General features: G+C 31.5%; 5 protein-coding genes across 6 annotated transcripts; 3 read left to right on the forward strand and 2 right to left on the reverse strand.

Annotated features, from left to right (window-relative positions):
* Positions 1–8,848: 8,848 nt before the first annotated feature.
* Positions 8,849–11,864, forward strand: LOC107909382 (zinc finger protein GAI-ASSOCIATED FACTOR 1). The gene is made up of 4 exons (XM_041089550.1): positions 8,849–9,509; positions 9,599–9,995; positions 10,085–10,287; positions 10,525–11,864. Exons 1-4 carry the CDS (start codon positions 9,386–9,388, stop codon positions 11,442–11,444), a joined length of 1,644 nt encoding a protein of 547 aa, XP_040945484.1. The 5' UTR covers positions 8,849–9,385; the 3' UTR covers positions 11,445–11,864.
* A 5,217-nt stretch (positions 11,865–17,081) lies between these two features.
* LOC107909380 (zinc finger protein GAI-ASSOCIATED FACTOR 1) lies at positions 17,082–20,155 on the reverse strand. Its single transcript, XM_016836868.2, has 4 exons — positions 19,485–20,155; positions 18,999–19,395; positions 18,716–18,906; positions 17,082–18,482 (listed from the first exon to the last, which is right to left on the reverse strand). Exons 1-4 carry the CDS (start codon positions 19,606–19,608, stop codon positions 17,542–17,544), a joined length of 1,653 nt encoding a protein of 550 aa, XP_016692357.2. The 5' UTR covers positions 19,609–20,155; the 3' UTR covers positions 17,082–17,541.
* Positions 20,156–25,254: 5,099 nt separating this feature from the next.
* On the forward strand, positions 25,255–28,859 carry LOC107909381 (probable protein phosphatase 2C 80). 2 transcript variants are annotated; one of them, XM_041089551.1, is made up of 6 exons: positions 25,255–25,520; positions 25,940–26,387; positions 26,463–26,828; positions 26,939–27,263; positions 27,387–27,536; positions 28,379–28,859. In XM_041089551.1, the coding sequence occupies exons 3-6, from the start codon at positions 26,473–26,475 to the stop codon at positions 28,673–28,675; spliced, it is 1,128 nt and encodes a 375-aa protein (XP_040945485.1). In that variant the 5' UTR covers positions 25,255–25,520; positions 25,940–26,387; positions 26,463–26,472; the 3' UTR covers positions 28,676–28,859. The 2 variants fall into 2 exon arrangements, with proteins under 2 accessions (XP_040945485.1, XP_016692358.1); XM_016836869.2 differs by lacking the exon at positions 25,940–26,387.
* Positions 28,860–40,082: 11,223 nt separating this feature from the next.
* On the forward strand, positions 40,083–42,166 carry LOC107909379 (scarecrow-like protein 15). The gene has a single exon (XM_016836867.2). The coding sequence runs from the start codon at positions 40,272–40,274 to the stop codon at positions 41,871–41,873; it is 1,602 nt and encodes a 533-aa protein (XP_016692356.1). The 5' UTR covers positions 40,083–40,271; the 3' UTR covers positions 41,874–42,166.
* Positions 42,167–46,766: 4,600 nt separating this feature from the next.
* LOC121215277 (homeobox-leucine zipper protein ATHB-40) lies at positions 46,767–48,473 on the reverse strand. Its single transcript, XM_041089552.1, has 3 exons — positions 48,319–48,473; positions 47,905–48,230; positions 46,767–47,099 (listed from the first exon to the last, which is right to left on the reverse strand). Exons 1-3 carry the CDS (start codon positions 48,407–48,409, stop codon positions 46,860–46,862), a joined length of 657 nt encoding a protein of 218 aa, XP_040945486.1. The 5' UTR covers positions 48,410–48,473; the 3' UTR covers positions 46,767–46,859.
* Positions 48,474–53,845: the final 5,372 nt, after the last annotated feature.

The raw sequence follows: 53,845 nt of genomic DNA on the forward strand, positions 1-53,845 counted from the left end.
TTTGTGCTGTGTTTGTGACACTAGTGCTTCCCCACCAAACACTTTCATGACTTAGGTCTCTACTTTTATAACACTCTTTCCACTAATTAGTATGATGAAGTGAAAATTCACAAGTAAGGTAAACGTAAATTTGGACTTACAATTAATATCAAAGTAAAACATCAGATTACACTAAATTGAAATTAGAGAGATTAAATTTCAAATTCCAATGCAGTAGAAGGACCAAAACCAGACCACTCACTTTTGTCCTACTCTCTCAACCAGCTATCATATCATATCTGTCAGCCAGTGTGGTAAACAGAAAAAGGAAAAAGGGACATGGCTGCCGGTTACTGACACGTAACACGCGTGTGGTGCTTAGCCTGAGCCCCAGAACCGGTCTGCACTCCCGACCGGATACTTGTTGGGCATGTACGATCCGTCAGTGATAAGCTTTATCGGAGACTCCTCCGGAACCGAGCAGATAAATATTTGCTGTCCAATGCCCTGGCGAACGGCAGCCCGCTCGGTCTGGTAGGCCCGACTTGATTTAAGTCTGATTTTGACCCAAAAAAATATTTTGGGTCGGATTGGGTTGGTTCGGATACGGCTTAAATAATACAAATATTTTTTTTAAAATACGAGATATGTAATGTTATATATTAATTTTAATTTTTATAATTGTATATATGAGATTTTTATTTGATTTAATTTTTAAAAATCACTGATAATTATCATTATAGAACTATTTTACGTTTACATATTGCATACCCAAATAATTATATTTATCTAATATATAAATAAATTTATGTATTTACTTAAATGTATACAATTGAATTAAAAGTAAAGTTTCATGTATAAATCTGAATCACAATAAAAGTTTCATGTGTATAATTACACAAAATCAAAGTTAATGTATCAAATTGCACATTGAATCAAAGTTCATGTGCAGTTTTAAGATTTATCCCTTTAAATATTTAAACTAGCTTTTAAGGGCAAACTAGGTTGGTAGAGATATGACTTACAATAGCTCATGGGAGAGTTATTAGTATTGTGCATAATATTAATTATGCATAATGGGTCTGTGGGTATTCGAACCACAAGGCATGTATGACATTACCTTTGCACCATGAGCTAATGCATGAGCTTCCACTTTGTGAGCCCTTTAGGGCTCTCCATAAAGTCAAGAAACAAAACTGTGACATAAGAACAATACATTCCGTTAAGGGATTCGTCAGCTTCTAGGCAGACAACACTTCAAAAACTTTTAAGAAAATCTGATCTCCCCTTAACAAGACAAATAGTAAAATTTAACCTAACGGGTTTAACTAAAATTAAATTAAAAGCTAATCAAATTAGATTACACAAACTAAAATCCCAACTTGCACAAAGTAAAATGACTAATGGTGAAATTTAACGAACTTTTTTTAACAGCCAGTAAAGAGTAATTTCAAAAATAGGGAAGAATCGAAGAGAATACACGGTATCAGAGAGATTCTTTTACCAACTTGAAGAATCTGACTAAGATAAGCACTTCTTCCCATGAAAATGAATCAAAAAATTGTATATATATATACAGTGCAAGTATCTGGTTTACAGCATGCTGTTACAGGCTCAATTTTTTTTTAGTGCTTAATTTAATATCATGATCATTTTGGCTTGTTGCTTTTAATGATGTGAAAGTGTGTTATAGCCATTGGTATGGAAGCTCCATTCTATCAATGGATTAAAAAGAAATTTTATCATGCTGGGAGTGTAGAAGTATAATTTTACTGCTAAATAACTTATAATTTTAGAAAGGTTAAATTGTTAGTCCCTGTACTTGTGTAAAATTTGAGATTTGGTCCTTGTATTTAGAAGTTTAAAATTTAGTCCTTTTACTATTTTCAATTTAAAAATTTCAGTCTAATCATTATCGTCGTTGGTCGTTTGTATCAAGATTTGTCAAATTATCATGTTTATTTTCTATTAATTATATGTTACGGCATATGAGAATTGCTTAATCAAAATTCAAAGTTGACAAACTTTGACGGTAAATACTTGCGGTTTTTATGACTGGATTAAAATTTTTATATAAATAAAAGCAAAGGGACTTAATTCTTAATTTTTTAAGTATAGATATTAAATCTCAAAATTTTTCAAAATACAAAGACTAACAACATAAAAATGTAAGACTAATGGAACATCGATTCAACTTATCAATTCAATCCGATTTTGATAATATTGAAAAGGTGAGGGACTCCAAAAGACCCACCATAACAAATGTGGTTTGGACCATCAAGCTCACTTGCTGAGCCCAAAAGAAAGACCCAGGCCAGCAAGATAAAGACCTTTGTTGCTTATAGGCATTGGGTCATCTCCCACATCTTCATAATTGCCCCATAGATGAAGGCTGATGAATGAATTTAGGTTGAATATTGATATTAGTCTTTTTGTGGATTTATTCTCTATATATTAATTTGTTTATTTTTTAATTTTACAATTTTAGTATTAACAATGTCTATTAAATTCATTAAGTTATGTCATTTTCAAAATTTGATGCTTCTAACATACTGCGACATGCAAAGGCGAATCAAATGGGACAAGTAAGGGTTTTAGTTCTCAAAAAAAAAAAAATTCAGCCCTCTTATATATAAATTATAAATTAATAATTGCGTCTTGACAAAATGAAAAAAAAAATCTGTTTTGTCCCTTCAAAAATGGTGAAATCATAAATTAATACATGATAAATTTATATTTTGATCTCTCCAAAATTTATAATTAAGTTTTGACCTACTAAAAAAATTTATAGATTTTCCTCTTATCACATATAAATGCTATGTGATCTTGCTATTTGCCCATATTATTAAAAAAAAAAGACAGTTAATGGAATTAATAGTTGTCGTTTGTTTAAAGTTTGAAACTTCGAAATTTAAAAAATATAAAGACTAAAATTGACCAATTCGAAAAAATAAAGATTAAAATAAACTGAACTAAAGTAAAGAGATTAAATCCATAACTTATACAGATAGAATAATATAGAAATTAACCTAGGGGCGAAACTAGGGGCCCCACCCCTTCCTAAATTTCTATTTAGACTCTTTATAATTTTTAAAATTTTAAATTAATAATGGTAAAGTTATACTTGGGCCCCAAAAAATGATAAAATTTTAATTTAATCTTCTAAAAATTATCAAAATATAGGTTATTAAAATGACGAAGTTGCATTTTTACTATCATAAAAATATAATTTAATTTTGGCCCTCCCAGAAAAATTTCTAACTTCGTTTCTACTCCTAAATCGTATTTCTAGATCTACCATTGATTTAACATTGAAATTTCACAATTTTTTACAATTAATATTTATTTTATTTTACTAAAGTCATTATCTACTTAAGGTTGTATCTTGCAATTTCATTGTAATTTGACTTTAAAATCATCAAAAAGAAATCAATGAAATTCAAGATCAACATTATATCATTGTTGACACTTTTGCTCCATTTTCTATATTTATCTTAAAGCACTTAGCATTAAGATGCTAAAATAGGTGGTTCTAAATTTCCAATCAAAAGAGCTTTTGATTAGAGATTTGAATGTAACTTTCAATTGGTGATAATTTCAATTTAGGTAAATTTGGGTTCGGGTTTGTTCTTTAAGTCTTAGTTTGATTAGTATAAATATTATTGTCAATGCAGGAGGTCGTGGGTTTGAGTGTGCTAAAGCATATTATCCTCCTAATTATGAGTTGGAGAAGGCTATGGGTAGTTCTAGGCATCATGTTAAAAAGAGCAGATATGTTCAAAACCTATAATGAAATTGTTCAAAAGAAGATTTGGGTTTGGGTTCGGGTTTGTATAGATGCTAAAATTTTTTTTGTTTGTGTTTGGATTTTTCAAGTTAGATCATTACAAGTACATTGTAAGGAGGCAAACCGAGGTTCAATATAATGGTGAAATTGATTTTTTGCTCCCTCCAAAGAGTTATAGTTCAATTTAGTCCCTCCAAAAATGATAAATTTATACTCTAACCCCTTTAAAGTTATAACAATTTAAGTTGAGACAACAATAAAGTTACATTTTAATCCCTCCATGAAATTAAAATTTAATTCTTTCCCCTTCAAAAAATTTTTTTTGGCTACACCCCTTGGTCATTATATATTTAGATTATTTTTAGATATTTTAAATTCAGATTTTTTTTTCAAATTATTAATTTTTTATTACCAAATCGGACTGTTCCATAATTAAAATTGAACTAATTATTGAACTATTAGGAAATTTTCATTTAAGTTATTGTGCTACTAAAACCGTTGTTGTATGGCCTATCTTGTTCGAACTGCCTGCACTCATCAAAAGCTTTTCCTCTCATTTTCTACAATTTAGTTTTATTTTCATTTAATAACTTTGAACTTCACAAATTTACGAATCAAAGTTCAAACAACATTCTTCTTCAATATTCTACATTGATCGTAAGATCGACTTGGATCTAAAGTCTGTTCTTCTACACGTCGATGGGCATTGGTCTACCGTACCAATAACCAAATCATGTTTGAATCATGCTAGCTAGACTTTAAATAATAATAATAATAATAAAACTTAACAACCCATTGATTTAAATGAAAACTTTCAGAAAATCTAGTGACTATTTTATACTTTTTTTTTAAATTGAGTGATCAAAATATAAATTTACTAATAATTTAGTTACATCATTTACACTTAAAAAATGGTATAAATGAGAAGTCAATTTGGCTGTAGTTTTCAACAAGGTAGCGTGACTTGGTATACCACATATCATGAAAACAACAGGCCAAGGAAGCATTTAAAGAAAAACCAAAAACTAAAACAAAACCTTCTTTGACTCTTTACTTTATAATAAGAATTAAGAAAATTTTGGAATTTTCCATTAAACCTTTCAAATTTTCAAAATTTTTAGTTAGACTTTTAAAATTTTTGTCAATTTTCGTTAAGCTTTTAAGATTTTTGAATGTTTTAATTATACTTACCAGAATTTTTAAACGTTAAGATCCGTCACTGCTTTCACAACTTTTAGTTTTTATCTTTTGTTTTGGGTGGTCAATGCATATTTTTCCTCAACGCTATTCCTAAAATATATATTTGAATATGGTTATGAAATATAATTCATACTAAACACAAATCTGTATATGATACTCATTTTTTTTGGTATACTTTATGTATGTTTTACAGTTCATGCCCGGTGTTCGTGACTGTCCCTCCAAACAATATCGTCTCTAAAATTCGAATTTAAATCCTCCCCTTAAAAGTGCAATTTGTATCTGAAACTCATTATTGAATCCAGATAAGATTTAGGGGTTGGAATCTATTAGTTATTGGGACATTGAAAATTAACCTCTAAATTTTTATGCTTCTAATGTGAAGTCTTAATCCCAGGTTGGAAATTGGTGGGAAGTCAAAAGACAATAATTTAGATATGGACATATACAATGTATTAGAATTTTAGTTAACCTAAATAAACAAAGGAGGAAAAAAAAGGGGCAGAAAACACTTTTTTTTTAGTATAAAAGATGGAGAAAATGGAAATTTTTTAAAAAGGTCCTTTTAAAAAAAAATAAAGCACATGGAATAAGATAACATCAACCTTTTTTAATGGATCAATAGGCAAAGTTGGTCTTGTGCCTTGCCTTCTCTAAACTGAAAAAAAAAAATTAGGAGAGGGCTCAAGATAAAATTATAAAATTTTGGCGGCTAAAGCTAAAAATTTTGGAAGGACCAAAATTGAAAAGAACTAAAATGCATTTTTTTTGCAGGGACTGAAAATGAATTTTTTCTATTCAATAAAGGTGCCCAAGGGTGCAAGGCCCTTGCCTACCGTATCTGATATTTGGCATGCCCATGCCATCATACTCTTTAAAGTTTTGAAATTTATTTATTTTATCAATTCTAATTTTAAGAATTTATTATTTTTACATGTCTGATTCAAAAATTGAAATAAAAAAATCAATTAAATTGTTTTTTAATTTTTAAATTAGATAAGTAAATAGATTAAAATTTTTATTAAAAATATAGATATTAAATTTTACAAGTCTCGAGAGAATAGGGACTATAGCATAATTAGACCAGAAAGATGCCGGCCATTTGGTTGTATATATCCTCTTCTTAGCTTTCCCACTTGAAACTCAAAAACAATAATCAAATACAAATAATTGACACTAGCACTAAAAAAACTCATTTCTCATTGTTCATGTGATTGTGCTTTTATAATATAGTTCATGAAAAACACCGAGGATGCTTAAAGTTAATTGCGTGCACGACATGTGCTTCAATTTTGCATCAAATAGAACTTTTGTGGAATCCCTCCACTATTGACTCGACATGCAGATTCATTCATTAACCAACACATTAAGTTTCAATCACCGTGTTTCATTCGAGACAATTCAGGACACATTACAGTGTCACTCTATCTAAGCCTATCGTACCAAGTCGCTTGCTCTTGACGCGTGACCCTTCGAGATAGGAGATGATAAGTTTATAAACCCAGGGGCCTTGGGATGAGACCAAGCTACTTACGTCTCTCCTCCTCTTAGCTGACCTCAGGCCATAATTTTGTTACATAAAAATGATTTAGATGAGGAACAAAATTGAACTGAATCAAAGTTTATACATAAACATTTAATTAAATTAAAAATAATAAATTAAATTGCAAATTAATTACTTCATTCCTAATTTGGAGTTTGAAGGGTTTCAATTTAAGGTTATGTAGGGTAGTAAATTAATTTTGTTAATAACGAAAATTTACTATATCAAGTAAAGAAGTGATGACTCAACTTGAAAGGGTAGTTGGATTTGTCATTAATGGTCCTTTTTTAAATAAATAGTCAATGAGTTCACTCATATTTACTAAAGGTCACCTAACTTAAAAGAAAAATTCTTGAGAATAGAATGGGATTATTTATTTTTAGGTTAAAAAAATAAATTTTTTATCACTTTAAGTCCTCTTGTTTTTATTATGTTGAAATAAATCCTTTACCTTTGTAAAGCTTGAATGAGCATTAACTTTACTTTAATTTAAGGCTATATCATCTTAAGGTGTTGCTAAATGAAATGGAAGGATCTTATCAACGTCTATGAATAATAAATCATAGATTGAACTAACTGTCGAATCGAAAAAATTGGGTACTATCATATAGCTTTGTTTTGGCTAAGTTCACGAGTTGGAGATAAGTGGGCTCGAACCGTTGACATCCGCCACAGGGTAAACCACCGACTCTCAGGCCCTCGATTGATTCTACCATAGAGGTTAATGATAGACAATAACTTTCCCTCGAACACAGCTTACAACTTTCATCGTACTGCGCTCTCCAAAGAGCAACTATTAACCTTTAATTTGCATTTAAATTAATTTTAGGAATTAATTTGTGTTGTAAACACTTAGCTTGAATGCCGGTAAAAAAATGAAGTTTGTAAAAAGAAAAGTAAAATAGTTAAAAATTTTAATATTATATATATTAATTTCAATTCTTTAAAAAACTTAAAAAGGCGAAAAATGTATATAATTATATAAATATTCAATATTATATTCTCGAAATGTTTATGTTTAAATTTTAGTTTTAAGATTTTGTCATTCATTGCTAAAGAAGACACAAAGACGTCTCAATTGGTCAATTATGATACAAGTGGTATTATACTTACCCATAAATAACTCATGTGTTATAGGTTGCTGGTTAAACTTTACCATATGCAAGTTTTTCAATTTTCGTGATGGGTGAAATGCTCTTATTTTGCAATCGACTATGGACAAACTCTTCAATTTTCATGGTGGGTGAGACGCTCTCCTTTTGCAGTCGATTTAGGTGCAATCGTAGATGACATTTTATAGATTTATTTGTGACAAAGTCGACAGCGCATATGGCTTTCATATTGTTATTTAACAGTGTAAATCACCCTCCACTATCTAATAGATCTTTTTGGGGACGAAGATGGAATCTTTAGATTAAAATCGAACACAAAATCCTTTATAACGCAATACGGGATGTGTTGAGGGTTCGATCCTTCAACGAGAAGACTTACCCATCAATGGCTACATGTTATAGAACATAGATTCAAATCCCACAATACATGAACTCTTTAGTTTTTACGATAGGCGAGACATTTTAACGGTGTTTTTTTCAAGTGTAGATGGCACTTCACAAATTTTATTGTGGTGGACTTAGAAAGACAAAATCCCACGGAAGACAATTTTGGGCATATTGAAATTCTATTGACTCTCCGTTTCCTAAACTTCTATTGGCAACATTAGAAGTCCTTGTAGTACTCCCTTATAACGTGTCAAAGTTAAATAAAATTAAGACAATTCTCCTCAATATGTAGAAAGGATAAAGACCAAATTGAAAAGAAAATAGTAAATGTTGAGAGCTAAAAAAATTATTTTATGGTATTGTTAACTTTAACGGTAAAATTAAACTGAGGGACCAATATTTTTAAATAAAAAAATACAGGGATTAAATTTTGAATTTCAAAAAGAGCACAGGGACTTTGGCACGTTTAAACCAAAAATAAAACAAAAGAGCAGCAATCAAACAAGCTCAGCTGTAGCAGTTCATACCACGTGCCGACAAACAATTGGCTACAAACAGTAAAAAAAATTAAATCATAGACAAAAGCAGTTTGACTTTACATGAAATAAAAGCAAACACCAACGACAGTTTCTTTGATATTGTCAGAATCCAGTTCCGATCCGACCAGCTCACTACACGACAAAGCACCACCTTCCGACAACTTGCTCAATGTAAAAAACCCCGTAAAATAAAAAAAAAATTGCCGAAACCCCACTTAAAAATAATATTTTTTTTGATAAAAAATTAATATATATTTATTTATTCATATATACATATACACACATATATATAATCTTCTAAAAAGTAGACCATCTATGGCAATTGAGGGACTTTAGAACTCTCTCTTTTTTCTTTATTACTTTTTGCTCGAAAAACTTTCACACGAAGTTCTCTATTTCATTTGTTTCTGTGTTGTTATATATATGTAACTATCCATGTATAATTCTGTTTGTTTTTCCTCTGTTTTAATTGTTTATTATTTGTTCATCTTTGTCCGTTGGATCATTCAGTTTACTGGGGAGAGTTCTTTGATTTGATTTGATTTAGTTACTGGGGTATTGATTTGATCTTTTTGGGGTTTTGGATTCAACTTTAAAGTTTAAAGCTTTTTTTTTTCTGGGAAACGTAAGAAGCTGATCTTTCAGTGTTTGGGTTTAATCATTGAGCTTCTGTTTGGGTACTGTGAAAAATTTTGGTCAAAGCACAGAGCTGGTAGATGACCTAAAAGATTTTATATATATATATAAAGCTGATTGACTGGTAGATAAACAAAGCTTTACAAAGGGGAAGAAAAGAATTTTTTTTTTTTGGTCTTGTAATTTGATTTTTTTAAAAGCTATGCCGGTTGAGGTTGACAATTCCTCCACCGTCTCCGGCGACGCTAGCGTCTCTTCCACCGGTAATCAAAACCCACCTCCCAAATCCGCCGTTAAGAAGAAACGTAACCTCCCTGGAATGCCAGGTACTGTAAAAAAATTAATCATCCAATAATTAAATCAGTCTTCTTTTTGGTACTTTATTTTGTTATGAATTTAAATTTTTTTTATACAGATCCAGATGCGGAGGTGATTGCTTTATCACCTACGACTCTGTTAGCTACGAACCGATTCGTATGTGAAATTTGCAACAAAGGGTTTCAAAGAGACCAAAATCTTCAGCTCCATAGACGAGGTCATAATCTGCCATGGAAGTTGAGGCAAAGATCGAGCAAGGAAGTGAAGAAGAGGGTTTACGTTTGTCCTGAGCCGACATGTGTTCATCATGACCCTTCGAGAGCTTTAGGTGATCTCACGGGGATTAAGAAACATTTCTGTAGAAAACATGGTGAAAAGAAATGGAAATGTGATAAATGTTCTAAGAAATACGCTGTTCAATCGGATTGGAAAGCTCACTCTAAGATCTGTGGCACTCGAGAGTATAAATGTGATTGTGGAACTGTGTTTTCCAGGTGTTCGACTTAATTCCTATGTGAAAAAAAATGACTTCTTTTTTCTGGGATTTGATTGTTGATTTTGGGGTTTTTCTATCTTTTTGTAGGAGGGATAGTTTTATTACCCACAGAGCTTTTTGTGATGCGTTAGCAGTGGAGAGTGCTAAAACTCAAACGAATCCTAGTTCAGAATCCGACCCGAAAGTTCAGGCGGCGGATTCATCACCACGGCGCTCACCTCCGGCTGCACCTCCGCCGGTATCAGCTCCAAGTGCTATAACTTCTTCAGATATTCGGATTCAAAGTTCTGGTAAAATACATAATTAGGGAATTTTTGTATCTTGTTAGTTTCAGTTTTGTCCTTTTTTTGATGTTGTTTGAATTGAAACAAAGACAAATTTATTTATTTATTTTTCTTGTTATTATGTCTTTGGATGAACCTTTGGAGTGTAGCAGTTTTTGTCTGTTTTTGGTCTTTTGTCGATTTTATGTTTTAGACTTTTAAATGACTCTATATATATGCCTTATATATCGGTTCTTGTTGTAGTGTTGGCTGAAGATCCAAGTACTGTTGTGGAAGAAGCTCCCACTCCAGCACCGGCACCGGCTCCACCACCGGCTGGCTTAAATGGAAGTTCTAGCAGTAGTGTTAGCTTGGTTAGCAGTGGTTGTAGCAGCAGCAGCAGCAGTGTATTTTCGAGCTTATTTACATCCACTACTGTATCTGCGAGCATACACCCTCCTCAACCTCTGGCACCGGCTCCACCACTGGTTGGCTTAAATGGAAGTTGTAGCGGTAGTGTCAGCCTGGTTAGCAGTGGTGCTAGCAGCAGTAGCAGTAGTGGTGTATTTGCAAGCTTATTTGCCTCCTCGACTGTATCTGCAAGCATACAACCTCCTCAACCTCCGGCTTTAACCAACTTAATTCGAGCTGACCTAGCTCCATCTACATCAATTGAACCAATTTCTTTATGCCTCTCGACCAGCCATGGCTCGTCGATATTCGGAACTACAGGGCAAGAGCGTCGGCAGCATGCACCGCCACTGCAACCTGCTATGTCTGCCACTGCACTACTGCAGAAAGCTGCACAGATGGGAGCAGCAGCAAGTAATGCATCCTTGCTTCGCGGTCTCGGTATTGTTTCATCTTCAGCACCACAAGAAAATTTACAATGGGGTCAAGCACAAGTCGACCCCGACAATGCCTCCATTGCAGCAGGGCTTGGACTCGGGCTTCCCTGTGACGGAAGTTCAGGATTAAAGGAACTGATGATGGGAACCCCAGTGTTCGGTCCTAAGCAAACTACTCTCGATTTCCTTGGGTTGGGGGTGGCTGCCGGTGGCAACCCCAATGCCAGCCTGTCTGCTCTAATTACGTCTATCGGAGGTGGATTTGATGCCACCACAGCAGCAGCATCGTTTCGAGGTGGAGATTACACCAGCAAGGACATTGGAAGAAGCTCGTGATACATTAATATGCGGCATTGCAGAAGAAAACAATGGCAATATATAATTTCCGATAAAGAATAGCCATTATGGAGGTTAGCACCGAGCCATCAAGGAGGCAATCCAGGTCTGCCTTCTACGTAACAATGGCAGCGAAAAGGACTTCCTTGTGGGGGTATATATAGCCTTTGTTGTACAAGGTAAAAGTTGATGAACCAGATGTGTATAAAGTATGTTGTAGCTAGAAAAGTTGGAACACAACATCCCTGGGAAGAGATTTTGGTTACTTTCAGACATGTATGTGTCTGGTTTTCTTTTTAAAGCTTGGAGATATCAGCAAAAGAGCAGGTTTTTTTCCAAGCTTTTCACAGTGGAGTGGTAAATTGGTTTAAATGGTGGGATTTTGATTGATTCTGATATGATTATTGGGCATAATTTCAATTTGTTTGTTTTATTTATTTGACTTTAATTACTTTATGAATTTCCATCTCACAATGAAACAAGGAAGAAACTTTGGACATGGGATTGCGAGAATCAATAGAAACTTTGTTTTTAGTTCAACTGGTTTGACCATTCAATTTAATCTGATTTTGACAATATTAGTTTTTTTTATAAAGATCAACGGTGTACCGATCTATTTTTAACTTGACCGGTTCAATCAAACTGATTTGATTTTAAAAATATTTTTTTTTATCAAGGATTCGTTTTGAAAAAGATTAATTTAGATCCGATTAAATTCTAAATTTGAATTATTTATTATTCGGATTACGAATTTTTTTAATCAAATAATTATAAAAGGAGTAATTTATTATTATCTCCACCCTCTCAAGTCTTCAAAAGTCATTGAAGTCCCTGAAAATGTAATCTCAAATGGTCCTTTATAGCGAGGATTTTAAATGCCAAGTTATTGAACATGGCCCCCCTTGATTCTATTGTCCAAAACCCCCCAATCTGATTTTTTGCATTTGGGAAAATTAACTTTAGAGCCCTTTTAAGGTGATGCTTATATATATATATATAAAGGAGTTTTTCAAAATATTATTATTTAAATTACAAGTCTTTTAAAGTGATTTTACAGGGTAAACTGATTATCCAATTTTTAAGGTGCTTTTATTTTGGGTATCTTTACAATTTAGTCACTCAATTTTTAGGATACATTTATTTTACTCACTTAAGCGTTAAATCTCTAACGAACACGCTACTTTTATTTTGGTCACTCAATTTTTAGGTCAAATTGTATAAAAAGTGGTAGAAACTAAAAAAATACAAAAAGGATTGTCAAATTGTACTTATTCATCCCATTGCTGAACATTCTAAAATTGGATTTTGAAATATAAATTTTAAATATTAAGATTCAAAATTTATTGTAGCAAAGCAGTTAACATTATCAAAGGATAATTTTTTTTTCAACAATTTATTTAATTTATTTTGATGTTTTGAAATTATTTGTCAAAAACTATCAATGAAAATGATTATCTTTAATAGTTGTTTACGAAACTCAAATTTCTTTTGATTTTATGATCTTGAATCTTCGATGGTAAGCTAAAAGCAAAGAAAAAATCATTACAATTAATTTAATTAATTAATTTTCTTTCATTTCAAACAAAACTGAGAATTTTTTCATCACTTCTTTACCCAAACGAAGAACAAACAATTAATTTAATTAATTACAAGTATTTTTTCCTAAGTTAAATGGAGTCTCTACCATCCTGATTAAAAAATCAAACATGAAACTCCATACACCTTAAGATTCATAGGACGAAAAAAGCATTTTTGAGGTCCTTATACTCATTATGCCTAGCATTGAATAGACCGGGTATTCACCCTATCAATATCTCAAATCAATGATGGGTTCGATTCGGATCTTGCCTAAACGGCACCCAACTCGGACCGAACCATTTGTTAGGCTATTGTTCTCTTGTTTTGTTCCTTCAAAGTAATGGAGTAAGACATCGATTTCTCAAAAAGATCAATTCTTTTGATTGCATGATAGACTTCCCTGAAAAACATTGGCGCATGTGTAAACGAGGTGCTCTACCAACTAAGCTATAGCCCTTGTGTTTGTGATACATATTTTATAATATTATGTAGATAATTTCTTGTCAAGATGAATACTACATGATCCAACATCATAGTCATACCCTTTTGGTCGGTTTGATTGGTATTGCTTAGAAGTAATATTGGATTTATAATCCATCGATGTAATAGGTCCCTTTTCTTTCTCTTTATGATTCCTTATGGTAATTAATGACATACTTAACTCAGCGGTTAGAGTATTGCTTTCATACGGCGGGAGTCATTGATTCAAATCCAATAGTAGGTAGAACTTATTAGGATTTCGTTAAGGATAATCTAGAAGCATAAAATAAAATTTTAAAAGGAGATTAAATTAATTAATTTTAATATTATAGTAACAAATCAGTTGATATTATCAATGGATAAAAAATTTTCAACAATTTATTTTAATGTTTTTAAATTTTAAAATTTTAATATTAAAAAAATAAAAATTAGAATTTCGGCAATGGGACAAACAAGTACAATTTAACAATTTTATGTATTATTTTAGTTTCCATCGCTCTTTCACTTTAATCCTTGATTTTTTTTTACCCCAATCAATACTTCAAAAAAATATTTTTTGGGTGACCAAAATGAAAGTGTAAACATGATGTGGTGCGTACAGTTAATCGCTGTTAGAGATTTAACGCTTGAGTGACTAAAATGAAAGCACCCTAAAAGTTGGATGACCAACTAAGTAGTTTACCCTTTTTTTATAAGGGTTTAGTCGTTTTTTTGGGGCTTGTACTTTTTTGGTCCAAAATAGTTTCTAAACTTGGCAATTTTTCCACATTGGGGCTTGAGCTTTCTTTTTGTCCAAGTTAGTCCTTAACTTGGCAATTGTTCATGTATTGGGGCTTGAATTATTTTTGGTCCAAGTTGGTCCAAGTTAGTTCGGACTCTCGATGTGAGAATAACTGTCAAGTTCAGGGGCTAACTTGAATCAAAAAAAATTGTAGTCCTAATGTGAGAGAAAAATTGTCTGATTCACTCCCTGATATGAGAACAATTACCAAGTTCGAGAACCAACTTGGATACCAAAAAATTTAGACCTCAATGTAATTTTTTTTGCCAAATTTGGACCCCAAATAATAATTTAACCTTTTTTTTTCATGATGCTTTGATATTGTTTTAGTATTTATTTTTGGTCGAGATATTGTGTTTGTACATTTGTACTTAGTTGCATGATAATAAATTTAAAACATTAGAAGGATAAAAAGGTCAAGTCTTCGTAAATAATGAGACATTGATGCTTGCCTTTTGTTGGTTAGAAATATTATTTTGTAATTATTCCAAATAATAAAATTGTTGCTCAAACTTTTTTTTTCTTTTTTTTTTTTGAATTTTAAATGGTCATTAAGGATTATAATAAATTTTTTTTAAAAATTATTGTAACGATCTAATTTTTGCCAGTATCGAAAATGTCAATTTCGAAACCAAATTAGATAAAGCCGAGATGTTCAGAAAGTTAAAATGAAAATATTATGAGTTGTACATAGTTTGAAAATGAAATTAGCTAATAATAAAATAGATTAAATTGTCTTATAAATAATACAGGGACTAAATCGTAAAGGTGAGATAATGAGAGGAATTAATTGAAGCTTTGATGTAGGTTCTTATTAAATAAATTAACATGTCCTTAATAATAATTAAGTCCCTGTATTTCTTTTTACACTCAATTCGATACTTGAACTTTTAAAATGCATCAAAAAAACCTTCAAACTTTTTCAAAAAAAGTAATTAAGCCCCGCCCTTTTTTTGTACTTAATTGGGTACTTGAACTTTTAAAATGTATAAAAAAGACCTTCAATTTTTTTTTCAAAAAAAGCAATTAAACCCTTTTTTTTTGCACTCAATTGAATACTTGAACCGTTAAAATGCATCAAAAAAATTCTAAATTTTTCAAAATTTAATCCTCCTATTTTAATTTATTAAAATTTTGATCTTCATTCTTTATGAAAACTGAGAAGATACTTCTATAGGCAATGACCTTGATCCCTTCCCCAAATGGTATAATATTAAAATAATACTTTAGCCCCTAAAAAGATTTTTTGGCTTCGTCCTTGTCTATAACAATTATGGTTGAGGACTAGGATGACAATTCAAATATATCTCTTTCAGAACAATTAATCGAATAAATTAAATTTTTTTTAAAAAAAAATAGATAAATTCGATTCAAGTCAATTCAATATTTGAAAATTTCATATTTGTAAATACAAAAGATTTTTTTTTTGTTTAAAGCATTGATATAAATGATGGGATGTGGTAGTTGAGGACCATTATTCTACCAAATTGGTTTCTTCTTCCTTCTTCTAGCTACCACTGTTTACTAGTCTCCGCATGGTTATTGTGAGAATCATCCTCAATGAGCACATTCGATCCTTTGTATCAACACTATTATTTCGTGTTTAGGTCAATTTTGAGTTCAAACTATTAATGATTTGCCCATTTTAGGTTTAGGTTTTTTTTGGGATCGAATCATCATAGGTTAATGTCATTTTAGATTTTTCGTCTAAGTCATGTCAAGTTTGATTCATTTATAACATGTGTCATTTTGGGTTAGACGAGTTCGATTTTTTCACCTTTTATGATCAAATTAATTTGTTATATCCTGCCTTGATTGGAACACGTGGCAACATGAGAATCGACTGGAGAGACACTCGCGAGTGGCACTTCGTCTTATACCATTTGGATGCCTCGTATAACCCATGGAAGAGACCATCCATCATTAACCATCCGATTGGACCCTCAGTTAGGCCACTCGGTATTAACGGGTACACTCTTCTCAAGAGTGGGCCACTCGGGAACCATCACTCTTCTATAAATACCTCAAGGTATCAACATAGTAGGGGACTCTTCTCTCTCAAAACCTTGACACACTAAGCTCTCATCCTACTCCACTTGAGCCCTCCACTCTTTTAGCTCTCGGCCCTGGTGAAGGCGAATTGACCTTCGTCATCACTATCCCACTCCTCACCTTCTCCACCCTAGTTGATATTGTATATTAACAAAATTAAATCAAATTTAAATTTAAATTAATTGAATTACAAAATAATATTTCTAATATGAAAAAAAACAGAATTAAAATGGATTCCAAGCAAGATCAAATTAATTAAGGACCGGGGCCCCGCTTAATAGATAAGTCGACAACAAGACATTCATCAATGTTTCATTATTCATCATGATTTGACCTTTTTACCCTTTTTATCAAAGGATAACTTTTTTGGGGCCAAATTATCAAAGGATCACTTTAAAAGGGCTCTAAAGTCAATTTTCCCTAAGGCAAAAAAGTCAGATTAGGGGTATTAGACATGGAATCAAGCCTTGCTATAAAGGATCATTTGAGATTATATTTTCATGGGGTTCAATGACTTTCTTTTTGAAGAAGAGACAGGATCATGAATTAAGTTTAAAATGACTTGAATTTATTAATTGAATCGAAAATTAATTAATTGATTGGATTAATTGAACAAAAAATCATTCATTTGGTCTAAAACAAACAAAAATCAATTGATCCACGTATCGATATAGACCAATTAAACCGGATTAATGTACTAATTAGTGAAGAATGGAAATTAATGAAGTAATTAAAAAGCAAATACATAAAAATAAACAATTTAAATTATTAATTGTAAATATAATGAACACAAATACAGAGGTTTAAAAGTTGACTTTGAACCACTCCATTGTTGGCTTTTCAAGCTTGAAAAAACCTGCTCTTTTGCTGATGTTTCCAAGCTTTAAAAAAAAAAAAAAAACAGACACAAACATGTCTGAAAGCAACCAAAATCTCTTTACAGAGATGTTGTGTTCCAAATTTTCTAACTACAACATACTTATATACATCTGGTTCATCAACTTTTACCTTGTACTACAAAGGCTATATACCCCTACAAGGAAGTTGTTTTTGCCACCATTGTTACATAGAAGGCAGACCCCGATTGCCACTTTGATGGCTCGGTGCTAACTTCGGCAACCGCTATTCTTTATCGGAATTATATATTGCCATCGTTTTCTTCTGCAATGCCGTATATTTTGATAATAGATAACCCTTCACAACGTATCACGAGCTTCTTCCAATGTCCTTGTCGGTGTAATCTCCACCTCGAAATGATGCTGCCGCCGTGGCAGCATCAAATCCTCCTCCGATAGAGGTAATTAGAGCTGACAGGCCGGCATTGGGGTTGCCACCGGCAGCTACCCCCAATCCAAGGAAATCGAGAGTAGTTTGCTTAGGACCGAACACTGAGGTTCCCATCATCAGTTCCTTTAATCCAGAACTTCCATCACAGGGAAGCCCTAGTCCAACCCCTGCTGCAATGGAGGCATTGTCAGGGTCCACTTGTGCCTGACCCCATTGTAAATTTTCTTGTGGTGCTGATGACGAAACGATACCGAGACCACGAAGCAAGGATGCATTACTTGCTGCTGCTCCCATCTGAGCAGCTTTCTGAAGTAGTGCAGTGGCTGACATAGCAGGTTGCAGCGACGGTACATGCTGCCGATGCTCTTGCCCTGCAGTCCCGAATATTGACGAGCCATGGCTGGTCGAGAGGCATAGAGAAATTGGTTCGATTGATGTAGATGGAGCAAGGTCAGCTCGAATTAAATTGGTTAAAGCAGGAGGTTGAGGAGGTCGTATGCTTGCAGATACAGTTGAGGAGGCAAATAAGCTTGCAAATACACCACTGCTGCTGCTATTGCTAGCACCACTGCTAACCAGGCTGATGCTACCGCTACAACTTCCATTTAAGCCAGCCGATGGTGGAGCTGGTGCCGGAGGTTGAGGAGGTCGAATGCTTGCAGATACAGTCGAGGACGTAAATAAGCTCGAAAATACACCGCCGCTGCTGCTACAACCACTGCTAATCAAGCTGACACTAGTGCTACAACTTCCATTTAAGCTAGCCGGAGGTGGAGCCGGTGCCAGTGCCATAGCTGGTGCTGGTGCTGGTGCTGGAGCTGGAGCTTTTTCCACGACAATACTTGGAACTTCAGCCAACACTACAACAAGAACCCACATATAAGACATATATACAGTCATTTTAAAGTCTTAAACATGAAACCGACAAAAGACCAATAACAGACAAAAGCTACTAGACGCCAAAGATTCATCCAAAGACATAATAACAACAAAATAAATAAATAAAATTTGTCTTTGTTTCAATTCAAACTATATAAAAAAAGGGCAAAACCGAAACTAACAAGATACAAAATTCTCTAATTATGTGTTTTACCAGAACTTTGAATCGGCATATCTGAAGAAGTTACTGCACTCGGAGCAGACACTGGCGGAGATGCAGGCGGTGGCAATGAATCCGCCGCCTGAACTTTTGGGTCGGGTTCCGAACTGGGATTCGTTTGTGTTTTAGCACTCTCCACTGCTAACGCATCACAAAAAGCTCTGTGGGTAACAAAACTGTCCCTCCTACAAAAAAATAAACAAAAAGAATCCAAAATCAACAATCAAATCCCAGAAAAAAGAACCCATATTTTTCACCTAGGAATTAAGTCGAACACCTGGAAAACACAGTTCCACAATCACATTTATACTCTCGAGTGCCACAGATCTTAGAGTGAGCTTTCCAATCCGATTGAACAGCGTACTTCTTAGAACATTTATCACATTTCCATTTCTTTTCACCATGTTTTCTACAGAAATGCTTCTTAATCCCCGTGAGATCACCTAAAGCTCTCGAAGGGTCATGATGAACACACGTCGGCTCAGGACAAACATAAACCTTCTTCTTCACTTCCTTGCTCGATCTTTGCCTCAGCTTCCATGGCAGATTATGACCTCGTCTATGAAGCTGAAGATTTTGGTCCCTTTGAAACCCTTTGTTACAAATTTCACACACGAATCGGTTCGTAGCTAACAAAGTCGTAGGTGATAAAGCAATCACCTCTGCATCTGGATCTGTATAAAAAAAATTAAATTCATAACAAAATAAAGTACCAAAATGAAGGCTGATTTGATTATTGGATAATTAATTTATTTTACAGTACCCGGCATTCCAGGGAGGTTACGTTTCTTCTTAACGGTGGATTTGGGAGGTGGGTTTCGGTTACCGGTGGAAGAGACGCTGGCGTTGCCGGAGACGGTGGAGGAATTGTCAACCTCAACCGGCATAGCTTTAAAAAAATCAAATTACTAGAACCAAAAAAAAAAGGTTCTTTTTTCTCCTTTGTAAAGCTTCTTTTATCTACCAGTCAATCAGCTTTATATATATAAAAAATCTTTAGGCCATCTACCAGCTCTGTGCTTTGACCAAAATTTTTCACAGTACCCAAACAGAAGCTCAATGATTAAACCCAAACACTGAAAGATCAACTTCTTACGTTTCCCAGAAAAAAAAAAGGTTTAAACTTTGAAGTTGAATCCAAAACCCCAAAAAGATCAATTAAATACCAAGTAACCAAATCGAATCAAAGAACCCTCCCCAGCAAACTGAATGATCCAACGGTCAAAGATGAGGAAATAATAAACAATTAAAACACAGGAAAGAAAACCCAGGATTATATATGGATAAGTTAATATATATATATATTAACAAGGCTAAAAAAGAACACACAAAAAATGAAATACAGAACTTCGTGTGAAAGTTTTAGAGCAAAAAATATTAAAGAAAAGATAGAGAGAGAGTGTTCTAAAGTTCTTCAATTGCCGTAGCTGGTTTACTTTTCAGAAGATATATGAATATATTAATTTTAACTGGGGTTTCAGCAATTTTTAGCAGTTAGTCCCTGTAGTTCTCTTTTTATTCTTTCTAAATTTAGAATTTAATTTATATTTTTTTTAATTTTAAAATTCTGATTTAATAGTTAATCTTATTATATCACTTTGGTGGCTACTATGCAACAAAAAGAATTAATATTCCCTTTTTTATTATTATTTCATTTTAGGGTCGAATTATGTCTAGGATTTACATATATAATATATATTACTGTCAAGGGTAAATTTTTTATTTCTTATTATTGAGCTTATAATATATAATTTATAATTTATATTAGATATTAGAATATTAATTCTATTATATATTTATCTATTCTATTATATATATATTCTAATATATATTAGTACTAGAATTTATTTATAATATATTAGAATATTATATTAATATTATTTTTATATTGTTTATCTATTTCTATTTCATTTATTTCATTTGCATTTAGAATTTGAGTTCAAAAAAAAAAAAGAATTACAAACTTGAAAACACAGATCGGGTTGCGCCATACATATGAAAGAATATAGAATAATGATGTATTTGGCGAATCAAATACCATGGTCTAATAAGGAACCTTTCGGATTCGTTGATAATTTTTTGAAAGATTTCTTCGAAAATGTTTCATTAACTTCTCATTTATATCGAGTAGACCTTGTTGTTGCGAGAATTCTTAATTCATGAGTTGTAGGGAGGGACTTGTGTCACCACAAACAGAGACTAAAGCAAGTGTTGGATTCAAAGCTGGTATTAATGAGTATAAATTGAATGGGCGTAATCGGGCCTTCTTTTTACATATCTCTCCTTATTTGGGACCCTATTCACATCTTTTCTTTTCTTTTTTTCTTCTATTGAATCGAGAAAAAAATAATATATTTGAAAAGTAGATAGATTAAATTCTAAATAATTGATTTGGTGGCTATGCAACAAGAAGAATTCATGTATTTTTATATTTGAAAAGTAAATGGACTAAGCTCTAAATAATTGAAGAGTACAACGACCTGAACAAATTTTAACCATTTAAAAATTTTAGTCCACTCATTATCGTTGTTGATAGTTTTTATCAAATTTTATCAACTTAACATCTTTATATTCTATCGTGTCATATGATGACAGAAAAATTAAAATTCCAAATTGATAAAATATAATATAAAAATACTTATTGTTTTTAACAACTAGACATAAATTTTTAAATAAAAAAAATTTAAAAGTATAAGGACTAAATATCAAATATTATTAAATTATAGGGACTAACAGCATATTTTAATTTTTTAGTGTTTACCGTGAGGGAGTTGTGAGTAAGAGGTGTTTTGTCGTGTAGTGAAGTGGTCATCCGAACTGGATTCGAACAAGATCAGAGAAGCTGTGGTCGGTGTTATTTTATTTCTTGTAAAGTCAAACCACTTTTGTTTAGATGATTGGTTTACTTCACTGCTTTCGGCCAATTGTTCGCCGGCACGTGGTATGAACCGCTAGAGCTGAACTTATTTGATTGTTGCCCGTTAGTTTTATTTATTTTTCATAACTACCTTGTGGGGTTTTGTCTTAATTTTATTTCTCAGAACTTATTTATTTAATTTTGTTTCGTTTTTAAGGTATTTTAGGTTCAAAATTTTGTCTCCCGTTCTTAAAAAGGGCACGGGACACCACTGCTAGTCAATGAAAAGTGGTTCACACGATTAAATAACGATGCTAAAAACTACATGGGAAAGCAAGGGTGAAGTCAAAAAATTTTAAGAGTGTAGATAGGAATTAAGTTAGATGTTATTTTAAGAGGTAAAATATAATTTTATGATTTTATTAACTTTTAATTTTATATTTTTAAATGATTAAATTAAAATTTTATCATTTTAAGGATCAAAATGTAATTTTACCATCCACTAACTTATAATTTTATAAAACTTATGAGGCCGTGCCTCATCCACGGTGTAAATGGAAGAGTTTGTGTATAATGAGATTAAACTAATGACCTATAGCATGTAAATTATATTTATGGATAAATATGTAAAGATATAAGAGAAATTAAAAACTCTTCAAGGAATATTAGAACTAGACCTGATCACGAGTCAAGTCGGGCCGATGTAAAATTCTAGGATTATTTTTTAGGCCTGAGCTTGACCCAAAAACTGGGCTTAAAACTTTATCAAAGCCCGACCTAAATTAAAAATGCTAAACTCAAGCTCGACTAGTGCGTATTAATTTTTTATATAAAACAAAATTAAAAAAATATAATACATCAAATACACTAAAAAAATTAAGATAAATGTTTCTCAACAAATTAAAAATAAATAAAAAATTTCTTTATACTTAAATAATACTAAGATAATTGCAACTTAGTAAATAAATCCATCTAAAACAGTAACAAAATTAACAATAAAATAACAGTTATATAATATCTAAACAATAACAACAAATAGTAGCAATATAATAGAGAAATGGCAACAAAAAAGTTTAGGTTGATTCGGGCCGTGCCCGGACCAAAAAAATCCTACCGAGGCTCAATCCGTTTAGAAAACGAAACTTATTTTTTATCCAAGCCCATTTTTCGGACTTTTATTTTTGCCCAAACCCTTCTATTTTTCGAGCGACGTTTGAGCCTTGAACAGGTGACCCAGCTCATGATTAGGTCTAACTAAAAACATCCACCACACTAACTATTCAGTGTTTTTAGATTACAAATCAGTCCAACCTTCTACCTCAATATTAGAGAACATCCTACCCCAATATTAAAGAAAATTTATAGTGTAGGGGAAGTAGTGAGTCAATATGTTGAAACTGGGCCTCAAGATAGGAGTTTTCGTAGAACCAACAAACCAATGTCTAATTTAAAAGAAAATAGAGAACTTGATAATTATCTCTCTTTAAGAGAAAAAGATCTAGCTATACAAATTAAAGAGAGATTAACACAAAAAAGGGGTGGGTAGACTCTTATTATTGGTTCTAATTTATATTTTTTTTATACAATGCTTAGAATTATTCGTAGCCTCTTTTCCCCTACCCATAAATAGGAGGATAATGCACTTTAGTACACTCGAACCCACGTCCTCCTGTATTGACAACAGTACAATAATATACATTCCAATCGAAATAAGACTCAATCGATGGAAAATGGGTTACTTGAATCTCCCGTGATGGTTAACATGTCCAATGTAGAACTTAAATTGTACGAACTTGAAGTACCTACAAAATTTAGTGCACTAAACAAATCTTAAAAAGGCCTACCAAATACTATTGTTCAAATCGATTTTTAATTTCTTTACCTAACCTAATGATAATAAATGGTAAAGGCCCATTTGGGATCCATCAAAGGGCCCAAACAAAACCCAATTTGGAGATATAAAGACATTGAAATGATCTTAAACAATGATGGGTTGTTTTTAGGCAAAAGCATCCATTCATGGGTTTTGGATTTCAAACATTCCCACCGACTATGTTTTATCAGGTGTGACCTGAGTTTGAGTCATGCTAGTCGCGTTGGTTGTTCGACTTTTGTCTTATTATTATAATTTACCAAAAAAAACTAATTTTGAAAATATTTATTAAAAATTTGAAATTTCACTAAATAATATCCAAAAAATCAAAAAACAGAACTCGTTTTTGTTAAAATAAAATACAAAAACCCAAAATCCAAAATAAAAAAAAAATCGAAAACCGAATCCAACTTATCCTTACCCTAAAACAAAAGAAATTGAAGATAGAATAAATTTGTAAATTTGTAGATTGTAGATATATGGTCCATAATTGATTTTATTTCTATGAAGCATAAAATAGATAAGAATGGATAAGAATTTTAAGCTTCTCTCTTTTATTTTTATTTTTTTCCTTTGTTTTTTTGTGGTAATCTTTAATCCTAGCTTACTGTTATTTGTCCATTCCCATATCAACAAAATTTCCATTTTATACATCCTCAAAATTTACACCAACCACACCCTTGATTTTGTTTTTTAAATATTTTTTAATAATTTCAATACAATTTCTAATCATATCTGTTTTTTTTATACGGTGTCTAAAATTATTTATACCCCTCTCCAACCCGTAAACAGGAGTATAATGCGCTTTAGCACACTCGAACCCATATCTTCCTCCATTGACAATAATATCCATACTAATTTAACCAACAAAATTTTTATTTTATATATTCTCGAAATTTTCACTAGCCACACTCTTAATTTTGTCCTTTTTAAAAAATATTTTTTTGAAGTTAAACATGATTTTTTTATGTTTGGTCACAAAAAGAACATGGACAAAAAAGTTGATAAATTTTGTCATATTTTTGTATAGATTTTATTTTATTTTAATTGATTTTGTCATAAAAAGATCCTTTGATATTGTCACCAACATGCATGCATTGGTGCTCCTTTAAAATTGAACAAAGAATAGGAACCTTGAAAACGGTATATATTTGATGCTCGAATGGAAAATTTGAGGGTTATTTCGGTAATAAATAATTGGGATAAATTAATCTTTAGTCCTTACATTTGATAAAAAAATTTCACTTTGGTCTCTAATTTTTTTTTTGTCCACGTTAGTCTCTAAACTTGATAGATTTTTTTCCCCATTTTGGTTCCTAAACATGAATCTCGTTAAGGTATGATCATGTGACATAATCCCTGTATGCAATGTGATTATGCCTTAGCGAAATCCAAGTTTAGGGATCAAATTCAGAAAAGTTATCAAAAATTAAATATTTTTTTATCACAAACAATATATGGGAGTTGATATCAAAAGGTCAAATTATGGTTTTGACCCCTAAAATGAAAATTTTTGTTTTGATCCTTTAAATTTCATAAAATTTTTAATTAGTACATGATAAAATTATACTTTAGCTCCTAAAATGATAAAACTTTCATTTAGTCATTTAAAAGATTATAAATATACCAACTCTTAAAATGGTGAATTTATATTTTAACTCTCATAAAAACATACAACTAATTCCGACCCCTCAAAAATTTATTGACCCCTCAAATGACTAAATTTCAAATTCCAACATAATAAAAGGACCAAAACTAGAATTAGACCGATATAAAAAAGACTATATCACCTTCATTATCCTCTCTCTTTGTAAATAAAGCCAAAGAGGGAGAGGGAAAAGAGGGAGAGAAGAAGCTCCGGAGATATTCGAGTCGGATCCGGGTCATCTTTCGGATCGTCAATCCGGGAAAAAGACCCAATTTAGCTTTCAGATCTTTTCTCTTTTCGTTCACCCTCGATTGTTTGTTTTCGCTCTACGATTTTTTTACTGATTCGATAATAGCATTTACCTAAGGTTCCTCTGGCATCGAATATTAGCAGATTAAACGCTACAAAGCTTCTTGAACAGGTTCAATTTTACTATTTTTCAATCCTTTTTCGCGTTTGGGTTGTTGGGTATTTGCGAAAAGTTTCAATTTTTGTGAATTTTATTTACAATTACCCATATTTTGTTTTCATATTGTTTTGCAGAAAGCTTTAAGCTTTGAAATGGGATCATTAAACTTAAGCTATGCTTTGTTTTGTTTTCTTTTTATTAGGGACCATACATTGAAATGTAATTACTGGATATTAGAAGTAAATAAATCTGCATTTTTATCATCCATAAATGGTGAAATTTCCAGTTTTTAACTGTTCTATGTGTTGAAACTTGAAAGAAATAAGCTTCATTGGAGTAGAATTAGTATTAATTGTTGATATGTTATGTATTAGTCTTTGAAGGACAATTGCAGGAACCAGTTGTGTAATTAAACTGTTTTCACTGTTTAGACATGTTGAGGTTCGGTCGGCTCCTAAGTGTCGTCCGCCAGCCAGCCGAATGGACCACTAACAACAGAAGGTATTGTCCTCGGGAGAGGATTTTGTCCCCAGCTTCTGCGGAGAGCTAGTGTTTCTTGAGCGGCTGCGGAGGGGGGTGCCTTGACTGTACATGAGTGTACGACCATGAGCGTCGCCCTTGGTGGGTGGGTGGCCATACACCTACGTATGGTCAAGGTGCCCTTGGCTTTGTGAACCAAGCTCTCAAGATAGTTGCTCATGGCAAGCTGGTTTGGGGCAGAGCACGAGAGACAAAACTCTCGTCAGGGACAATACCTTAGGTTGTTGGGAGTCGGGTCGGTTGCTCAGCAGACGATACTTTGAAGACTTCTTCCAAAGGAGCCGACCGACCCTCAACAAGACAGTAATTGTTGTTGTTTTGGAATTTAAGGGTTGTTGTGTTAGTCTCTTGTTCCTTATTCCGAGTGATTAGATATCCGATACTAGGTTTTATTCTAATCCATCTTTGTAACAGGGCAAAAACTATGGCTGTGTCTGGTTCCAAGGTTGTTTTTGGAGATGTTTATGTGGACGAGTTAGTGTCGAGTTGCGGGAATGGCTTTGAGTTTTTGAAACCTAAAGGGGTTTATTTTGCTGATCGAAGCCATATCAGTTGCCAAAAAGCTGGTATGGTTTTGAGAAAGCAAGAACAACCCCTCTTTGTTTGTGGACACTATGTTTCTCCCACAATGTCGAGAAATTCCAAATATAATCCTTCTTTTGGTCCAAGGATTAAAAGTATTCGCACTTCGCCTTTGCCATGTTCCTCTTCTAGGGCCGTCCACGATGTGTCATTTGATGGCAGTTCTAGTGATGACCAAACCACAAGTTTGCCTCAACGGTATGTCCTCATCTTGTATTTACCCTACTATATGCTTTAAACATTTCCGACACTGGCTATCTATGCTTGTACTCAATTTCCACATTTTGGTCATTTGGTGTTGATTTCAGAGCTATTCCGAGCGAGCGAACATTGACACTTGTTTCCGGGTCATGTTATCTCCCCCATCCCTCTAAGGTAGAAAAGGGAGGGGAGGACGCGCACTTCATTTGTGCTGATGAACAAGCCATAGGAGTAGCCGATGGTGTAGGTGGCTGGGCTGAAGTCGGTATTGATGCTGGTGAATTTGCTCGTGAACTTATGTCTAATTCGGTGAAAGCAATTCGAGATGAACCCAAAGGTTCAGTTGACCCGGCCAGAGTATTAGAGAAGGCCCATTCAAGCACAAAATCACAAGGATCCTCAACTGCATGCATCATTTCCCTTCACAAGGAGGTTTGTTTTCACTTTCAAAGGCTAGTCTCATCGAGTTTGATTGTTAGTGAATTTTGGTATATAACTTGGGTTGCCCAAGTTTGATCACATTCATGCCGATTCATGTACTTACTATCTCGACAGGGACTACATGCAATAAATTTGGGGGACAGCGGTTTCATAGTTGTTAGAGATGGTTCAACTGTTTTTCATTCCCCAGTGCAGCAACACGGTTTCAATTTTACTTATCAGTTGGAGAGCGGTAACAATGGTGATCTACCGAGCTCTGGTCAGGTTAGTCGATGACTCGTTACTCCACCCTAATACAAGGAATCTGTTATAGTGGTTTTCCTTTCTTTGTTCACCGTGTTTAAGGCAATATCTTTGAAAATAGTAGAAATGGCATTGTCTTGACAAATGCATGCATGCATAGTGCACTAAAGATTGATAAAAATTGATCATTGGACACACCCACATAAATACATGCATGCATACATATATATACGCGCGCTAAAGATCGATAAAAGTTGACCATTGGATGCACACACACACAAATGCATGGATGCATACATATATATACCCACGCGCACTAAAGATTGATAGAAATTGAGCATTGGACCTCATTTGGCTGCATTTCTTAAATGGCTTGGTGCTCAGGCTTATAATCAAAACATGTTTTATTATGGGAAAATGTACTTGAGAGGTCCCTATATATAGGGACCAGATCAAATTTGCCCCTCTACTATTAAATGGATTAATTTAGTCTTTGTACTATTAAAAAGAATCAAATAAGGCCAAGTTGGAAAAGATTTAAACTTTTTTAGTTTAAAAAATATCATTTACTATTTAACAGAATTAATTTTTTAAAAGTTTTTATGATTTTGTAAATGAGATTTTTTGTTTGTAATTGAATTGCAATAGAAAAAAATAATTTTCAAGACAAGTTTTACTTAGTAAATGTTAATTCAGTTATAATTTGGACTTATTTGATTCTATTTAATTGTATAGAGATTAAGTTGATCCATTTAATAATAGAGGGACTAAGTTGAAACAATATAAATTTCTTTTTTCTTTCTTGACTCTAATTGCAACTCAATATCCTTAACCTAACTATTGGTTCGGAATTTCTTTTCCAGGTTTTCCGAATTCCCATTCTGCCAGGTGATGTCATTGTTGCCGGAACTGACGGGCTGTTCGATAATCTATACAATAACGAGGTTGCTGCTGTTGTTGTCCACGCTTTAAGAGCTGGCTTCAGTCCTGAATCGACTGCTAAAGAGATAGTAGCTTTGGCTCGTGAACGAGCAGTGGATAAGAACAAGCAGACACCCTTTGCCAAAGCCGCTCAAGATGCCGGGTATCGCTATAACGGCGGCAAGCTTGATGACATCACCGTGGTCGTTTCCTTCATTACTAGCTCCGCCGATGTGTGAGTTTTCTCCGAGTTGGTGAACCTATTGAGGCCTTGTATAAAATTTTAAGAGTAGTTTTCATGGTGGGTTTTTAGGCGTTGGGAAGCTTCATTAGTTAAGTTAAATTTTGTCCATGGAAAATAAACAAATCATATTTACTTTTCCATCAATCCTTTAGTTTACAAAGTTTTGATCTTTGCTTTAATTTATTCAATTTACTATCCATTTTGATGGACTTAGGTATGAGGCCCATTAAATAAAAATAAAAACATTTATTTTTTTAACAAAATATATGTAGAAATATGCATTGTTTTTTAGAATCAATCAAATCAAATCATGGGTTGGTCAATTTTATTAGTTCAATTTTAACTATTAAAAATTTCAAAAAATTTGTTCAATCGTCACTTCAATTGGTTTTCCAGTTATTAAGAGTAACTATTAAAATAATTATTTTTGTTTACTTCAAGTTACATTTTAGTCACTTACGCTTGAAATGTTACGTTTTAGTCACTTACGTTAAGTGTTGTAATATTTTAGTCATTGAACCATTAATTGTCATTAACGGTATAACGGTAAGTTGCTGTGGCAAGTTAATCATCGTTTCAAATTTAAAATTTGAAGTTATATTATACAATTGGTCCTTATATTTTTTCATTTTGAGCAATTTAATTTTTTTTCTTTTATGTTCTTTTAACTTTTTTTCTTTTTTCTTTATTTTTCATTCTCTTCTACTTCTCCCACTATTTTCCTCCATTTTCCATCGCTTTTAACGTAGTTTTTCTATATTTTCATCTATTAAAACTTTTTTTATGTTTATGAAAAAAGAAAAAACGAAAGTTGAAATTAAAATAAAACTTGCTTCGCATATTCTCACCCTACAATTACAAGCATTCATTATCCATCATCGCTTTAACAAATCAATTTGGATCTCTCAATGACCTAGTCCACAAGCTCGCATCACTCGAAGACCTCGCTAGCCGTGACTTATAGTAGTCCATCCTCAACAAAGTTCCTGAGCCAGCTCCCTTAACCTTCTAACAAACCCCCACGACCACCTTATCTATCTTACCTATAACATTCTCGCACTCTCGAAACTATGTTGTTTCATGGATTCTTCAAACAATTTTTACACTCTCAATGACTAATACGACCACCATATGAAATTTACCCTCAACTTTACCCAAACCAGTTTGGTTCTATGCTCCCTTTCTCTCTTCGGTTTATCCATGCTCGACTTTCAATCAAGCTTGCTTGGGAATATTCAAGAAGGTTTAGATCAATTTTATCGTTTGCTTAATTTTATTCGTTAAAAAAGAAAAGAAAATGAAAAGAATACACTACACGATTCTAGAAAAATTTGGAAACAGAAAAAAAAATTGTTTTGAATATAAAAAATTCAATTTATGTTTAGATTTGATTAAGTATATGATTTTTTATATTAATTAGTTAGATCCAATTTTAGTTTCAAAATTAGGTTATATTAAAATCATGATTTGATTAAGAATGATTGATATTCAATTTTTAGTGAAGTTCAATTTAGGAATAATGTGGAAGAAACAAGGACTTGGTTTATTTGCTAGGTAAAGATTATGTTTCTGCAATGAAGAATATGAGAACGGAGAAAAATAAAAAGGAAAAATAAAAGAAAAATAAAGAAATAAAAAGAAAAAAATTAAATTGTTTGAAAAAATAAAAAGATAGGAATTAGTTTTAACAAATGAAAAATATAGAAAAATTATGTTAAAAGTAATGGAGAAGGGAGGAAAATAGATAGAGAAGGAGAAGAGAATGGACAATAAAGAAAAAAAAAGGAAAATTCAAAGAACATAAAAGAAAAAAAATTAAATTACTCAAAACGAAAAAAATATGGACCAGTTGTATAATTTAACCTAAATTTTTGTTTGAAATGATGATTTAACGTGCCACATTAGCTTACTGTTACACCGTTAACGATAATTAACGCTTAGTGACTAAAATATTACAACACGATAATGTAAGTGACTAAACGCAACCTTTCAAACATAAGTGACTAAAATATAACATGAGACAAAGAAAAGTGACTATTTTGGTAGTTTACCTTTAATTTAATCAGTTTGTATCATTTCTCTATCTAACATATATGGAAAAAAAATCTACATTAGGATTTTATACTATATGAATTACCCAATGACATTATAAATGTAAATAAATTGAATTATGTCAAATTAAAGTATATAAAATAAATCTCAAATTGAAATATATTAAAAAGTAGATGTGTTCATTGATCAGGTCTGCGTAAGATATCAATACGTTTTATGCATGTCCAAGCCAGACTTGACCCTAAATATAGGCCACAAATTTTGCATAAACTTGTACCTATTTGTAAATGATTAACTCAAACCAATTTTAGATCCACACATATTATGGTACTATATATTTAATTTAATTTGATATAAATTACATAATATATAAAAATAAAACAAAAATTTACGAAGTAGATAACAACAGAGGCCGGATCAATCTTAGGTCTCGAATACTGAAACCCAAATCTGACCTATTTTTTTAAATAAATATATATATTTTAATCCAATCCTATTTTTTTAATTTTACAAATTAGTACTTGATACTTAAAAATTCCAAATCAAGTGGACTTACCAGAGTTTGCCTTTTCATCATTTCAATAAATAAATAAAAAGAACTTTTAAGTCTTTTAAGCCCTTTAATCATACACCACATACCATTTGATCTTAACCTATCTAGCAACCCCTAATGGTCCACCAAATAGGATCCCACATATAATATATGTGGACTGTGAAAGAATCACAATAATCTCTAAATAATTATAATATTAGGTTGAAAAAAAAGTAAAATAAAATTGAATCAAAGGGTATTTTTTTCCCCAAAGCAAAATCAACATATCCTTAAAGTCCTCCATATTTGAGTAAAAGATTGAAAGATCCATCCCCACAATGTTTCATGTAGTAATAGTCATATATTTCACTGTATTCACATAAATAATAATTATATTACGTAATTTTCATGGCGTAACTATTATGGAAGTTCTCATACTAAGAGTTAAATTGTATTTTGTTATTCTTTTTTTTAAAAAAAAATAGATAAATGAGTGTCTGTATGTTAGTTCAATGAGTTTCTATTGTTGAAAATTGGCGTCGTTAACATGTATACCGCATGCTGACATACAAGATCAGTGGTTTTTAACAATAGAAATAGATGAAATCTGACTTTACGAGAGCTTCTATGATACTTTTACTTCAAATTTGTTCATGCAGGGTTAGAGACAATGACTTCGCCCTCAACATGGTAAATTTATCATTTTAGTCCCTTTAAAATTTATGTAATATACTAACTTTATTTTTGAGTAGATTATTGATATGAATACCCAAAAGGCAAAAGGCAAAGGCAAAGGCAGCCTTTGCCTTTATTTTTCTTTTAGGGAGTAATGGGAGACCATCTTTTTTTGTGAATGATATAAATCAGAATCTAAACATCTTCCAATTTAAAACTTTTGTGAACTTCAAGCTTCTTCTTCTTGCCTTTAACGTGTGCGTCCCGTGTGTGTTATATATATATATATATTGAACCTTAATACCTAAGTATTTTGACTAAAAAAATATTCCCATAAAATACTATAAGTATTCTTTACAAGTTGCAATGTAAATCATGTGTCTATGAGAAAAATGTTTTTTTTTAAACTGTTATGAAAAAGATTAGGGTTTTATCATCTAGAGATGTTGGACAATTATTGGCTCTTTTGGAATTTAGATGCTAATGGAATCATTTAGGGTTTTATTTCAAGTATTTTAATATATATATTAATGATTCATGTCACAAGTACAGTATTTGTTAGAGATTGTGCGACTTGAATTCCCTTACTTATTGAAGAAATAAATATAACAACAAAATAAGGGGATATGTGGGGACGAAGAGCCGAATCCCCATTAAGCAAAAAATTGGATTGGGGAATGGACCATACAACACAAGTTATATTGGTATAAAACTGTTTTTCTTCTATCTGACTTTGATTAGAACAGGGTTTTCCAACCCTTAAATAGATGTAGTTAAAATTCCTCTTGTATCATTCGTTTTTAACATTAGTGAATTTCTCCTCATCTGTCCGTGGTTTTTTCCGAAAGGGTTTTCCACGTAAAATCTGTGTGTTCTTATTTTTTCTTTTCTTATTACTTTGCGATCGTTCTACCACCATTATTAACGTTTATTATAACAAGTATAGTTAAGTATAAATATAAATACATGTTCAAACAATCATAAAGTAGAATAAATTAGTATAGTACAAACATACTAAAAATTGGGATGATCCCAACTAGCGCAGATGAAATGAAACTAAAATCCACACAGGTGAGACTCGAAGATCCAAACATATAATTGCTTATGGTGAATTTGAAACATGTGAAGTCAAGACCTAGGACTTCTGCCTTCGTCTTTTATCAATTGTGCTAAGACCTGATTGTCATGGTTCATACCAAATGAATTCATTGTGTAAATTATAATATAATATTTTAAGCAAATAAGAAGAAAAATAGTTAAAATAATATGAATATACTTAAAATTTTTATATATAATATTTTAAAGATAAATATTTGGTATATTGACGGCGGAAAATTTTAATTCTACAAGTCAAATTAAAAAAATTACCACATGTCCTTAATTGAACATTTTGAAAAAAAAAACATATGATAACCTTCCCTGTTTTTTATAACGAAAATGTGATTCGTTAAAAAACCACTCTTTTAAATAAAAAGTGAAAAAGGAATTCACCTATATGATCATTCATTAATCCAAAGACCGACAATTTGAGGGTTGATGTAAATGGTATGTCGGTGATTACTTAATCTCATACACTAGTATAACATTTTTTTTTATTTCTCAAGGTATCTATCGAAGCGAGTCTAGTAACTAATCATCCGCATTCTGTAAGCACATTAAAGGGTCCATGCTGACCACGAATTTTAAAACCGTTTCATACCCAGAGTGAAGATCGAACCCTCGACCACTACTAGTATAATATTAATTACCATGGATATTGTTGTATTGGGACTGATGTGAAAACAATCCTTTGCTTGATTTATTCTCCAAATTTTCTAGTTGAAGTATCCATGATTAAGCATATAAAGCTCTCATTCTTTAAAACAATCATTAATTAAATCTCCATATACAACACTAAGGTTGGTACCAAAAAAAGTGCTTTTTAATTTATAAAACATCTTCCTTTTACCATGGGCCTTCTTAGAGGCTTTTGTTTACACTTTGCCTTTGCCCTTTCTCTTTCAAAACAATAATGCCTAACTTTATTGTTTCCCTTTTAGTAATTTTATTTTCTTTATACAACGGTTAGGAGTTGTTAACAGATTAAATTCGAGATCGATGTTAATTAAAATTTTTAAAATAATTTTTTTACCATTTTACGAGGAAAAAATTTAGAAACATTTTCAACCGATGCCGAAACTTAATTATAAATTTAAAAAATATATAAATGCAAATTATTTAAAATAAACTTTCGTTAAAATGATTTTATTTGATATCAGATTTTGAGTTCGATCCTTAGACAACTCATTTTTCCTCCTCTTATAAAAAATTATTAATTATTTTATTTAATACAAAATAGTAATATTCTTCTTATTATTATAAATATAATTTAATTTAAGTAATAACTCTAACAAGTAGGAAGCATACACTTGTTAGTGGAATCTTTACAATGTTAAACATATATTAACAAATTAATGACTAACTTAATAGCATTGGATCCCTCCCATGCATTCACACATGTAGAGCCATCCAAATCTAATAGTATTTTAATTTTTATATTATAAAGAAAAAGAGATGTTTAAAGTATAAATTATTTTGAAAAACATTAAGGACCCACAATAGCTTAATTATGAAATTCGTACTACATCACAAAAAGATGTTATAAAAGATTGTGTGGATTGGGTCTTAACTCGATTGGTATGGGTGTTGTTGTCAATGCAAGAGGGTGTGGGTTTGAGTGCGTTGAAGTGCATTATCCTCCTATTTATGGGTTGAGGAGGGACTATGGGTAGTTCTGGCCATTATGTCAAAAAGAACATATATGATCAAAACCTATAATGAAATTATTAAAAAAAATCTATTTAGTGTAGTAATAATACATAAAATAAAATTATATGCATTTAGTTTTAAAGGCTTCTAATGTGATAGTATTATGTAATTCATGAACATATATACATATATAAACATTTTATAGGTTATTTTCACCAAAAAATTTCTAAATTATTATTAAGATTTTGAATAATTTATAAAATTTAAAATTAATTGAATCTTCAAAAGTATTGATAATGTAACAATCATGTTGTTTCGTTAATTTAACTATCAATTCAGACACTAAATGTAAATTCAGGGTCAATATAAATATACTTAAAACAAGTGCATGTATATTTATTACATTAATAATTTTGATATAATATTAGAAAAAAACACGTATGTACTTCATTGACGTCTCGGATTTGACGTTCTAAAAAATGAGTGTCAATAAAATTTTAAAAGGCTAATTTCTTTTTCTTTGTAAACATTTTAAACCCAAATTATCCATGTAATAGGTACACATTTATTTATAACTTGATACGCATGCTACAAATATGCTCTGCGTCAAATTTGAAATGCTTAAACATACAAAAGGACTTGATTGATATACGATACCAAAACCCTAAAGACTGAATTAGATCATGTTAGTGCTTGGACCAAGTTAAAATATAGGCAATAGTTTGAGAATATTTTTTTTTGAAAGTTTACAAATATAAATATATTATACTCACAAGTATAGTGCAATTATAAATACATATATGATTAACTATAAACATGGCGACACGAAGGAGGGGCTGGCAATGACCAAGGCCCCCTTAAAATGAGCTCCTTTAGATCTTATTAAATTATAAGTTAATACTACAATGGTGAAATTACATTTTAATTCTCATAAAAATACATAATTTAATTTTGGCCCCTCGAAAGATAAATTCTAGCTTTACCCTAGAGTACAAAACATCTAGAATCAAACCAATACAAAACATAAATAAACAAAGAACTAACATATAATCCGACAGAACTCAACCATGACAAGTACACATAAAAATTACGTTTACTAAAGAATCTAAAACTTCGACCTTTACCAACAATATCAAAATTTTCGAACATTTATTTTTTAGAACATTTTTTTTAGGAAAATAAGTTTTGCATTAAGAAAAAGGGGTGGAGGCATGGGACAAAATGTGTTTGTTTATGGTACGTAAAATAGATGGGATAGAGATACATCATATCGATGGAAAAATAAGGCACCACACTGTCCATCATCGATCGGAATATATTCTCTGATCTCTCGCCGCCAAAAAGTTAAAGCTGTCCTCCGTGGGCGTGTTTTCTACGCGCTTTATTGCACTAACAAATATCAGTTAAAACTCACAATAAACTAACCTCCAACTAGGTAGGTACTACTATGGAAGGGACCTTTTTTTTTTTTTTTGGTTAAAGTCATGGGCAAAATCCATGCATATCCGACAAGAAAAGCCGTCTAGTGGGGCCCTGTCATGGTCCTACTTGGCCAATCACGTCATGATTCCATGCATGTCCATTTGTGGGTCCAATTTCCCTTACTTGAAAAGACAAGCCATATCACTTGGCTTGTCAACACGAATTCCATTATACTTTCAATTAATTTCTCTTTACATCCTCAAAGATTTAGTGTTGTATTAGTTCGGTCTTTGTGTTAGTTTCTCCTTTACCTTAGACATTAAGTGCAATGGTGGATCTTGACATTAATTTTTAAAGGAGGCTATTAATTTTTTTAAAAATTAGAGAGGTTTAATTAAAATTTTCAAAAAATAATAATCAAAGAGTTTAATTAAAATTTTAAAAAGAAATTGGGATGGCCTAACTAATTTTTCATTTTTTTGGGACCCTAGCTCCTGGCTCCGATTACCATTTGCCCTTGATTAAGTGCTAGATTAAATATGATATGAAATATATTGATCAAATTATAAACGCATATTTATCGCATGGATTTGATTTGCTAGAAGAAAAAAGAATCGGTCCGCTTAAATTTTATTGATACAATACTATCTTATTTCAACATGTTAGATTCGAGTTGTTTATTCTCTAAGTAATTGTATATTATATGTTTACAATTTGATTTATGTGTTTATGTACATTCCACAATCACTAATTATGTTGATGGAAAGATCGTTGATATAATATTAATATTTTAAGGACTCGATCAAAACATCTTGTAATTTAGGGACCAATTTAAATTTTAAGCGGTAGTTTGAGAAGTTGGATGAATTAGCCCCTAACTTCTGTTTCTAAAAAAAAATTTTGACCAGAGCGATTGCCGACGGGGCTGCTGCCTGTTTATTACCCTAATGTGAACGTCTATTTCCGATTCTTGAATAATACCTTTTATTCTTTTATTTTTTTGTTAAGGTTTATGCGATTTATTTTGTTTATACTATGTTTGTTGTTTTTATATTTGTTTTAGCTCGGCTCGATATTAAATATGGTTTAAAATTTTGTTTAAATTCATTTATATTTATAAATAGTTAATGTAAATTTGTTTTAGGTTTTTTAAATATATATTATTTTTGATAAGAGGAGTTAGGTCTTGGACCATCAACGAAAGGTATTGTCCCGTTAAGGAGTTTTTTCTCCCTTAAGAAGCGTTCTGGTTTATGTAGATACGATCTACAAACTTACAAGAGAAGTGTCAGTATTGTTAGAAATTAATTATGGAAAGTGTGCTTGCGGGAGATCAAACCATCAACTAAGGCCTTATATTTCTTACCTGTTTTAACTTTGTGAATTTGGTTGGGTTCTTTTCGGAGTAGGGAGACAAAACCCTTGAGCAGGATAATACCTTTCGTTGAGGGTCCGAGATCCAACTCCCCTCAACAAATTTTAATTCATTATTTAATGTTTTAATAATTTTTTTTATATTAAAACATGTCAAGCCAAGCTCGAGGCTTAATTGTTGAAGTGCAAGCTCAGCTCGTATTTTAAATAGATTTATTTTTTACGTTCAAATATATTTTTTGGTTTTTGTATTTTCATCCAAACTCATCTATATTTTGAACGGAACTTTGAAATCAGATGGATAATCCGAACCCTGAACATTTCTAGGGTGAATTTGATATGATTTTTCATCCATGGGAAGGTGCCTCGTTTAACTTTTTTTCTCTAGGATGAGAGATCATTCGTGGTTGTTCTAAAGTTGTTTGGTTGTCGAGAAAATCGACGGAGATTCTAAGTTGAAAATCTGAACTTCTTGCAGCTCAAAGATTTGGTTGATTGAATTAAGACCGTTTGTATCTATTAAAGTCAACGAAGGGTTTTGGTCATCATAAAGTTGAAAAGTAAATTAACTCGTAAATTATTCATGCACTATAACTTTAATTGTATGTTTTTAAAATTATAGAGAAATTTATTCTCACCTTTTAAAAAAAAGAAGAAAAAAAAACAGTAATTATTATGATAATAATAATGTAAATTCAATTAAAATTTAATTCATAAAATTTTAATATATTTTATTAATAATTCACACTTGCTGAGTAATTTTTTTGTCTATTTCATTAAAGAGAACATTCGGGTATTTATATATATATTATCACTAATCATAATTTGACTCCATTGTTCATAGACTTGACCCCACTATTTATAGGACTGACATTCTGAGTAGGCCTCGAGCATGTTGAAAACGTCTATTGTTTGGGGTCGCTTTTTAAGCCTCGCGGTCCCCTACATGCGAACTCCTTGAGTATATGCAAGCCGGGACCGTGAACTCCCCTCAGTCCGTGCGAGCTGATATTGCGAGCTCCCCTGACTGTCCCCTAACTATATGCTTCGCACATATCTATTTGGTAGAACTTAGCTGGGTTGCGAGTAGAAAACTTAGATCTTATCTGAATTTCAGATTAATGATTATTGATGTATAGCGAAAGTGAAATAAAACCTAAAAGGCTAAAGCTCTTTAATTAAATTCTTACAAATATGCATTTTCCCTTTAATTCTTCTTTACTAAACTAGAACAAAATGTAGGTAAAAAAAATAAAGAATTTGTCACATCCAATATAATCTTTCGTAAAGAGAAAAGTGGATAGTTTTAAAGATGAAAAGTTACTTGAAAAAAGTTTTAGTGTTATCTTTTCTTAAAAAAAATATTAACTAAGAATAGTATCTGAGTTCACTCGGGACACCAAATTTATTAAGATAATTAAGGGGAACGGAGGAAGATAGGAAGTGACTTTAACCCCAAAGATAAAAAATTTCTTATATAATCCTTCAATTTTCAGAAAATTATAAAATTGTATATATCTATAGGAGATATGTTTACAAATCAATCATAGGTGGGTTTGAGGTTCATAAAGTGGACTCTCAAAGTCTCAAAACTACTTTATGATAACGCCCTCCCTTTCTAAGGTGATGTGAACGGGGGAGGGGGGTGAATTTGCCTTGTCTTTAGCTCCCTATTTTATTACTTTTGTGGGGGCAAACCAAAATAAAAGAAAAAGATTAAAAAAAGAAAGAAAGAAAGAAGAACTTTAAGTCACAAAATGTGACTTATTTGTCATCTTTGGATCCAAATTTAAAACACCCTTTTTCTATTTACTTCTTTCTCTTTTAATGAAAGCATCAATCTTCATATTTTATTTTATTTTGTTAAATCAATATAAAAATAGCATCTTGTATTTGTTTAACTTTATTTCATATAGTTTTGATGAAATTTTAAAATTTCACTTTTGACCAACACCATTGGTTATGTTACTTATAAGGTTAGCTTTCTGTTTGTTTGGACATATATTGTCTTATGATTTTAGAGTAATTCCTTTGTCTTATTTTTCAAAATGACACGTGTGGTTTCATGTCTATTAATTAAGATTGAGTCCTTACGATCTTAAGTTTTTATTTTCGAATTTCATCCCATGTAAATGTTTTTATTAGTCATCTAATCATGTTCTTTTTTGGTTATTTAATTATAAAAAGTTATAAGATGATCACTTAATAATTTAATTTTGTCTTTTTTAGTCACTAATTAGCTAACGTAAAAATAAAAATACCCAAAAATTCAAGATAATTGGGTGACTGAAAATGACAGAATTGAATAATTGAACGATTATATTATAACTTTTCATGATTAGATAAAAAATATATATAATTGAACGAGTAATGTGAAAATGACAAATCGTAAATGTCGAATACAATAAAAAGGAAATGAGTAATATAAATATATATAAAACCTAATAAAATAAATCTTGAAAAGAAACAAAAATGAAGGGTGAGAATCCTCCACAAGAAAAAGAAAAAAAACGAAAGCAAAAGCTTGAGGTTGAAGCTTCAAAGTTGATAAAAAAAGAAGACGACAGGTCTGATCTTATGTTGTGTATGTATATAATATGTCATCATCCCCATATAATGCCATGGCTTTCAACCCATACCCTCTCCCCCATTGACCCCTCAACCCCTCCATGCAAAGATAAAAAGCCTGCAATTATAACCTCTAAAAGCCCCTTATCATCTTCTCCTACACTTTCAAACCCTAAAAGAACACTCATTTAAACATAATCAACCCCCCACCCAAAAAGCTATGAGAGTCCCCGTTTCTTCTCCACAAAGCAACCATTGCCAAAGCCCTAAACCTAACAACAATAGTAACACTAGTAGTACTAGGAACATAAGTTTCCATGGTGCTACTATTAACAGTGTTTCAACTTCGTGTTATGAGCCTACTTCGGTTCTTGAACTCCGGCGAAGCCCGAGTCCCGGGCATGATAATCCGGTGGATCATCATCAGCATCAACAACAGCAGCAGCAGCATCAAGCTCCACTTGAGTGGGATGAACATGTGTTACGAAACATGGATTGGGATTCCATCATGAAAGATTTGGGATTAGATGATGAATCAGTACCGTCCATCAAAACTATTCCACCACAAGAGAATCATATACAGAACCTCCCTGAGTTTACTTCCTGCGAGTTAACTCACCCAACTGAGTTTAACAATCTATATGATTTCTACCCGTCTCATAATATTGATATTTCTAATACTACTACTTATGGTTTTAATAATATGGGGAACTTCATCAATTCCGGGTTTGATTTTATAGAAGAGCTTGTACGAGCCGCTGATTGTTTCGACACCCAGGAATTGCAGCTAGCTCAGGTGATATTAGCTCGGCTTGGTCAGCGGCTACGATCACCGTCCGGGAAGCCGTTACAAAGAGCGGCGTTTTATTTCAAAGAAGCTCTTTTATCTCTTCTCACCGGCGGGTTAACTCGTACGACTCGGTTATCGTCGTGGAACGACATCGTTCAAACAATCAAAGCTTACAAAGCTTTTTCAGGGATTAATCCGATTCCGATGTTTAGTCATTTCACGACCAATCAAGCTTTAATGGAAGCAGTACTGGATGGATCATCACCGTTGATTCACATCATCGATTTCGATATCGGATTCGGCGGTCAATACGCGTCGTTGATGAGAGAAATGTTTGAAAGACATGACCATTCACGTAAGTTCATACGTGTAACAGCGGTGGTACCAGAAGAATACGCTATAGAAACAAGGTTAATTAAAGACAACCTTGTGCAGTTCGCTTCAGAGCTTAAATTAAGGTTCCAGATTGAATTTGTTTTACTTCGTACTTTCGAAATGTTGTCTTTTAAATCTTTTAAGTTCATCGACGGTGAAAAAACAGCGATCCTTTTATCTCCGTTGATTTTTCGGTCTTTGGGTTTAAACTTAACGGCGTTCTTGAACGATCTCCGGCGGGTTAATCCTACCATCGTCGTGTTTGTTGATAACGAGGTATGGATGGAGTCCGGTACGCCATCGTTCCGGAAGAATTTCGTTAACGGACTGGAATTCTACGCTATGATGTTTGAGTCTTTGGATGCGGCGGTCGTGGGGAACGGGGAATGGGTGAGGAAAGTAGAGACGTTGCTTCTCCGGCCAAGGATATTAGCGGCAGTGGAAACGGCGGCGAGGAGCACGGCTCCCCCGTGGAGGGAGAGGTTCCGTGGGGCGGGGATGAGGGCTGTGCATTTGAGCCAGTTGGCGGAGTTCCAAGCGGAGTGCTTACTGGGGAAAGTTCAGGTCAGGGGATTCCACGTGGCGAAACGACAAACTGAGTTGGTGCTTTGCTGGTACGAGAGTGCCTTGGTTGCCACGTCAGCATGGAGGTGTTGAATGTAAGAAATTTAGCCTAGCTGGAATTCTTAGAATTTTAGTATTTTTGCATGGGGGTTTTTAAATTTTAATTTGGTAATTAAATTAAAAAAATTGCTGGTAGTTAAATTGTACTAAAAGAGGTAGGAGAATGGAGTCCTTTAGTGCCTAGTTTCTTCTTTATCCAATATATATAAATTATATAAATAATATGTAATAATATTTATATAAATATGAATGCAACACAAAATTTGTAACCCAAAAAATATGTATCCAAGGGGTTAAACCCCAATAATTAAATCAAATTCTATTTATTTTTTGCTTTGCGCTGGTGGATGGGGGTTGAAGTTTTTTCTAAGACGATATTATTGGGAGGGGTAACTGTGAACTGTGAACTCTGAACGTGGACCATAAACCGATAGTATATATCATAAAAAAAAGTTACAATAGTATAATATTATACACAATTATTTGTAAATTTGAAGTTTTTATCCGAATCTTGAAAATGCAAGTATGATTTTATTCTTTAATAAGACTAATATAATAAGTAATAAAATCAGATCTTATTCTAATGGCTCCAAATAATATTTATTTAAGAGTACATAACAAGATTTATCAACATGTGCCAAAAGGTCTCATTATCAAATCAGTTTACTCGAAGTTGAGGAGCGACGCAGATGAAATCAGGTAAACTTAAAGAGTTACACACAATCAAGATTCGAACAAGACCAATCTCAAACAACTCGGACCTATTTTTCATGAGCTCTTTATCTTGATTTTCTTTGGCTTTGCTCTAATTTTAAATTGACAATATTCTTTCATTAACCTAATCATTAACTTAAGTATTAAAGGTTGATTCAAATCCGACTCGAACTATATTTAAAATACGATGATCAAATTGTAAACACTAGTGTACTTATCTGGTGGTACACACGTATGTCAATTTTGATCTATGTACTTTAAACATTATCCACATCTTATATGAATTAGCCGTTAATATTGTATTGATACTTTGAGGGTCAATTAGAACGTTCTGAAGTTTAGGAATCAATTTAAAATCTAGACGATAATTTAAATATGTTGATGAAATTAACCCAAATATAATGAATCATCATTGCATTGTTGATCTATAGCCTAAAACGATAAATTGTAATGGGCCTGTAAAGATACCCTCATGGATGGGCTGTTTACTTTAAGTAAAGTCGACTCTCAATGGCCCTAAAGAATAATTGGGGAGGAAATTGAAAAAAAATGAAAATTACCAATAGATTATAAAATATTTTTGATAATATTAAATTGAAAAATCACTAGGTTCTATAGATGAAATAATTATTGTTTGTAAAAAAAAAACCATCTTGATATGTTTTTTATTATTAAATAACGGTACAATCTTTTTAAGCTAACAAGAAACAAACTGTATGATATTGAAATTCTGATAAAGGCATGCACTAGACGATACAAGAGAGTAATATCATAGCATGTATTTTATCACATGTGCGTATATGATCAATACGGGTAATAAAAGATTTGACGTGTGCTTCTAAGTCATGTAAGACCCATGAGATCAACCAGAGATCTCTATTAAGTATTGTTATGACACTTGACTTTTTCTTGAAATTTCAAGTCAATGTTAGCTATCTTAGTATGTTACCACTAATCGTGCATGATCCGATCAAATGTGACATATTTAGAGAGCAACTAAATTGAAAGAAAGAGATTTTTTTTTTGTTTTTGTATTCTTCATATTCATTTTATGGTTTAGATTCGGAGATTGTGACTGTCCCTCCCAACAACATCATGTAATTATATATAACGCATATTATTATCGTATAAAAATTTATATAAAAAGTATTATTAGTATAAAATAAAAATAACAAAAATTCAACACAACACTTATCTTGGCCACCGACCAACAACCTTAAATTGCAAAATTGTGATATTTCATGCAATCTTGTGGCGAGGACCACAATGTCCCCCAAAAGGCATATATTCCTCATATATCCCTCAATTTGATAATTTTTTCAATTTGGTCTTTGAGGTTTTTTTTGTTCACACTATTTTTTTTCTATTTTTCTTAATTTATATCAATTCTAAAAAGAATTATTGAAATATTATGAAGAAAGTACATATACTTTTTAAAATTTCAAGTGATAATAGGAGAAAATCTTAAAGTGTCATCTCGTCACACTTTAATTAAACGTAAGTTTAGGAATCAATTGAAAAAAATTGTCAAATTCGGATAATAATATAGACCAAAAATATACTAAGTTCAAAGATTAAATATTGCTTTTTATCTCTTTTATTTTTTGTGTTGTCCTTGTGGTAGTCCCTGTTAAGAGTTCATTATATATCATCAATCATCTTTTTATCATTTTATCCTTTCATTTTTTATCTTAATTATTGCAAATATTTAATATTCTTCTGGATAAAAATACTAAGGAAGTTTCAGTATTAGGAGTGAGATTGCATTTTACCTATTCTACTAAAAAATAGGCAGATTAGTCTCTGCACATTAGATCAAATAGAAAACTGATCATTCTGTTAAAAATTCCATCCATTTCTACTATTAAAAACGGGTCCCTATATATCAACATGAGATACACTTGGCATGCCATGCCAATTTTTAGTAATACAAAATGGATAAAATTTTTAATAAAAAAGACTGATTTACTCTTTAAGTTAACGTACAATGATTAATTTGTCTATTTTTTAGTAGAGAAGACAAAATACAATCTGACTCTTAATATAAAGGCTTTCATGATACTTTGATCAATTCTTTTTGCTAGCTTGTTTTTAATTTACCCTTCTATCAACAAACAAAAACCATGATCATCCTCGTAATCTTTGTCGGCATCTTTCATGAATATACCCTTCCATGATCTGCTTTTCCATTTTTGTAACATATTTAGTTGATTCTGTATTCGAGTTATTTTGAGTTCAAATTATTTCTGTTTCGGATAATTTTAGAATTGTATTGGACAAATTTTAATCGTTAACTTTTTATAATCAATTTGAGTTCAATCAAGTTTTAATTTCACTAAAAAGAAATTAAATAATTCGAGTTATTTGAGTTGATTAAGATATTCGGATTAATTTGAATAAAAAAATAAGTTTTTCGGTTGAACTCGAATATGAATTACACAATTCGAGTTATTCGAAAATCCGAATAAGAAAAAGCAAAACTACGTCGTTTTGATAAAAGTTTACATTTTCTAAAGTTAAAAGTCAAAACCATTATGTTAAAAGGTAAATCTATGTCGTTTTGATAAATGTTTACTCATTAAGGTAAAAGGCAAAACCATTATATTGTTTATGTAGTTAAATCATCTTATACTTCGTCTACTAGTTAAATAATCAGTCCATGTAAATGCAACCTTGAGTATAAATAATAGTATTCGTTAACTCGACTCAAAATATTTTGACTCGATTCGATTTGATTCTAAAAAAATTCAAATTGAGTTCGGTTGCTAAAATAGGATTCGTCAACTCGACTAACTAGAAATTTTTTGACTTGATTCGACTCGACTCGATCGAATACACACCCCTATAGATGATGATGCCCTACAAAAGTTCCTCATGAATGTGAAGAATTTTAAATATTCCTCGTGAGAATATTAGATGCATTGTCGTGTATAAATTTTAAGTATTATCAAAGAATAATAACATAATATTTTATTATAAAATAAAGTAAAAAAATAGTGAAGGATTTATAAATAAATGCTAAAACCTTAAATTTAAAACTCTAAATTCGAGATTCGAGACCTTAAACCTTTAAACCCAAGATCCTAAATTCAAGAGTTAATATTTATTTATAATAGTTACGATTAACATGTTATTATTAAATACCAATGATGCACAAAACTTATGCATCGACAGTGCATCAAATATTATTTTATCTTATATTATAGTCCGTAATGTTATACTTCGGAATAAGATTACATTGTTTAAATTCTCAACATTTCAGTCATTTTGTAATCCCACAATCCTAAATAGTGTTAAAATGTTGTAATATAGGATATAATCTCATTAATTACCACCTATTCCTGAAGTAATCTTAAACTTTAGACCAATTTACCATTTATTTTATTATTTTTATCAGTTCAATCTTTTTTTTTCCAATAAAAGTTAGGTCTAATTATGATTGGTAATGCAATTGCTTTTCAAGAATTATTATAATTATCATTTATAAATTTATTTTACGATCATATATTTACTTATTAATATGTAAATTGTAATAAAAATAATTATAAAAATTTTATGAAAATTGAGACTAAAAATATTAATTTTTTTTAAAAAAATTTATAACAAAGTCAATTTAATAAAATGTGCTTCTAGATAATCTTACATTCTATCAATCGAACATACTGAACATTTCACCCCATAATTTTACATTCTTGTAATGAAATTACAAAATGTAGTCTTACATTCCTTGAACCAAACCTCCCTAAGTGTGCGAAGATCATCATTTTTATGTATGCATTATTCTAATGGTTTAATTATGCCCTTGGCCCATGTACTCTTCTAATTTTTAAAATTTAGTCCTTTTACATTCTAATGGTTTATAATTTTCTTTTTATAATCACATACGTTGTTATCGGTTTTATGATTTGAGTGGAATTAATTATAATGTTTTTATATAATACAAATTCAATCTCACATACCCACACACAAACGAACCTACAGGTCGAACCCTAGTTTCAAATTTGGATGAACTAATTTCAGCCAATGGGTTAAAGACTTTGAAGTCTTTGGGGTATATAAAATTTTCTTTATTAGTAAAAAATTGAAGCGAAATTATGATAATTAATTAATCAAGAGGGAAAACAAGAAAGAAGAAATATAGTTAGACTTTAGCAACTTCACTCAACCATCCTAGTCAAAAGCTAAGTTTACTTAATATAGTAGTTAATAACATTAATCTCTAAATTTAAGGTTAATTAGGATATAATTACATTACATTTGATATATTTTTAAATATCATAATTATCTACACATATTAAAGTTAAGTCACATATATAGATTCATCCACTCCATGCCATTAATGTAACTATTTTGCCCTATATAGAATACATCTTGATCCTCAAATCCTTGTGCTCCAAATTCCCCTAGGAATGGTGGTGGATCCACGGCTTCCATCGAAAGAACCGACGACGAACTCGGACTATTACTCGAAACTCCGTCTACTCGTTCTGTCAATCCTTGGATTTCCTTTTCAGCCTCTCGAAGTTGGTCCTTCAACTGTAAAACCTACCCAAAAAAAGGAAATCGTAAATTTTGAGATTCGAATTTCACATAAAAGACGCATGTTTTGGATTAGGGATATTTCAAGTACTCTTTTGTTGTGTAATAAAGGGAGGCAAAGGTTTTTTTTAATGGACTAAACCCAACAACATGGCATTGTTTTTCTTCGAGCCTAGAGCTCATGCATGGTGGGGTAAACCCTTTTGTCTTTATTGTTTTCAAAGGATAAAAGATAAGAAAGGGATAAGCACTTGCTTGATTTTCTTCCAACCAACGCTCTTAATTCTTTTTGTTAATTAATAATTAATTTTTTCTTTAAAAAAAATTCATAAATTGCGGAACTAAGCCCTCGTGAAAAAAAAGAGTCAAAATTTTAGTTTTGGTGCTTTTACTATTTTAAAATTTAGATTTACTCCCAAATTTCTTTATTAGTTAGTCCAAATACTGAATTGGATTTTTTTTTTGTTTTCCAAAAAGAAAAATTTATGATAGTATGATGAGTTGGAAAGCATTTTCAAAAAAATATTGTCAGCATTTTAATTAGAATAATTAAGAAAATCCAAAATTTGAAAATAATAAAGGGACTAAAAATAAAATTTGACCATTAAACAGGACATGCTTTATATGGGTAAGTAGGAAACAGCCTGATAGTATTATTAACAAATCTGTTTGGTTCCTGAGAAACCAAAAGAAAAAAAGGGTTTTTTTTTAAAATGGTTAAAAGCTTAAAATAAAGAAAAGAGTTTGTGTTTAAACATACAACTAAATCATTTCTGTTCATAAAATGCATGAAATATATATATATATACACCTCGGATTCAAGGCGACATTTCTCAACAACAACACCTTCATGGATTGTCTTCAACTTGCTATACTCTTCCTCGAGCTTCTTGTTCTTCCAACGAGCTCTTCGGTTTTGGAACCAAACCGCGACCTGCCGAGGGTCCAGACCGAGCTCTGAAGCGAGTCGGTCTTTCCTCTCGGACTCGAGTTTATGTTCATTCCCAAAGTTAAGTTCAAGAAGATCAACTTGTTCTTGGCTAAGCTTTCTTTTCTTAGCTGTCTCCGCCGCGGTTGCCGCCCCGCTTTCCCCTCCCTTGTTCTTCTTCCGTCGTCGTCGAGGCTTCGATATTTCCCCTGCCATTTAAAAAAAGGGTTCCTATAAGTTACCAAGATTAATGAAAGAAATCATAAAGATTTGAGTTTAAGTACACAAATTATTTACCTTGTTGTGGTGCAACTTGAGTGTATATGCAAGGGTACATTTGGGTGATTAGAGCCATTGGATCTTCAAGCTCTTTCATTTGGGTTGTCATGATGATTTTGCTCTTGAGTTTAGCAATGGGTTTTATCTATGCTAAGAGAAGTGGATATGTTTGTGAAGTAATGTTGTTTATTTATAGGGTTGAGTAGGACTTACAAAAGGAGTACACTATTCAAAGATGGGAACTTCATTTGCATTTTGAATGACAACAATGCCCCTTTGTAGTGTTTCAATATTTGGTATATCAAATTTGGGAAAAAAGAAAGTTTATGCTTTAAATAGTTTGTTTTCACTTTTTAATAAACTTGTGCATGTATGGGGATTTTATATATAAAAGAAGTTCAAGTTTAGAGACAAAGGAAAAACATAATATTGCAATGATATTGATAATTATCTTTTACAATTTAAACTTCATTCAATAATCGAAAAATATATAAATTAAAACTAGATTATATTACATTCACGATGGAGTGAAAGTAATTATGTTTAAAAGTATGTATTTTTTTTCTAGATTTCATGTAAAAAGATAAAAATATCAGTTGAGACTCGATTACGGGTATACCAACTTGGTCAAAAACTTTAAAAATTTGCTTTGGGAATCATTTAGAGATCGGCTTAGATGATAAAAACCCTTTTTTTAGTATATTTTTTATTGTCAAATTGAATTAAAGAGTCTTATTTTTATAGAAAGATGATGTTTTTGGACTAAAAAGTGGATAAGGCACTTTAAATGAAAATTCGAAATGGGAAAATAGATATACCAATTAAAAGGTTTTCCTCATCTCACATAATTTGTATTAATTATTCACAATATAAATTCAAGAATGATAGCTTCCATGAAATTTCCTAATCCTGAAATAAAGATGGGGTTTGGATTAGGCTTTCCTAATTAGGTAATTAAGATAAAAGGTGAAGGGTTAGCAAGGGAACAAATACAAATACAAAAAAATCAAAAGGGTTTATTGGGATCCCAAATCAATAAACAAATGAGTTATGGTTGGCCTCTGGATTTGGACATGCAATGGCAAGTCACCTTTTGTTGTCCAATTAGGTGGTATCTCCAACTCTTTTAATGACCACTATTAGCCAACTCATGCTATCCTTTTTGGCTTTAGCCAATAACCCCATAGCTTTTAAATTTTTTTACCCATCACAAGTTCCAAGACCAAATTGAGTGAAAATTAAAATTTGGTAAAGAATTTGAAACTGGGGTCGAAATAAAATTTTAAAATTTTGAGGGTTAAAGGTAAAAAGGTTGTTCAAAACTTATATTGAATATTTAACAATTGAAAGGGGTTGAAGTTGATATTATTCCACTTACCTAATGCCCCTATATATTAGTTGGTTTGATTATGTTGTACTGTGCACAAATATCGAAGTGAATAAATATCAAAATTATATATAAATATTGATTTAATTTGTAATTTCATATACGAATTTTAATTTGGTACAATTACATACATAAAACTTTGATTGCAGTTCTAGTGTGTATAAATAAAATTTTGATTTTGATTCAATAGAACACGTTTAAAGAAACAAATACATCTTTTTTATATTGGATAAGTATATTTATTTGTATATGCCATATGTAAACGTAAAACGATATTATATCAATAGTAGTGTCATAAGTTTATGAAAATTGAATCAAATTAACATTTCATATATAAAATTACATAAAACCAAAATTCATATATAATATTATAGATTTGGCAAAAAATCACACATAAATTTGAATATTGTCTTGAATTAGAGTTTATTATTCTATTTCTAATAATAAAATCATGTTATTTTATTTATATTTAATTATAAAATTAAAATTTATTTATCAAAATAACTCGAGTTATACTCAATTTAAGCTTAAATAAAAAAATTTAAATTTATTCAAATTGTAGCTATTTTCGAATTTCAATTTTTTTTTACCATCCATAACCCCCAAAAATAATAATAAAATTACTTCACGACCGAGGAAGTAGTGATCTAGTAAAATACTTCATAAGTAAAACAATAGTTATGTTATGGTCTTTTCCATATTGTGTGAAGCAATAATAATAAATAAGAAAATTAAAGGAACCCGTGATGGCCTGATGATTAGGGTGTTTACAGTTCTAGATATGGCTTAGATTCGAATTGCACTAGTTACGTTACTGTTAGAACTTTACCCTCATTTTGAAATTCACCAAAAAAGAAATAATTAATGAGGGATATGCGCCAATTGATAGTTATAGAGAAAATGCTAATGTCTAACTCAAACTCGAGCCATTGAAGTTTTATATGCGTAGATTATGAGTCATTTTCAATGTTGGTGTTTTCTAAATTTTTAAATTTTTGTTTTAATCAATATGCTATTTTCATTTATCACTTAAAAAAAGCTGATTAATTGGTTTAATGATTATCGTTTTGCGTCAAGATTGAAATTTCAAATTCTGAAAAGTATGCAGAGCTAAAAATTATCAAATTGGAGAACATGAACTAAATCTATAATTTTACACATAGTACAAGACTAGTAGCAGAATTTAATAAAATAAATTTGACCGCTACCATTTTGATCAAATACGACTACAATTGATCAATTTAAAAAAAGTACAGAAACTAAAATGACCAAATTAAATGTATAGAGGTAAAAATATCATAAAATACCCTTATAGTAGGAGTAATATTAGATTTTATCTCCTCTACTGAAAAAAGGATAAATTAGCTCCTATACGTTAAATCAAAGAGGAAATTATTTTTTTTGTTAAAAATTTTATCAATGTTTACTGTTAAAAATTAATGTAGTTGACGAAATAACTAGACAGTGAAATATGATGTGTCATGTGCCATGTGTACTTCATGCTGATGTACATAAATTAATTTTCAATCGTAGGAATTGATAAGATATAATTTGAATGTTATTACAATTGCATAATAGATTATGAGTTGAATTTAACCAAAACAATTGAAAGAGGTTAGAGAAAGAGGAAATGGGTAGGGGGAGACAAAACACAAAGGGAGATTTTTGGTGGCAAAGAGAAGGGCACATGGGGGTGCCAACGAAACCACTTTTTTTCGTGTCACCACCCCCATAAAAGTACCATTTTTAAGGACCACCTTGTTTCCATCCAAACACGTGTTTTAGTTTCAGTTTCAGATGTAGACAGTTGTCTACCTGCTCACCAATCACCTTCCTTTCCTTTACATTTCCTCCCACTGTTAAAATCCCCCCAGAGCCAGCCGCCGCCATATTTATCATCATCTTCCTCTCCCCACCTTGGGTCTAAAACCTAATACTCAATACCTTACCACTCATGTAGGATAAGTGGGGTGGAACGTCGAATTTTGAATCTTATCTATTTGAGAGAGTTTTATTTTATGTTGGGATTCACTCCATTTGATTATAGATTCAAGGTCGTTGTTGTTTTGTTTTTTTTATAGAAATGTAATTTACAATATTATGTTCAAAATTTTTAATCGAAAAATTTAATGTAATTATTTGACATCGTAAATTTGATAAGGTCGAAAATATTTTTTTGGGTTGAGATTGAATTATATATTTTTATAAGAGTTAAAATTAAATCAAAATTATATCATCTTTGGAAGGTAAAATTATAATTTTACCATTTATTTACTTAAAATTTTATAAATCTTCAAGCTAAAAACATAATTTTCAATTTCGGAAGGAGTCAAAGCCATTGCTTGCCTCTCCTTTCTTGTAGATATCAATTTTTAATATGATTATCATATTATTTATGTCCGATTTTATGATTTATAAAAATCTTTTAATTTCGTGACTATTTCGTTCAACAATGTCATCTTTAAAATTCATATCAAGATTCCAATAATTATGATTTAATGCACTAAAAACACCCAACGACAAACAATAGCGCTGGTAAAGGAGGAGGAAATTATAAAGCTTATTAACTTTATATTTTTCACAATTTTTATCTCAATTAGGCATGATTTTATCTCAAAGGAATCCATATACATTATGAGTAAATTTGCTTTTTGGCTAATAAGATTTATTATCCACTAGAGTAAATATAGGACACGTAACATGAAAGGATAGGGTTATGCCATAAAAAACCTGTCTCTAAAATGGAGTAAATTGGCTAAGGTTTTTTGCCTTCAAAATGAGTGCTATAATGCAAATCTTTGTCTAAATAGGTATATGTATGTATATTTGTCCAAATAGGGACAAAGATAAAAGTTTGTCAACGTAGGAAGGGTGAATGTAGTAGAAAAAGAAAAGCATCCAGTTCTAATTCACTAGTGGTGGGAAAGAGATAAAAAGCTTATAATATGAAAGGAGAATGCGGAAGACAATAAATTTTATTGTAAAAGTAGAAGTAAAGGGAAATTTTTTACAATGAGAGGATGGTAAATGAAAAGTAAAAAAAAAAAGATTTCTGAAGTATTTTTCGATGTCTTGTTTAGGCTTCCTCTGTCCCTATTTATAAGAGAATTCTTAAACTCTATTTTATTTTCTTTGAATCCCGCACAGTGTTTCTGATAAGGATGATATTAATGATTACTTCCACGTAGTTCTTTTTTTTTGTCTTGTCATATCATTAATGGTTTCTTCCATGATATTATTTTCTTAGGGCTTAATATGATTCCATGTTTTACGAATTCTTGAGAGATAATATTTAAAAGTTTTCTATGTTTATGTATCTGAAAATATTAAAATATCATCTATATAGACTACACAAATTTTTTTATATTTTTATATTTATTGATTTCTTGGTTGCTAATTAAGTGAAAGTTAAAAAAGCCTTTTTGTTTTTAAATCAAGTTGGTGTTTCTTTACTTTTCTTTGTACTTAAGTAGCTTTAGGCTTGTAGAATTTCTAACTAGAATCTAGACACATCAATTAGTTTAAGGGTGGGTTTGGATGGGGGGTTAGGTATGGTGCGTTGCGTTTAGTTTACTTTTTGTTTTACGCTACAGTATTGTTATAGTATCTAATCTCACTACCACCACTATTTTTATACTAACCGCAGGTAAACGTACCGCCCATCTAAACCCACCCTAAGCGGTGGAAAGGTTATGAATGAAATTAGATAATTGTTTTAAGGGGTTAGAGTTGAATTATAGATTATTGAAGGGATTTAAGTGTAATTTTACTATTATATTAAATTGTAATTTCATAAAAAATTATGAGGCTAAATGAAAAATCTACCATTTTGAGGGGACCAAGGTCACTGCCTGCCCTCTTTACCTTCGTCCTTGCTAGAAGTATTGAGTTTGAATCTTGCGGTGAGCTTGAGCAGCTCTTTAGTGAATCACTCTAAGATGTTTTCATTCTATGAGCCTTCCAGGAAAATTTTCCATAAAAAATTTAATTAACCCCTTATTATTTTTGAAAAATCTCTTTAAATTTCACTTAAGTCTCTAAGCTTTTTTGAAATTCTTATTAAAACCTTCAAAACTTTTAAAATTTTAATCAAACTCCACAATTTTTGAAAAATCTCATTAAACCCCTAAAAGTTTTAAAAATTTGAAGTAAACCCTC

Source organism: Gossypium hirsutum, chromosome D03, assembly GCF_007990345.1.
Source record: "Gossypium hirsutum isolate 1008001.06 chromosome D03, Gossypium_hirsutum_v2.1, whole genome shotgun sequence".
NCBI classification, from domain to species: domain Eukaryota; kingdom Viridiplantae; phylum Streptophyta; class Magnoliopsida; order Malvales; family Malvaceae; genus Gossypium; species Gossypium hirsutum.

Excerpts from the sequence above, each read along its gene's own strand:
- LOC107909382 (XM_041089550.1), top strand. The coding sequence starts at position 9,386 with ATGCCGGTTGAGGTTGACAATTCCTCCACCGTCTCCGGCGACGCTAGC. Across the intron at positions 9,510-9,598 it reads TAACCTCCCTGGAATGCCAG|ATCCAGATGCGGAGGTGATT; the intron begins GTACTGTAAAAA and ends TTTTTTATACAG. Across the intron at positions 9,996-10,084 it reads TGTGGAACTGTGTTTTCCAG|GAGGGATAGTTTTATTACCC; the intron begins GTGTTCGACTTA and ends ATCTTTTTGTAG.
- LOC107909380 (XM_016836868.2), bottom strand. The coding sequence starts at position 19,608 with ATGCCGGTTGAGGTTGACAATTCCTCCACCGTCTCCGGCAACGCCAGC. Across the intron at positions 18,907-18,998 it reads TGTGGAACTGTGTTTTCCAG|GAGGGACAGTTTTGTTACCC; the intron begins GTGTTCGACTTA and ends ATTTTTTTGTAG. Across the intron at positions 18,483-18,715 it reads TATGCCGATTCAAAGTTCTG|TGTTGGCTGAAGTTCCAAGT; the intron begins GTAAAACACATA and ends TTCTTGTTGTAG.
- LOC107909381 (XM_041089551.1), top strand. The coding sequence starts at position 26,473 with ATGGCTGTGTCTGGTTCCAAGGTTGTTTTTGGAGATGTTTATGTGGAC. Across the intron at positions 26,829-26,938 it reads ACCACAAGTTTGCCTCAACG|AGCTATTCCGAGCGAGCGAA; the intron begins GTATGTCCTCAT and ends TGTTGATTTCAG. Across the intron at positions 27,537-28,378 it reads ATCTACCGAGCTCTGGTCAG|GTTTTCCGAATTCCCATTCT; the intron begins GTTAGTCGATGA and ends TTTCTTTTCCAG.
- LOC107909379 (XM_016836867.2), top strand. The coding sequence starts at position 40,272 with ATGAGAGTCCCCGTTTCTTCTCCACAAAGCAACCATTGCCAAAGCCCT.
- LOC121215277 (XM_041089552.1), bottom strand. The coding sequence starts at position 48,409 with ATGACAACCCAAATGAAAGAGCTTGAAGATCCAATGGCTCTAATCACC. Across the intron at positions 48,231-48,318 it reads TCAAGTTGCACCACAACAAG|GGGAAATATCGAAGCCTCGA; the intron begins GTAAATAATTTG and ends TTTAAATGGCAG. Across the intron at positions 47,100-47,904 it reads AATGTCGCCTTGAATCCGAG|GTTTTACAGTTGAAGGACCA; the intron begins GTGTATATATAT and ends TTTTTTGGGTAG.